At 44.7% G+C, this 70000-nt stretch overlaps 2 protein-coding genes across 5 annotated transcripts in view; both read right to left on the bottom strand.

Moving 5' to 3' along the window:
- Window positions 1–30501: 30501 nt before the first annotated feature.
- Window positions 30502–39440, bottom strand: LOC126994052 (uncharacterized). Of its 4 annotated transcripts, none has more exons than XM_050853292.1 (2): window positions 38856–39440; window positions 30502–32394 (listed from the first exon to the last, which is right to left on the bottom strand). In XM_050853292.1, exons 1-2 carry the CDS (start codon window positions 39177–39179, stop codon window positions 30802–30804), a joined length of 1917 nt encoding a protein of 638 aa, XP_050709249.1. In that variant the 5' UTR covers window positions 39180–39440; the 3' UTR covers window positions 30502–30801. The 4 variants fall into 4 exon arrangements, with proteins under 4 accessions (XP_050709249.1, XP_050709248.1, XP_050709246.1 ...); XM_050853291.1 differs by having other exon boundaries at window positions 30502–31033; window positions 37495–39438; XM_050853289.1 differs by having other exon boundaries at window positions 30502–31268; window positions 37730–39438.
- A 24208-nt stretch (window positions 39441–63648) lies between these two features.
- Window positions 63649–70000, bottom strand: part of LOC126994054 (EGF-like repeat and discoidin I-like domain-containing protein 3) — a 6678-nt gene continuing 326 nt past the window's right edge. Inside the window, exons 2-5 of the mRNA XM_050853296.1 lie at window positions 66339–66538; window positions 64758–64880; window positions 64159–64255; window positions 63649–63704 (exon numbers count right to left, since the gene is read on the bottom strand). Coding sequence (XP_050709253.1) covers window positions 63649–63704; window positions 64159–64255; window positions 64758–64880; window positions 66339–66538 — 476 coding nt within the window. The remainder of the gene's footprint in view (window positions 63705–64158; window positions 64256–64757; window positions 64881–66338; window positions 66539–70000) is intronic.

Below are 70000 nucleotides of genomic sequence, written 5' to 3'. Positions count from 1 at the left end.
AGAGATTAACAGACAGACTGAGAGAAAGGACGGCAAACAGACAGACAGACAAATAGATCGACAGACACCCAGAAACAAGCAGACGGGCAGACAGACAAGCAAAAAAAACAGACAGAGACACATATACACACAAATAAGCAAACAAGGAAACAAGAAAAACAAACACACAAACAAGCATACAAACTTACAAACACACTGACAAACGCAAAGGAAGGCGAGGCAGGCAGTGTTTCCGCGTGACTCGCCGCGGCTTCATCTTATTAAGGGTTTCTGTTTTCACGACTCCGCCTGTCGAGCTCCACGTGTGCTGAGAGAGGCGTATAAATCAGCTGTCAAATCATACACTGGCAACCATAAACCAATTCAAGGGACCAAGGGCCAGTTTCACAATTCCCCATGACGGGTTAGTAAGCTCCCAACCCAATACCAGAGCCTTTGAAATTTACTTGTATAGTGTCTGGTGTTTATATTTAAGTTCACAAATTTGATGAAACTATACAGGAAAAGTCTTGTGTATTTAGTGTGGCATCGAAGACCTCACCATTTTGGATTGTATGGGATTCTATAGTCTGGTTCGGGCTGTTACGAAGACACTGTGTTGGACTGTGAAATCGGCTCTAAAGGATATAAATAGTGGGCTTAAGGAGGAGCCGAGATTAGTAGAAGGCAGGTTTTGTAAGAGGGTGTTCAATGTAGTTTACTGAGACGCAAAGGAAATGACTCTCGGGGCTCGGAGGAAATGCCAGTCACTCGTGTGGGACAATAAGATATCTCGTCGGATGGAGGCAACACGTCTCTTTACTTAAGTGGCATTATAGTCAGAGGCAGACAACGCTGAACTTTGGCTCGATATCTCTTTTTATTGGTCGGGGCATTATTTTTTGGTGAATGAGAAGATTATGATCATTCTGTCGGTTTTTTTTTCTTCAATGTTGCTCTCGGTTTTTCTTCTGTTACCGACCTGATCGAATAATGAGGTGCGATTTACTTCTCAAAAACTAAACCTGAACCTACTTTTAATGTCCGAAAGATAAAGAAAATATGTTGCTGCTTCATTCAGTGCTTTGTAAGACGGAGACAAATCCGCGCCTGCCAACAAATCGCCTGCCAACATTTAAAGGAACACCGTTGCCAGTCTCACCAGGAAGCACGTTTGTCTAGCGAGGACTTGAGACTTTTTGACCTAAGGAGAGAATAAAACCTAAATGTTAAAAAATAAAAATGAGGGTTCCAACCGGGATTGTAAAGTAATTAATATTTCGCCGCATCTGAAGTATTTGTGGCAGCGAGGAGCTTTTTTTTTAATATGAGACATCCTCGCGGTTTTTAGTGCTTATTAACCGAGAGGAGTTTGCAGCGGAGAGTACAAAAAAATAAAATAACTATTGGGAAAGACGATGAGGAGAGGAGAGCGACGCCATTATGGAGGTGACGCATCAGCTGAATTATTTACATGTTTTTTTTTTGTTTAAATTAAGACTGACCAACATAATAGGAACTTGAAAGACACCAATGATAAAGAAAAAAAATATGTATATCGTCTCTCTCTCTCTCTCTCTCTCTCTGTCTCACTCAAACACCCCACACTGCATCCTAGTCCCCCCGTCTGTATAACATCCTCTCCGGGTCTCCTGCATTTCACAGAGGTCACACAAAGTTTCCATTGATCACGAACTTAATATCACACTGTCGCCTAAAGGGGGGCCTCTCCTGCCCAGCGCTAAATGTCTTGCTGCAGGCCGTACCCGGGGATTATGACGCAAACACACCTCGCTCAAAACACGATCGGAGTCAGAGCAGCGCATCCATGTAACCCGAGTGTCAAGGTTGATGCTGCTTGTGAGAGTCTTGCGGCTTCCCCTCAAGAAAGTTTTGCTCGCTATTTTTATCTCTTTCTATCTTCTTTTTTTATCTTTAATTCGCGGTGGTTTATCATTACCCACAAAGGAGTTATGTTCAGTATATTTTGGGGCCTCGGTATTTTTCTAATTCTTCGTAAAGGTCATTGTTTCTTCCCTGCGATGGATTCCTAGTTTTTCGTTACGACTCTGGAGAAAGAAGAAGATTGCCGATTTTTTTATACCCTACTACAATTTAAGATGTGCAAGCGATCGTTCTCTTCACGAGTCAAAAGTTTGTGATCAGTGGTTTTAGATTACGTGATCTACCACCACCTCTACCACCACCACCACCCCACCCCTCATCGCTACCACCCCCACCACTACTACCACCAACACCACCACCACCCCACCCCTCATCGCTACCACCACCACCACCTCTACTACCACCACCACCACCACCCCACCCCTCATCGCTACCACCACCACCTCTACTACCACCACCACCACCACCACCACCACCTCTACTGCCACCACCACCACCCCACCCCTCATCGCTACCACCACCACCCCACCCCTCATCGCTACCACCACCACCTCTACTACCACCACCACCACCACCACCACCTCACCCACATCACTACCACCACCACCACCCATCGCTACCACCACCACCCCACCCCTCATCGCTACCACCACCACCTCACTACCACCACCACCACCACCACCACCACCACCACCACCCCCTTCATCACCACCACCACCACCACATCACCACTCATCGCCACCACCACCACCACCACCACCACCACCACCACCACCCCATCGCTACCACCACCACCACCACCACCACCACCACCACCACCCCACCCCTCATCGCTACCACCACCACCACCACCACCACCCCCCCCCCACCCCTAACCGCGACCACCACCACCACCACCACCACCACCACCACCTCCACCTCCACCACCACCACCCCACCTCATCGCTACCACCACCCCACCCCTCATCGCTACCACCACCACCCCACCCCTCATCGCCACCATCACCACCACCACCACCACCACCACCACCCCACCCTCATCGCTACCACCACCACCTTCACCACCACCACCACCCCACCCGGAATCGCTACCACCACCACCTTCACCACCACCACCCCATCCCTCATCGCAACAACAACCACCACTACTACCACCACCACCACCACCCCACCCCTCATCGCTACCACCACCACCTCCACCACCACCACCCCACCCCTCATCGCTACCACCACCACCTCCACCACCACCACCCCACCCCTCATCGCTACAACAACCACCTCTACTACCACCACCACCACCACCCAACCCCTCATCGCTACCACCACCACCACCACCACCACCACCCCACCCCTCATCGCTACAACAACCACCTCTACTACCACCACCACCACCACCCCACCCCTCATCGCAACCACAACCACCTTGACCACCACCACCCCACCCCTCATCGCTACCACCACCACCTCCACCACCACCACCCCACCCCTCATCGCTACAACAACCACCTCTACTACCACCACCACCACCACCCCACCCCTCATCGCAACCACCACCACCTTGACCACCACCAACACCACCCCACCCATCATCGTTACCACCAACACCTTCAACCACCACCACCCCACCCCTCATCGCTACAACAACCACCTCTACTACCACCACCACCACCACCCCACCCCTCATCGCTACCACCACCACCACCACTTCCACCACCACCACTCTACCCATCATCGTTACCACCAACACCTTCAACCACCACCACCCCACCCCTCATCGCTACAACAACCACCTCTACTACCACCACCACCACCACCCCACCCCTCATCGCAACCACCACCACCTTGACCACCACCAACACCACCCCACCCCTCATCGCTATCACCACCACCAACCCACCCATCATCGCTACCACCACCACCTCTACTACCACCACCAACAACACCCCACCCCTCATCGCTACAACCACCACCACCACCACCACCTCCACCACCACCACCACCACCACCACCACCTCTACAACCACCAGCACTAACACCCCACCCCTCAGCGCTACCACCACCACCTCTACTACCACCACCACCACCCCACCCCTCATCGCTACCACCACCACCTCCACCACCACCACCCCACCCCTCATCGCTACCACCACCACCTCCACCTCCACAACCACTACCCCACCCCTCATCGCTACCACCACCACCTCCACCTCCACAACCACCACCCCACCCCTCATCGCTACCACCACCACCACCACCTCCACCACCACCACCATACCCCTCATCGCTAACACCACCACCTCCACCACCACCACCCAACCCCTCATCACTACCACCACCACCTCTACTACAACCACCACACCCCTCATCGCTACCACCACCACCTCTACTACCACCACCACCACCCCACCCCTCATCGCTCTCACCACCACCTCCACCACCACCATCCCACCCATCATCGCTACCACCACAACCTCCACCTCCACCACCACCACCTCACCCCTCATCGCTACCACCACCACCACCACCACTTCCACCACCACCACCCCACCCCTCATCGCTATCACCACCACCTCCACCACCACCATCCCACCCATCATCGCTACCACCACAACCTACACCTCCACCACCACCACCCCACCCCTCATCGCTACCACCACCACCTCTACAACCACCACCACCCCACCCATCATCGCAACCACCCCCCCCACCACCACGACCACCTCCACCACCACCACCCCACCCCTCATCGCTACCACCACCACCTCTACTACCACCACCACCACACCCTTCATCGCTACCACCACCACCACCACCACCACCACCCAACCCCTCATCGCTACCACAACCAAATCCACCACCACCACCCCACCCCTCATCGCTACCACCACCACCACCACCTCCACCACCACCACCCCACCCCGTATCGCTACCACCACCACCTCTACTACCACCCCATAACTCATCGCTATCACCTCCACCACCACCCCACCAATCATCGCTACCACCACCACGTCCACCACCACCACACCACCCCTCATCGCTAGCATCACCATCTCTACTACCACAACCATTTCCACCACCACCCCAACCCTCATCGCTGCAACCACCACCTCCACCACCACCACCCCACCCCTCATCGCTACCACCACCACCTCCACCACCACCACCCCACCCCTCATCGCTACCACCACCACCTCCACCAGCACCCCACCCCTCATCGATACCATCACCACCTCCACCACCACCCCACCACTCATCGCTACCACCACCACCTCCACCACCACCACACCCCTAATCCCTACCACCACCCCACCCCTCATCGCTACCACCACCACCTCTACAACCACCACCACCACCATCCCACCCCTCATCGCTACCACCAGCACCTCCACCACCACCACCCCACCCCTCATCGCTACCACTACCACCTCTACTACCACCACCACCAAAACCACCCCACCCCTGATCGCTACCACCACCACCTCTACGACCACCACCACCTCCACCAACACCACCCCAACCCTCATCTCTACCACCACCACCACCCCACCCCTCATCGCTACCACCACTACCTCTACTACCACCACCATCACCACCCCAACCCTCATTGCTACCACCACAACCTCCACCACCACCGCCCCAATCCTCATCGCTACCACCACCACCTCTAATACCACCACCACCACCACCCAACCCCTTATCGCTACCACCACCACCTCCACAACCACCACACCACCCCTCATCTATTATGTATTTGTATGAGAGGACGAGACCTTCATGTCCATGGCTGTGGTATTGATAAGATATTATATGAGATATTGATACAGATCCTCGATATTGAGGAGCAGATGAAAGCACCTTGATATTACGGATCAGATGAAAGTACTTCGATATTCATCTGCTCATCATTATCGAGGTGCTTTCATCTGCTCATCAATATCGAGGTGCTATCATCTGCTCCTCAATATCAAGGTGCTATCATCTGCTCCTCCATATCGAGGTGCTATCATCTGCTCCTCAATATCGAGGTGCTGTCATCTGCTCCTCAATATCAAAGAGCTTTCATCTGCTCCTCAATATCAAGGTGCTATCATCTGCTCCTCAATATCAAGGTACTTTCATCTGCTCCTCAATATCGAGGCGCTTTCATCTGCTCCTTCATATCGAGGTGCTATAATGTGCTCGTCAATATGAAGGTGCTTTCATCTGCTCCTCAATATCGAGGTGCTTTCATATGCTCCTTAATATCGAGGTGCATTCATCTGCTCCTCAATAACAAGGTGCTTTCATCTGCTCATCAATATCGAGGTGCTTTCATCTGCTTCGCTATATGAAAGTGCTTTCATTTGCTCCTCAATATCGAAGTGCTTTCATCTGCTCCTCAATATCAAGATGCTTTCATCTGCTCCTTAATATCGATGTGCTTTCATCTGCTCCTCAATATCAATATGCTTTCATCTGCTCCTCAATATCGATGTGCTTTCATCTGCTTCTCAATATCAAGATACTTTCATCTGCTCCCCAATATCGAGGTGCTATTATCTGTTCCTCACTATCGAGGTGCTTTCATCTGCTCCTCAATATCGAGGTGCTTTCACCTGTTCCTTAATATCGAGGTGCTCTCATCTGCTCCTCAATGTCGAGGTGCTTTCACCTGCTCCTCAATATCGAGGTGCTTTCACCTGCTCCCCAATATCGATATGCTATCACTTGCTCCTCAATATCGAAGTGTTTTCATCTGCTCCTAAATATCGAGGTGCTATCATCTGCTCCTCAATATCGATGTGCTTTCATCTGCTGCTCAATATCGAGGTGCTTTCATCTGCTAATCAATATCGAAGTGCTTTATTCTCTTCCTCAATATCGAGGTGCTTTCATCTGCTCCTCAATATCGAGGTGCTTTCATCTGCTAATCAATATCGAAGTGCTTTATTCTCTTCCTCAATATCGAGGTGCTTTCATCTGCTCCTCAATATCGATGTGCTTTCATCTGCTCCTCAATATCGAGGTCCTTTCATCTGCTAATCAATATCGAAGTGCTTTATTCTCTTCCTCAATATCGAGGTGCTTTCATCTGCTCCTCAATATCGATGTGCCTTCATCTGCTCCTCAATATCGATGGGCCTTCATCTGCTCCTCAATAAGGAGGTGATTTCATATGTTCCTCAATATCAAGGTGTTTTCACATGCTCCCTTATATCAAGGTGCTTTCCTCTGCTCCTCAATATCAAGGTTCTTTCATCTGCTCCTCAATATCGAGGTGCTTTCATCTGCTACTCAATATGGAGGTCCTATTATCTGCTCCTCAATATCAAGGTGCTTTCGTCTGCTGCTCAATATCGAATTGCTGTCATCTGCTCCTCAATATCGAGGTTCTTTCATTTGCTCCTCAATATCAAGGTTCTTTCATCTGCTCCTCAATATCGAGGTGCTTTCATCTGCTACTCAATATGGAGGTCCTATTATCTGGTCCTCAATATCAAGGTGCTTTCGTCTGCTGCTCAATATCGAATTGGTGTCATCTGCTCCTCAATATCAAGGTTCTTTCATCTGCTCCTCAATATCGAAGTGCTTTCATCTGCTCCTCAATATCGAAGTGCTTTCATCTGCTCCTCAATATCAAGCTGCTTTCACCTGCTTTTCAATATCGAAGTGCTTTCATCTGCTCCTCAATATCGAGGTGCTTTCATCTGCTCCTCAATATCGAGGTGCTTTCATCTGCTCCTCAATATCAAGGTGCTTTCATCTGCTCCTCAATATCGAGGTGCTTTCATCTGCTCCTCAATATCAAGGTGCTTTCATCTGCTCCTCAATATCGAGGTGCTTTCATCTGCTCCTCAATATCGAAGTGCTTTCATCTGCTCCTCAATATCGAAGTGCTTTCATCTGCTCCTCAATATCAAGCTGCTTTCACCTGCTTCTCAATATCGAAGTGCTTTCATCTGCTCCTCAATATCGAGGTGCTTTCATCTGCTCCTCTATATCAAAGTGCTTTCATCCGCTCCTCAATATCGAGGTGCTTTCATCTGCTCCTCAATATCAAGGTGCTTTCATCTGCTCCTCAATATCGAGGTGATTTCATCTGCTCCTCAATATCAAGGTGCTTTAATCTGCTCCTCAATATCGAGGTGCTTTCATCTGCTCCTCAATATCGAAGTGCTTTCATGTGCTCCTTAATATCGAGGTGTTTTCATCTGCTCCTCAATATCAAGGTTTTTTCATCTGCTCCTCAGTATCGAAGTGCTTTCATCTGCTCCTCAATATCGATGTGCTTTCAGCTCCTCCTCAATATCGAAGTGCTTTCATCCACTCCTCAATATCGAAGTGCTTTCATCTGCTCCTCAATATCGAGGTGCTTTCATCTGCTCTTCAATATCGATGTGCTTTCATCTGCTCCTCAATATCAAGGTTCTTTCATCTGGTCCTCAATATCGATGTGCTTTCATCTGCTCCTCAATATCTATGTGCTATCATCTGCTCCTCAATATCGAGGTGCTTTCATCTGCTCCTCAATATCGAAGTGCTTTCATCCACTCCTCAATATCGATGTGCTTTCATCTGCTCCTCAATATCGAGGTGCTTTCAGCTCCTCCTCAATATCGAAGTGCTTTCATCCACTCCTCAATATCGATGTGCTTTCATCTGCTCTTCAATATCGAAGTGCTTTCATCTGCTCCTTAATATCGATGTGCTTTCATCTGCTCCTCAATATCAAGGTTCTTTCATCTGCTCCTCAATATCGATGTGCTTTCATCTGCTCCTCTATATCAAGGTTCTTTCATCTGCTCCTCAATATCGAGGTTCTTTCATCTGCTCCTCAATATCAAGGTGCTATCATCTGCTCCTCAATATCAAGGTTCTTTCATCTGCTCCTCAATATCGAGGTTCTTTCATCTGCTCCTCAATATCAAGGTTCTTTCATCTGCTCCTCAATATCTATGTGCTATCATCTGCTCCTCCATATCGAGGTGCTATCATCTGCTCCTCAATATCGATGTGCTTTCATCTGCTCCTCAATATCAAGCTGCTTTCACCTGCTTTTCAATATCAAGGTGCTTTCATCTGCTCCTCAATATCGATGTGCTTTCATCTGCTCTTCAATATCGATGTGCTTTCATCTGCTCCTCAATATCGATGTGCTTTCATCTGCTCCTCAATATCGATGTGCTTTCATCTGCTCCTCAATATCGATGTGCTTTCATCTGCTCCTCAATATCGATGTGCTTTCATCTGCTCTTCAATATCGATGTGCTTTCATCTGCTCCTCAATATCAAGGTTCTTTCATCTGGTCCTCAATATCGATGTGCTTTCATCTGCTCCTCAATATCTATGTGCTATCATCTGCTCCTCAATATCGAGGTGCTATCATCTGCTCCTCAATATCGAGGTGCTTTCATCTGCTCCTCAATATCAAGGTTCTTTCATCTGCTCCTCAATATCGAAGTGCTTTCATCTGCTCCTCAATATCAAGGTGCTTTCACCTGCTCCTCAATATCGAAGTGCTTTCATCTGCTCCTCAATATCAAGGTGCTTTCACCTGCTCCTCAATATCAAGGTGCTTTCGTCTGCTGCTCAATATCGAATTGCTGTCATCTGCTCCTCAATATCAAGGTTCTTTCATCTGCTCCTCAATATCGAAGTGCTTTCATCTGCTCCTCAATATCGAGGTGCTTTCATCTGCTCCTCAATATCGAGGTGCTTTCATCTGCTCCTCAATATCAAGGTGCTTTCATCTGCTCCTCAATATCGAGGTGCTTTCATCTGCTCCTCAATATCAAGGTGCTTTCATCTGCTCCTCAATATCGAGGTGCTTTCATCTGCTCCTCAATATCGAAGTGATTTCATCTGCTCCTTAATATCGAGGTGCTTTCATCTGCTCCTCAATATCGATGTGCTTTCATCTGCTCCTCAATATCGAAGTGCTTTCATCTGCTCCTCAATATCGAGGTGCTTTCATCTGCTCCTCAATATCGATGTGCTTTCATCTGCTCCTCAATATCGAAGTGCTTTCATCTGCTCCTCAATATCGAAGTGCTTTCATCTGCTCCTCAATATCGAAGTGCTTTCATCTGCTCCTCAATATCGAAGTGCTTTCATCTGCTCCTCAATATCAAGGTTCTTTCATCTGCTCCTCAATATCGAAGTGCTTTCATCTGCTCCTCAATATCGAAGTGCTTTCATCTGCTCCTCAATATCGAGGTGCTTTCATCTGCTCCTCAATATCGAAGTGGTTTCATCTGCTCCTCAATATCGAAGTGCTTTCATCTGCTCCTCAATATCGAAGTGCTTTCATCTGCTCCTCAATATCGAAGTGGTTTCATCTGCTCCTCAATATCGAAGTGGTTTCATCTGCTCCTCAATATCGATGTGCTTTCATCTGCTCCTCAATATCAAGGTTCTTTCATTTACTCCTCAATATCGATGTGCTTTCATCTGCTCCTCAATATCGAGGTGCTATCATTTGCTCCTCAATATCAAGGTTCTTTCATCTGCTCCTCAATATCGAGGTGCTATCATCTGCTCCTTAATATCGAGGTTCTTTCATCTGCTTCTCAATATCAAGGTTCTTTCATCTGCTCCTCAATATCGAGGTGCTATCATTTGCTCCTCAATATCAAGGTGCTTTCATCTGCTCCTCAATATCGAGGTGCCATCATTTGCTCCTCAATATCAAGGTTCTTTCATCTGCTCCTCAATACCGAGGTTCTTTCATCTGCTCCTCAATATCAAGGTTCTTTCATCTGCTCCTCAATATCGAGGTGCTTTCATCTGCTCCTCAATATCGAGGTGCTTTCATCTGCTCCTCAATATCAAGGTGCTTTCATCTGCTCCCCAATATCGAGGTGCTTTCATCTGCTCCTCAATATCAAGGTGCTTTCATCTGTTCCTCAATATCAAGGTGCTTTCATCTGCTCCCCAATATCGATGTGCTTTCACCTGCTCCTCAATATCGAGGTGCTTTCATCTGCTCCTCAATATCGAGGTGCTTTCATCTGCTCCTCAATATTGATGTGCTATCATTTGCTCCTCAATATCAAAGTGCTTTCACTTGCTCCCAATATCGATGTGCTTTCACCTGCTCCTTAATATCGATGTGCTTTCACATACTCCTCAATATCAAGGTGCTTTCTTCTGGTTCTCAATATCAAGGTGCTTTCACCTGCTCCTCAATATCGAAGTGCTTTCATCTGCTCCTCAATATCGAGGTGCTTTCATCTGCTCCTCAATATCGAGGTGCTTTCATCTGCTCCTCAATATCAAGGTGCTTTTATCTGCTCCTCAATATCGAGGTGCTTTCATCTGCTCCTCAATATCGAAGTGATTTCATCTGCTCCTTAATATCGAGGTGCTTTCATCTGCTCCTCAATATCGATGTGCTTTCATCTGCTCCTCAATATCGAAGTGCTTTCATCTGCTCCTCAATATCGAAGTGCTTTCATCTGCTCCTCAATATCGAAGTGGTTTCATCTGCTCCTCTTTATCGATGTGCTTTCATCTGCTCCTCAATATCAAGGTTCTTTCATCTGCTCCTCAATAACGATGTGCTTTCATCTGCTCCTCAATATCGAGGTGCTATCATTTGCTCCTCAATATCAAGGTTCTTTCATCTGCTCCTCAATATCGAGGTGCTATCATCTGCTCCTTAATATCGAGGTTCTTTCATCTGCTTCTCAATATCAAGGTTCTTTCATCTGCTCCTCAATATCGAGGTGCTATCATTGCTCCTCAATATCGAGGTTCTTTCATCTGCTCCTCAATATCGAGGTTCTTTCATCTGCTCCTCAATATCGAGGTTCTTTCATCTGCTCCTCAATATCGAGGTGCAATCATTTGCTCCTCAATATCAAGGTGCTTTCATCTGCTCCTCAATATCGAGGTGCTTTCATCTGCTCCTCAATATCGAGGTTCTTTCATCTGCTCCTCAATATCAAGGTGCTTTCATCTGCTCCTCAATATCGAGGTGCTATCATTTGCTCCTCAATATCAAGGTTCTTTCATCTGCTCCTCAATATCGAGGTTCTTTCATCTGCTCCTCAATATCAAGGTTCTTTCATCTGCTCCTCAATATCGAGGTTCTTTCATCTGCTCCTCAATATCAAGGTGCTTTCATCTGCTCCTGAATATCGAGGTGCTATCATTTGCTCCTCAATATCAAGGTTCTTTCATCTGCTCCTCAATATCGAGGTTCTTTCATCTGCTCCTCAATATCAAGGTTCTTTCATCTCCTCCTCAATATCGAGGTTCTATCATTTGCTCCTCAATATCAAGGATCTTTCATCTGCTCCTCAATATCGAGGTGCTTTCATCTGCTCCTCAATATCGAGGTGCTTTCATCTGCTCCTCAATATCGAGGTGCTTTCATCTGCTCCTCAATAACGAGGTGCTTTCGTCTGGTGCTCAATATCGAAGTGATTTCATCTGTTCCTCAATATCGAGGTGCTTTCATCTGCTCCTCAATATCGAGATGCTTTCATCTGGTCCTCAACCTCGAGGTGCTATTATCTGCTCCTCAATATCGAGTGGCTTTCATCTGCTCCTCAATATCGAGATGCTTTCATCTGGTCCTCAACATCGAGGTGCTATTATCTGCTCCTCAATATCGAGTGGCTTTCATCTGCTCCCCAATATCGATGTGCTTTCACCTGCTCCTCAATATCGAGGTGCTTTCATCTGCTCCTCAATATCGAGGTGCTATCATTTGCTCCTCACTATCAAAGTGCTTTCACTTGCTCCCAATATCGAGGTGCTTTCACCTGCTCCTCAATATCAAGGTGCTTTTTTCTGGTTCTCACTATCAAGGTGCTTTCATCTGCTCCACAATATCGATGTGCTTTCACCTACTCCTCAATATCAGGGTGCTTTCATCTGCTTCTCAATATCAAGGTGCTTACATCTGCTCCCCAATATCGATGAGCTTTCACCTGCCCCTCAATATCGATATGCTTTCACCTGCCCCTCAATATCGATATGCTTTCACCTGCTCCTCAATATCGATATGCTTTCACCTGCCCCTCAATATCGATATGCTTTCACCTGCCCCTCAATATCAAGGTGCTCATCTGCTCTGCTCCTCAATATCAAGGTGCTTTCGTCTGCTGCTCAATATCGAATTGCTGTCATCTGCTCCTCAATATCGAGGTTCTTTCATCTGCTCCTCAATATCAAGGTTCTTTCATCTGCTCCTCAATATCAAGGTTCTTTCATCTGCTCCTCAATATCGAGGTGCTTTCATCTGCTCCTCAATATCAAGGTTCTTTCATCTGCTCCTCAATATCGAGGTGCTTTCATCTGCTCCTCAATATCAAGGTTCTTTCATCTGCTCCTCAATATCAAGGTTCTTTCATCTGCTCCTCAATATCGATGTGCTTTCATCTGCTCCTCAATATCGAGGTTCTTTCATCTGCTCCTCAATATCGAGGTTCTTTCATCTGCTCCTCAATATCAAGGTTCTTTCATCTGTTCCTCAATATCGAGGTGCTTTCATCTGTTCCTCAATATCAAGGTTCTTTCATCTGCTCCTCAATATCGAGGTTCTTTCATCTGCTCCTCAATATCAAGGTTCTTTCATCTGTTCCTCAATATCAAGGTTCTTTCATCTGCTCCTCAATATCGAGGTTCTTTCATCTGCTCCTCAATATCAAGGTTCTTTCATCTGCTCCTCAATATCAAGGTTCTTTCATCTGCTCCTCAATATCAAGGTTCTTTCATCTGCTCCTCAATATCGAGGTTCTTTCATCTGCTCCTCAATATCAAGGTGCTTTCATCTGCTCCTCAATATCAAGGTTCTTTCATCTGCTCCTCAATATCAAGGTTCTTTCATCTGCTCCTCAATATCAAGGTTCTTTCATCTGCTCCTCAATATCGAGGTTCTTTCATCTGTTCCTCAATATTGATGTGCTTTCATCTGCTCCTCAATATCAAGGTTCTTTCATCTGCTCCTCAATATCGAGGTTCTTTCATCTGTTCCTCAATATCAAGGTTCTTTCATCTGTTCCTCAATATCAAGGTTCTTTCATCTGTTCCTCAATATCAAGGTTCTTTCATCTGTTCCTCAATATCAAGGTTCTTTCATCTGTTCCTCAATATTGATGTGCTTTCATCTGTTCCTCAATATCAAGGTTCTTTCATCTGTTCCTCAATATCAAGGTTCTTTCATCTGTTCCTCAATATTGATGTGCTTTCATCTGTTCCTCAATATCAAGGTTCTTTCATCTGCTCCTCAATATCAAGGTTCTTTCATCTGTTCCTCAATATCAAGGTTCTTTCATCTGCTCCTCAATATCAAGGTTCTTTCATCTGCTCCTCAATATCGAGGTTTTTTCATCTGCTTCTCAATATTAAGGTTCTTTCATCTGCTCCTCAATATCAAGGTTCTTTCATCTGCTCCTCAATATCGAGGTGCTTTCATCTGCTCCTCAATATCGAGGTGCTTTCATCTGCTCCTCAATAATGAGGTGCTTTCATCTGCTACTCAATATAGAGGTCCTATTATCTGCTCATCAATAACGAGGTGCTTTCGTCTGCTGCTCAATATCGAAGTGCTTTCATCTGTTCCTCAATATCGAGGTGCTTTCATCTGCTCCTCAATATCGAGATGCTTTCATCTGTTCCTCAAAATCGAGTTTCTTTCATCTGCTCCTCAATATCGAGGTGCTTTCCTCTGCTCATCAATATCGAGGTGCTTTCACCTGCTCCTCTTTATCAAGGTGCTTTCATCTGCTCCTCATTTTCAAGGTGCTTTCATCTGCTCCTCAATATCGATGTGGTTTCACCTGCTTCTTAATATCGAAGTGCTTTCATTTGCTTCTCAATATCAAGGTGCTTTCATCTGCTCCTCAATATCGAGATGCTTTCACCTGCTCATCAATATCGATGTGCTTTCATCTGCTCCTCAATATCGACGTGCTTTTATCTGCTCCTCAATATCAAGGTGCTTTCTTCTGCTACTAAATATCAAGGTGCTTTCATCTGCTCCTCAATATGGATGTGCTTTCATCTGCTCTTCAATATCGAGGTGCTTTCATCTACTCCTCATTATCGAGGAGCTTTCATGTGCTCCTCAATATCAAGGTGCTTTCTTCTGCTCCTCAATATCAAGGTTCTTTCATCTGACCTCAATATCGATGTGCTTTCATCTACTCCTCAATATCGAGGTGCTTTCTTCTGCTCTTCAATATCAAGGTACTTTCATCTGCTCCTCAATATCAAGGTGCTTTCTTCTGCTACTCAATATCAAGGTGCTTTCATTTGCTCCTCAATATGGATGTGCTATCATCTGCTCCTCAATATCGAGGTGCTTTCATCTGCTCCTCATTATCGAGGAGCTTTCATCTGCTCTTCAGTATGGAGGTGCTTTCATCTGCTCATCAATATCGAGTTGCTATCATCTGCTCCTCAATATCGATGTGCTTTCATCTGCTCCTCAATACCGAGGTGCTTTCATATGTTCCTCAATATCGAAGTGCTTTCATCTGCCCCTCAGTATCGAGGTACTATCATGTGTTCCTCAATATCAAGATGCTTTTATCTCCTTCTCAATAATAATGTGCTTTCATCTGACCTCAATATCAACGAGCTTTCACCTGTACCTCAATATAGATGTGCTTTCACCTGCTCCTCAATATCGATGTGCTTTCACCTGCTCCTCAATATCGATGTGCTTTCATCTGGTCCTCAACATCGAGGTGCTTTCATCTGCTCCTCAATATCGAGGTGCTTTCATCTGCTCCTCAATATCGAGGTGCTTTCATCTGCTCCTCAATATCGATGTGCTATCATTTGCTCCTCAATATCAAAGTGCTTTCACTTGCTCCCCAATATCGAGGTGCTTTCACCTGCTCCTTAATATCGATGTGCTTTCACGTGCTCCTCAATATCAAGGTGCTTTCTTCTGGTTCTCAATATCAAGGTGCTTTCATCTGCTCCACAATATCGATGTGCTTTCACCTGCTTCTCAATATCAAGGTGCTTTCATCTGCTTCTCAATATCAAGGTGCTTTCATCTGCTCTCCAGTATCGATATGCTTTCACTTGCTCCTCAATATCGATATGCTTTCACCTGCTCCTCAATATCGATATGCTTTCACTTGCTCCTCAATATCGATATGCTTTCACTTGCTCCTCAATATCGATATGCTTTCACTTGCTCCTCAATATCGATATGCTTTCACTTGCTCCTCAATATCGATATGCTTTCACCTGTTCCTCAATATCGATATGCTTTCACTTGCTCCTCAATATCGATATGCTTTCACCTGCTCCTCAATATCGATATGCTTTCACTTGCTCCTCAATATCGATATGCTTTCACTTGCTCCTCAATATCGATATGCTTTCACTTGCTCCTCAATATCGATATGCTTTCACTTGCTCCTCAATATCGATATGCTTTCACTTGCTCCTCAATATCGATATGCTTTCACTTGCTCCTCAATATCGATATGCTTTCATCTGCTCCTCAATACCAAGGTGCTTTCACCTGCTCCTCCATACTGACTGCTGAGAGTTAAGGCCAGAGAGGGCATAGAAAACATCATTATGAAAAATCTTAATAATAGGTATAAAGGAGTCAGAGGGGGTATGAGTAGGAGGAATATGCCAAGAATCGTCCAGGGTGGAGTTCTTACAGAATGTGTGAGCAAAGAGTTCAGCCTTAGTGATAGATAAGACGGCAGTGCTCCAGTCAGGATTAAGGAGAGGAGAGAAAGAGGAAGAAGTGAAATTGGTGATATTGTTGCTAGGTACCAGAAGTCAAGGGGTGAATTAGAGAAAGCAAGGTGTTGACATTTCTATTGATAAAAGTGGTTTTGGTAAGTCGAAGAAATGCTGAAATGTAAAGTTCATGGTTAGTGAAAGTTAGTTAGTTAGTGAAAGGCTGCACTGCACTAGTCTGACGCTGGAGGAAGGTGAAGGTGTAGAAAGGTGGCACTCTCAACATCAGTGCTAGGGAATTAGTTGACATGTGCTGCAGAGAGGCGTGGAGGTGTTGTAAATATGCTAGTGAAAGGCTGGACTAAACTAATCTGACCGTGAAGGAAGATGGAGGTGTAGGAAGGTCGCACTCTTTGGATCAGTGCTACGGAATCAGAAGGTGTAATGTGCTTCAGAGAGGCGTGGAGGTGTTATAGTTATGCTAGTGAAAGGCTGGACTGCACTAATCTGTCGCTGTAGGAAGGTGAACGTGTAGGAAGGTGGCACTCTCTGGCTCAGTTCAAGGGAATTAGGGGTTATGTGCTTCAGAGCGGCTTGGAGGTGTTATAACTATGCTAGTGAAAGGCTGGACTGCACTATTCTGATGTTGTAGAAAGATGAACGTGTAGGAAGGTGGCACTCTCTGGCTCAGTGCTAGGGAATCAGAAGGTGTCATGTGCTGCAGGGAGGCTTGGAGGTGTTATAACTAGGTATGCTAGTGAAAGGCTGGGCTGCACCCATCTGACCTTGTAGGAAGATGAATGTGTTGGACGGTGGCACCCTCTGTAACGACTTAAAAGCTAACTTTTCGGATGTCTCATTCAATATAATAACGATAATAACAGCTGACTGGTCGCCCCCGCGCACTAATTATAGTGTCTGAAGTGTTGTACCAATAAAAATACGGACAAACAGCTGTTCCAGGGGGGAGGCGCCAATTAAAAACAAGCAATGTAGCATTAAAGGCGATTATAGTATGCTACCTATTAAGTAATGCACACTTTCCGTCATTATTTCCTACATAGCTCATGCACATAGGCACACTAAATATAATCACATAAAACATATCTTCTACAGTAACTCCATACAGGTAGGAGTAAGTAATAACTTTCGTATCTGTGGCTTGGAGGGACGGGTGCGTCGTCTGCCGCGTTCACCGTCACCCGCTGTTCCGCGAGCGTACACACCCGTCCCTCCAAGCCAAGGATACAACACTTATTCCTTAATACAATGATTCCTACCTGTATGAAGTTACTGTAGAAGATATTTTTTTATGTGGTTATATTTAGTATGCCTATGTGAATGAGCTATGTAGGAAATAATGACGGAAAGTGTGCATTACTTTATAGGTAGCCAACTATAATCGCCTTCAATGCTACATTGCTTGTTTTGAAGGGCCGCCCGTTATCCCTTCAAAACTGGCTTACTTATTATTGTACTTTGTTTCTTAGGTGATGCCATTGATTGTTAAAGTAGAATGCCGCCATTCAATTAAATTACGAATATTTTTTTAATCATAAAACTTGACAGATTATCTTAATTATGTATATTTGGTACGTGTCTTTGATACAACGCATAACGTCATGAACAGCCAATCAGGTGAAGGGGGGTCGGAGCTTAGCCAGAATTGGGGAGGGGCTTTTCGGCGTAAATAATTATTATTGGCAAAGTAATTTGGACAGAAAAGGACAGTAAAGTTAAAAGCTACTGCTAAAAGGAAAACAGCTTCTAGCAGCACTACTAAAAGTACTGCTAGCAGTATTTATTGATACCGCCCCAGGTGTCATGTGCTGCAGAGATGCTTGGAGGTGTTATAACCATGCTAGTTAAAGGCTGGACTACACTAATCTGACGCTGTAGGAAGGTGAAGGTATAGGAAGGTGGCACTCTCTGGCTCAGTGCTAAGGAATCAGAAGGTGTCATGTGCTGCAGAGAGGCTTGAAGGTGTTATAACTATGCTAGTGAAAGGTTGGACTGCACTAATTTCACCCTGTAGAAGGGTGAATGCGTAGGAAGGTGGCACTCTCTGACTTAGTGTAAGGGAATCAGGTACCATGTGCTGCAGAGAGGCTTGAAGGTGTTATAACTATGCTAGTGAAAGGCTGGACTACCCTAATCTGACCCTGTAGGAGGATGAAAGTGTAGGAAGGCGGCACTCTCAAGCTCTGCGTTAAGGAATCAGAAGGTATCATGTGCTACAGAGAGGCTTGTAGGTGTTATAACTATGCTAGTGAACGGCTGGACTGCACTAATCTGACGATGTAGGAAAGTGAAAGTGTAGGAGGTTGGCACTCTCTGGCACAGGGCTAGAGAATCTAAAGGTGTCATGTGCTGAAGAGAGGATTCAAGGTGTTATAACTATGCTAATGAAAAGCTGTACTGAACTATTCTGATATAGTAGGAAGGTGGCACTCTCTGACTCAGTGCTGGGGAATGAGAGGGTGTCATGTGCTGCAGAGAGCCTTGGTGTTTTTTTTTTATTTTTTTATTTATTTATTTTTTTTTTTTTACATCGCGGCCTATGGCACCGGTAGGCTTTTTCCCGGTGGGGCCTGATGGTCGGCCCAAGGCTTCTTCCCGGTGGGTCCTGATGGTCGGCCCAGCCCGTTCTGGCGCAGGCGAGTGTTTATAGTGGCGCCATCTTGCATTGTCTCATGCTGCCCTCCCGGAGCTCATCTTTAATCCTAGAATCTAGAGTCCGGGTTGATAGGTGGTCTTCTGGACAGCATGTGGGTAGTTTTAAGCCATTCGGCGGCGGCTGAAAAATCCCAGCTTGGTGGCACCGGGCGGTTATTGAACTCGCGTCCTCCTGAACGCCTATAACTATGGTAGTGAAAGGCTGGACTGGACTGATCTGACACTGTAGGAAGGTGAAGGTGTAGGAAGGTAGCACTTTCAAGCTCTGTTCTAGGGCATCAGAAGGTGTCATGTGTTCCAGAAAAGCTTGAAGGTGTTATAAATATGCTATTGCAAGGCTGGACTGCACTAATCTGTCCCTGTTGGAAGATGCAGCTGTAGGAATGTGGCACTTTTTAGTTAAGTGCCAATGAATAAGAAGGTGTCATGTGCTGCAGAGTGGCTTGAAGGTGTTTTAACTATGCTAGTGAAAGGCTGAACTGCACTAATCTGTCCCTGAAAGAAGGTGAACGTGTAGGAAGGTGGCACTCTCAGGCTCAGTGCAAGAGAACCAGGTGTCATGTGCTGCAGAGAGGCTTGGAGGTGTTATAACTATGTTAGTGACAGGCTGGACTGCACTAATCTGACCCTGTAGGAAGGTGAAGGTGTAGGAAGGAGGCACTTTCTATCTCAGTGCTAAGGAATTAAAATGTGTCATGTGCTGCACAGTGGTTTGAAGGTGTTCTAACTATGCTAGTGAAAGGCTAGACTGCACTAATTTGACCATGTAAGACGGTGAATGCGTAGAAAGGTGGCACTCTCTGGCCCAGTGCTGGGGAATCAGGTTGCATGTGCTGCAGAGAGGCTTGGAGGTGTTAGAACTATGGTAGTGAAAGACTGGACTGCACTAATCTGTCCATGTAGGAAAGTGAAGGTGTAGGAATGTGGTACTCTCAAGCGCAGTGCTAGGGAATCAGAAGGTGTCATGTACTACGGAGAGACTTTGAGGTGTTATAACAATGCTAGTAAAAAACTGGACAGCACTAATCTGACCCTCTAGGAAGGTGAAGGTGTAGGAAGGTGGCACTCTCTGGCTCAGTGCTAGGGAGTCAGAAGGTGTCATGTGCAGCAGAGAGGCTTGAAGGTGTTATAACTATGCTAGTGAAAGGCTGGACTGTACTATTCTGACCCTGCAGTAAGGTGTAACTGTAGGAAGAAGGCACTTTCTAATTCAGTGGTAAGGAATAAAAGGTGTCATGTGCTGCAGAGTGGCTTGAAGGTGAAATAACTATGCTAGTGAAAGGCTAGACTACACTAATCTGACCCAGTAGGAAGGTGAAGGTGTAGGAAGGTGGCACTCTCTGGCTCAGTGCTAGGGAATCAGAAGGTGTCAAGTGCTGCAGAGAGGCTTAGAAGTGGTCGAACTATGCTAGTAAAAGTTTGGATTGCACTAATTTGACCCAGTAGGAGGGTGAATGCGTAGAAATTTGGCACTCTCTGGCTCAGTGTTAGAAAATGAGGTACCATGTGCTGCAGAGAGGCTTGTAGGTGTTATAACTATGCTAGTGAAAGGCTGGACTGCACTAATCTGACCCTGAAGGAAGGTGAAGATGTAGAAAGGTGGCACACCCATGCTCTATGGTAGGGAATCAGAAGGTGTCATTTGCTGCAGAGAGGGTTGGGGGTGTTTTAACTATGCTACTGAAATGTTGGACTGCACTAATCTGACCCTGTAGGAAAGTGAAGATATAGAAAGGTGGCACTCCCATGCTCTGCGCTAGAGATTCAGAAGGTGTCCTGTGCTGCAGAGAGGCTGGGAGGTGCTATAACTATGCTAGTGAAAGGCTGGACTGCACTAATCTAACCCTCTAGGAAGGTGAAGGTTTAGGAAGGCGGCACTCTCAACCAGTGGCGTAACCGGAAAATTGAAATGATGGGGGGCAATATATATATATATATATATATATATATATATATATATATATATATATATATATATATATATATATATATATATATATATGTATATATGTATATATACATATATATATATATATATATATATATATATATATATATATATATATATTCTAGACCTCTTCCTTACCTCAAACCCTTCTACTTATTCTGTCAAACTGTTCTCTCCGTTGGGCTCCTACGATCACAATCTTATTTCTGCATCCTGTCCTATCGCTCCTGTACACCCTCTGGACCCACCGATGAGGCGATGCTTCTGGCATTTTGCTTCAGCTCGGTGGGACGACCTGAGGATGTACTTTTCCGATTTCCCGTGGAATGATTATTGCTTCCAGGATAGAGACCCCTCTGTGTGTGCTCAGCGCATCACAGAGGTGATTGTCTCTGGAATGGAGGCATACATTCCTCGTTCTTTCTCTACTCCTCACGCTAAAAAGCCTTGGTTTAATCACGCTTGTTCTCGTGCTGTCAATGATAGAGAGGTAGCTCACAAAAGGTACCAGAGCCTTCAAACTAATGCTAATTATGAACTTTACATTTCTGCCCGAAATCGTGCCAAATCTATTCTCCGACTAACCAAAAATTCTTTCATTAATAGAAAATGTCAAAACCTTGCTTTCTATAACTCTTCCCGTGACTTCTGGCATCTAGCTAAAAACATCTCCACCAACTTCACTTCTTCATCTTTCCCTCCACTCCTCAGTCCTGACGGCAACACTGCCGTCTCATCTATCTCTAAGGCTGAACTCTGCTCTCAGACTTTTTCTAAAAACTCCACTCTGGACGATTCTGGGCATATTCCTCCTACACATCCCCCATCTGACTCCTTTATGCCTGTTATAAAAATTCTTCAAAATGATGTTTTCTATGCTCTCTCTGGCCTCAATCCTCAGAAGGCTTATGGACCTGATGGAGTGCCTCCTATTGTCCTTAAAAACTGTGCCTCCGTGCTGTCACCCTGCCTGGTCAAACTCTTTCGCCTCTGCCTGTCAACATCTACCTTTCCTTCTTGCTGGAAGTATGCCTTCATACAGCCTGTGCCTAAGAAGGGTGACCGCTCCAATCCCTCAAACTACCGTCCTATAGCTTTACTTTCTTGTCTATCTAAAGCTTTTGAATCAATCCTTAGCAAAAAAGAACTATGAGATCAAAGTAGCAAATGAGGCGAAAAGTAATCCTAAGGGTTTCTTTCAGATGTATAGAACAAAAACACGGGAGAAAATTGGACCGCTGAAAACAAACACAGGGGAGCTAGTAGAAAATTACGAAAATATGAGCACATTGTTGAACGACTACTTCCTTTCAGTATTCACACAGGAGGATCGAACGACTATACCGGAAAGAGTTCAGGTGTACGAGGGCGGGGATGGCGATAAATTGAGGGATATAATCATTACCAGGCAAATAGTTCAGGATGAGATAGATAAGCTTAAGAAGAACAAGTCGCCAGGTCCTGACGGGATATTTCCGAGGGTATTAAAGGAGTTAGGTGATATAATCAGTGACCCACTAACCGACATCTTTAAGATGTCGGTAAATACTGGCTATGTGCCGAGCCTATGGAAAGTAGCTAATGTGACGCCGATTTTTAAAAAGGGGGACAGGTCAGTTGCTTCAAACTATCGCCCAATTAGCTTAACATCGGTTATAGGGATGCTGGAGTCCATAATAGCCAGGAACATTCGGGAGCATTTAGAGAAACATAGCTTAATTCACGACTCGCAGCATGGGTTCACAAAAGGTAGGTCATGCCTCACCAATCTCTTGTCCTTCTACAATAAAGTATTTGAGGCGGTTGACAGAGATGAAAATTATGATGTAATCTATCTTGATTTTAGTAAAGCGTTTGACAAAGTTCCTCACCAACGACTGTTGCTTAAATTACAGGCTCACGGAGTAGAGGGTAAAGTTTTGAACTGGGTCAAGGCGTGGCTTAGCAATAGGAAGCAAAGAGTGCAAATCAATGGTAAAAGATCTGACTGGGGATGTGTTACGAGTGGGGTCCCACAAGGTTCGGTATTAGGTCCACTTTTGTTTATTATTTATATCAATGACTTAGACACAGGAATTAGTAGTGATGTTAGTAAATTTGCAGATGATACCAAGATCGGTAGAGTAATTGAGTCGGATCAGGACGCTAGTATTCTCCAAGGTGATCTCAACAGATTATATGACTGGGCGGATAAATGGCAGATGGAGTTCAATGTAGGGAAGTGCAGTATTCTGAGTGTAGGTAGGAACAACCCCTCACATAACTATTGCTTAAATGACACTCTCATAAGTAGGTCTGGGTGCGAGAGGGATTTACGGGTCTTAGTGAGCTCTGATCTCCGTCCAAGGGCACAATGCATTCAAGCTAGAAATCGAGCTAATAGGGTACTGGGATTTATTTCAAGGAGCGTAAGCAACAGAAGCCCCGAAGTCTTCCTTAAACTATATTTAGCATTAGTTAGACCTCATCTTGACTATGCGGTTCAGTTCTGGTCACCCTACTATAGAATGGATATCAAAATGTTAGAATCGGTGCAGAGGAGGATGACTAAGATGATTCAGGGGTTGAGAAACTTGCCATACGAGGAAAGACTCAAACAGTTAAACTTGCATTCTCTAGAAAGGCGAAGGGTGCGTGGAGACATGATCGAGGTTTATAAATGGATGAAGGGCTTTAATAAGGGAGACATTCATAAGGTTTTGTTGGTAAGAGAACCGGGTAGGACACGAAGTAACGGGTTTAAACTGGATAAATTCAGATTCAACAGGGACATAGGCAAAAATTGGTTTACTAACAGGGTGGTGGATGAGTGGAATAGCCTTAGCAGTCATGTGGTGAGTGCTAATACAATTGTCACATTCAAAAATAGACTAGATAAATTCATGGACAGCGATATTAGGTGGGGTTAGATACACGGGAGCTTAGGGTCAAAGGAGCTGCCTCGTACAGGCCTACCGGCCTCTTGCAGACTCCTGCGTTCTTATGTTCTTATGTTATGTTCTTATGTTCTTATGTTCTTAACCTGAAGATTCAAAAGCACCTTTCCACTTCTGACATTCTATCTGATCGCCAGTATGGGTTCCACAAGGGGCGTTCTACTGGTGATCTCCTAGCCTTCTTAACTGACTCTTGGTCATCCTCTCTTAGCCGTTTCGGTGAAACTTTTGCTATTGCGCTGGACATATTAAAAGCTTTTGATAGGGTCTGGCACAAATCCTTGCTCTCTAAACTACCCTCCTACGGTTTCTATCCTTCTCTCTGTACCTTTATCTCCAGTTTCCTTTCTGACCGTTCTATTTCTGCCGTGGTAGATGGTCACTGTTCTTCCCCTAAATCTATTAACAGTGGTGTCCCACAGGGTTCTGTCCTATCTCCCATTCTTTTTCTGTTGTTCATTGATGATCTTCTTTCCAAAACGAACTGTCCTATCCATTCCTACGCCGATGATTCCACTCTGCATTACTCAACTTCTTTTAATAGAAGACCCACCCTTCAGGAACTTAACGACTCAAGGCTGGAGGCTGCAGAACGCCTAGCCTCTGCCCTTACTATTATTTCCGATTGGGGCAAGAAGAACCTGGTGTCCTTCAACGCCTCAAAAACACAGTTTCTCCACCTATCCACTCGACACAATCTTCCAAACAACTCTCCCCTATTCTTTGACAACACCCAGCTATCACCTTCCTCAACACTAAACATCCTCGGTCTATCCTTAACTCAAAATCTCAACTGGAAACTTCATATCTCATCTCTTATTAAATCAGCTTCCTCGAGGCTGGGCGTTCTGTACCGTCTCCGCCAGTTCTTCTCCCCTGCACAGTTGCTGTCCATATACAGGGGCCTTGTCCGCCCTTGTATGGAATATGCATCTCATGTGTGGGGGGTCTCCACTCACACAGCTCTTCTGGACAGAGTGGAGGCTAAGGCTCTTCGTCTCATCAGCTCTCCTCCTCATACTGATAGACTTCTACCTCTTAAATTCCGCCGCAATGTTGCCTCTCTTTCTATCTTCTATCGATATTTCCACGCTGACTGCTCTTCTGAACTTGCTAACTGCACTCGACTTTCTACTCATGCTCATCCCTATACTGTCCAAACCCCTTATGCAAGAGTTAACCAGCATCTTCACTCTTTCATCCCTCACGCTGGTAAACTCTGGAACAATCTTCCTTCATCTGTATTTCCCCCTGCCTACGACTTGAACTCTTTCAAGAGGAGGTTATCAGGACACCTCTCCTCCCGTATTTGATTTTCCTTTCTGCCAACTCTTTTTTTTCTTTTTTAGGAGCAGCGATTAGCTGGCTTTTTAATTATTGTTTTCTTTTTTTGTGAGCCCTTGAGCTTCATCCTTTGTTGTAAAAAAAAAAAATATATATATATATATATATATATATATATATATATATATATATATATATATATATATATATATATGTATATATATATATATATATATATATATATATATATATATATATATATATATATATATATATATATATATATATATATATATATATATATATATATATATATATATATATATATATATATATATATATATATATATATATATATATATATATATATATATATATATATATATATATATATATATATATATATATATATATATATATATATATATATATATATATATATATATATATATATATATATATATATATATATATATATATATATATATATATATATATATATATATATATATATATATATATATATATATATATATATATATATATATATATATATATATATATATATATATATATATAGCTTTTTCCCGGTGGGGCCTGATGGTCGCCCCAAGGCTTTTTCCCGGTGGGTCCTGATGTTCGGCCCAGCCCGTTCTGGCGCAAGCGAGTGTTTATAGTGCGCCATCTTGCATTGGCTCATGCTGCCCTCCCGGAACTCATCTTTAATCCTAGAATATAGTGTCCGGGTTGATAGGTGGTCTTCTGGACAGCAAGTGCGTAGTTTTAAGCCACTCGGCAGTGGCTGAAAAATCCCAGCTTGGTGGCACCGGGCGGGGATTGAACTCGCGTCCTCCTGAACGCGGTGGAGTTACTCTGTCGTTTCAGCCACCGCCTCCCCACAAATATATATATATATATATATATATATATATATATATATATATATATAAATAAATATATATATATCTATATATATATTTTTACATATTTCTAAATATATATATATATATATATATATATATATATATATATATATATATATATATATATATATATATATATATATATATACATATGTATATATATATATATATATATATATATATATATATATATATATATATATATATATATATATATATATATATATATATATATATATATATATATATATATATATATATATATATATATATATATATATATATTTTTTTTTTTTTCTTTTTTCTTTACGTTGTTGCCTATTGCGCCGATAGGCATCTTCCCGGTGGGGCCTGATGGTCGGCCCAAGGCTTCTTCCAGGTGGGGCCTGATGGTTGGCCCAGCCCGTTCTGGCGCAGGCGAGTGTTTATAAAAACAGATGACTCCCTCATCCCTGGCCGAATGATTGCAACAAGTATTACGCCCATTCCAACCCCGCACCCACGCCCTCATGCCACCAACACCAACCCACACAACCCACTCCCTCATCCCTGGCCGAATGATTGCTACCAGTATTACGCCCATTCCAACCCCGCACCCACGCCCTCATGCTCCTCATGCCACCAACACCAACCCACACAACCCACTCCCTCATCCCTGGCCGAATGATTGCAACAAGTATTACGCCCATGCCAACCCCGCACCCACGCCCTCATGCCACCAACACCAACCCACACAACCCACTCCCTCATCCCTGGCCGAATGATTGCAACAAGTATTACGCCCATGCCAACCCCGCACCCACGCCCTCATGCTCCTAGCTCCTTCTACTCACACCAACCCTCATAATTCATCCCCTCACCTTCACCTAAACCTGCCGGCGCCGCAACACACATCTCGTCACACCGAGAAGCTGCCGTGAGCTGGGACTGGCCGCATCGTGCCCACCTTACCCAATGAAACACTCGGCCGAAAATTCTTGCCACAAGCCCAGCAAGAACTTCGTATTATTAATCTTACAAGAATAATAACATGTCACACAAATATATTTCCATTATATTGATTATTGGCAATGAAGGGAGGCGTACAAAATATTTACAGTTACAAATATTTAGCTGCTGCAACAATACGATTTCTCGGGTAGTTTTTTTCTTCTGAATTTTCACAGATGACGCGTTCAGCGGCGTGAGGCTTTGTTAACTACTGGATCGTCCCGCCTTGCCCTCCAGGAGCCTTGGTGATGGATTTGTCTCTTGTTAGCATTGAACTACAAATACACACACACACACACACACACACACACACACACACACACACGTAACACGACCTCTTACCGCCACGTGCTGACTCTCTCTCTCTCTCTCTCTCTCTCTCTCTCTCTCTCTCTCTCTTCTTTTTTTGTCTAGTCTGCTTTTATTCCGCTCACCCATCTTCTAATTTACTCCTGCTTATGTTCGTTCTCTCCCAGTTTTAATTCTACGTTTTCATCTTTCTTTTCCTTTTTCATCTTCCACTCTTTTCTATTCAATGTTTTTTTCCTTTTCCCTTTCCTCTTTTATTACTTCTTTCTCCTTATTTTTATTGTTTTCGCTTTTTCTGACGGTCTTCGCATAACATTCTGCTCACATTAAACTGTTTCCCATTGATTTTCCTTTTTTGCTTCTCCGTTTTCCTTATACCTTTTCCTCTTCCTATTCCTTACAGTCCTCACGCCTTCTTCTTCTTCTTCTTTATCCTATTCCTAATTTTCTTTTTATCTTGTTCTTTTTTCTTCCTTCTCATTTCTTTTTTAATGTTGCCTTTATACCTTTTCTCTCCTCTTTCACTCACTTCCTCTTCCTCTTCCTCTTCTACTTCCTTCTAATCCTCACTCTCTTCTTTTTCCTCATTATCCTCTTCCTAATTTTACTTTCTATCTTATCTTTTTTTTCTTCCATCTCATTTCTTTCTTAATGTTGCCTTTACACTTTTTCTTTCGCTTGTCTATGTTTTCATTCCCCTCTTTTTCCTCCTCTTTCAATCACTTTCTCTTCCTCTTCCTCTTTTACTTCCTTCCAGTCCTCACGCTCTTCTTATTCCTCATTGTCCTGCTCCAAATTTTCCTTTTAATCTTGTTTTTTCTTCTGTTTGTTTTCACATTCATTCTTAATTTGGTCTACATATTTTCTTTTTTCCAACCCCTCTTTCAGTTCCTCATTATCTCACTAAACTTTAACTCCCATATTCTTTTCTTTCATCTCTCCCTCTTACTCCTCCTCCCCATCCATGTTTTTACTCATCCGTCTTTATATTTTGTTTTTCAGCCTCATTCGTATATTTCTCACCCTTTGTCTTCTCTCTCTTTTATCGTCTCTGTCTGTTTTCTCTTATTTGTCTTTCTGTTTTTATTGTTCTTGCCTTTCATCTTCCTCCTTCCTGTCATTTCACTTTTGTATATTATTTTTTTTACTTTTACTTCCTCGTTTTGCTTTTCTGCGTTTCGTACATTCTCATCATATTAATCTTCCCAATTTCTACACATTTAAATACTCTCTTTTGTTTCTCTTCTTTCCCATTCGTGTTTATTTTTTCCTCCTTTTTATTGTTTTCTTCCAACTTTTTCTATTTCTTTTCATATCCTCTTACTTTTTCATATATTCTAAGTCTTATTTCGCCTCTTATCCCTTCTCCCTACTCTGCCTTGCTTTAATTCTTCCATCGCCTTCCTCGTAACTTCCTTTTTGTATCCTCTACGTTCTTTGAGTTATAATTCCTTGACATTTTTTCTTCCATTTCCTTCTTCCGTTTTCTTGTTCATCTTTTTGTTTCCTTTTTGCAAGTCTTGTTTTTACTTCATCTAATATTTTTTCCTTTCTTTTTTTTTCTTCGTCCTTCTTCTTTTGCTTCTTTTCTTCCTGTTACTCCTTCAAAACTCTCACTTACTCATACTTATTATTTCCATATTACTCCTTCTCCTCCTTTTCCCTGCCCACAAACTTTTCCTTCGATTTTGCATTCCGCTTTCATCATTTTCCTCCTATTCTCTTCCTTTTCTTCTGCAGTGGTGATGCCGGGAAGAAGGGGGGAGGGGGGCGGATATGGTAGTCCTGGTGGTTGAAGTGCCTGCCATGATGGTGTTAATGGTCGTTATTCAAGTGGTGGGTGATTAGTAGTGGTGGTAACGGCAGTGTTCCTGATAGTGTTATTAGTTGTAATGCTTATTTTGAGTTTAGGTCTACGGGTTTGTTATACCATGTTTCAGTTACTATTCTTCCATTGTGTGTGTTTGTGTGTGTGTGTGTGTGTGTAAAATTAACCGTGGCCTGATCGCGTCTTCCTTTTAGTGTCACATTTTTGCACAGCTCTCCTCCGCCCCGCCCTTCTCGTGGCCTGACAGCCAATCACACAGCAGAGCCGCGTGTGGGATGCCAGGTTCCACTTCTCGTAAAATTCGTCAATTTTATCTGTGTTTTACATGCATAAAAAGGTCGAAGATACATAAGTGTGTACCATGTGGACGTATTTTTTTATTATTTTTTCATTTGATTTTGTTCGACTTTGATTAAATCCAGTCAGTGAAGAAATAGAACGGCCAGACTGGTGTGTTGACATCGTCACTTGATGAGAGAGAGAGAGAGAGAGAGAGAGAGAGAGAGAGAGAGTTTTGTGGGAGCTATTTTCAGGTAAATGGAAACAATTTTGTTAGCAAAATTTCAATATTTTGATTTATTGATGAAGGAGTTATTGGCAAGTCGGAGAACAGATTTGGCACGATTCTTGGCATAAATGTGAAGACCATTATTAGCAAAAGTTCTAAGGCTCCGGCACCTTCTGTGCGCTGCCTCAATCGTTGATAGCACGCGAACAAGCGTGACTGAACCAGGGAGTTTTGCCATGATAAATGAATAACGCGGAATGTGTGGCTCCATCCCGATCTCACCTCCGTCACGCTCTGGGCACGCGTCTCAGACCTGGAAGCTATAATCATTCCGCAGAGAATGAGAGACAAAATAAAACTCAGGTCATCACACTGAGCTGAAGCATACAGGCAAGAGCATTCTAATACCTTTCATTTAAATATAGTTTTAAAACAGTTGGTCGTTCAGACAACTCCTTACATAACGTTTCTTGTTCTGAGGTGCAACACGACCCCGCTATCCCTACCTAAGGTTTTTTGTAAGACAATATTTTATATTTTTTCATTTGAAATATAAGATAAGAAATGTAAGCACACACATGCGTCCAAACACTCCCCACAGATGCGACACTCTTGAACAATTTGTTCCGTAGAAGTGGCACCGTTCCATGGGATGCGTTCCTCTGCATGGTGATTTTAGTCAGCTGGCGAGCCGTTCCTCTCAGTGTGTTTGTGGTGCTTCTTGGCACTCCTCAGTCTCTGTTATCACCGGTCAGCGACAGTTACTGTTCAGCGGGTGTTGAGAAATGCACCCGGAATGTACGTCACCTGTACGTCGCTGAACATTTGAGTTTGATCACGACGCTGTGTACTCGCCCGGTGCTCACAGAAACTCGCCACCACTCGGCTTTGCGCCTCTCTTGGCACGACTTCTGCTGCGGGAGTTGGTGCCCCGATGTGTCTGTCCCTCGTAGAAATGCCTTGTTTCGTATCTTGGCGGGACGTGGCTGCTGCCGTTGTGCTGGCGGTGCTGTGAGTGGCGGCTGTTGGTGTAGTTGTGTGCAGCATACCAGCCACTGTTTTGCTGGAAGGAGTCGTTGCTCCGCTGTGTCGGCCTCTCGAGGTGCCGAGGTGCGCCACGCAGCGAGGTAGAGGCGGATCTAACGGGCTGCTGGTGAGGCCTCGAGGTAAAGTTGGGAGGCTGAGTGACTTGGAGCGGCGCGGCGTATCTGAAGGTGTCGTGGCCACGGTACACCTCACGTTCCTTAACGGGGGCGCGGAGGTTACCAAGGTTGAAGCGCACATGTCCTGGACAGGTGGACCGTGGCATCTTTTCTTTCTTCAGGATACCTTTAGGAGACTTCCCTTCAGTAGTGGTATTCATTTCTGCACAGCGAGTTGCTCCAACTGTTTGCTGGTGTCGTGTGTTGTTTTTCTTTACCGCGTCCTTTGCTGACCCTTTCTGTGGCTTCACTGTTCTCTCCTTTCGCCTTTCCAGCTCAGGACGAATGCTGGAGAGAGGGAAGCCATACCTGAAGTAGTCGTAGCCACAGTACAGTTCACGATCCTTGACGAAAGTGTTCAGGTTCTGGAAGTTAAAGCGCACACATTTATGAGCGGTGCTGGCCGTCTTTCCTTTCTTGAGGATCCCTGTGAGATGTTGTGGCTCATTGATTTTGTTGTCTGCATCTGTTGCTTCCTCTGTTACTGTTTTCTGAGCCTCTGGCAGTTTGTTTACTGCTTCCTTTGGTGGCTCTTCCTGTGGCTCCACTGCTCTCTCCTTTAGGCTTTCCAGCTCAGGACGAATGCTGGAGAGAGGGAAGCCATACTGGAAGTATTCGTAGCCACAGTACAGCTCACGATCCTTGACGAAAGTGTTCAGGTTCTGGAAGTTAAAGCGCACACATTTATGAGCGGTGCTGGCCGTCTTTCCTTTCTTGAGGATCCCTGTGAGATGTTGTGGCTCATTGATTTTGTTGGCTGAATCTGTTGCTTCCTCTGTTACTGTTTTCTTAGCCTCTGGCAGTTTGTTTACTGCTTCCTTTGCTGGCTCTTCCTGTGGCTCCACTGCTCTCTCCTTTAAGCTTTTCAGCTCAGGACGAATGCTGGAGAGAGGGAAGCCATATTTGAAGTAGTCGTAGGCACAGTACAGCTCACGAATTTTGACGAAAGTGTTCAGGTTTTGGAAGTTGAACCTGATCATTTTCTTGACCGGTGTTTGAGATGCGTCCCGCTGTTTGAAGCTGCTGATAAGGGGCATCTTTTCCGGTGGGCCGGTAACGGCCTTGCTCCTGCTGGAAGGAGCGTCCCCAGCCGTGCCTCGGTGCTTTAAAGGGAGCTCATCGTATACCTCCTTTATTTTCTCTCTCTTGACCATGTGCAGAGTAATTACGAGAGTTTGAACCCTCTTGCCATGGCTCTCCAATTGCGTGCAGTCTTTTTGTGCGACTGTTGTATCATCCACTGGCTTCTGGACCTTCTCTCTCTTCACCAAGTGGATTGTGATGATGAGAGTCTGACGCCTCCTGCCAGTGGCCTCCTTTTCGCCCTTCCCCACCACCCCATCAGCATCCAGCAAGGTGTCGGAGGGGATCTCCTCCTCCACCACTGCGAGAGGCTGAGCAGCCTTCTTCAGGCAGACCAGGGCCTGTTGCCCTGCATCGGCCTGGGCACCCGCGTTTTCGGTTTCCTCGACGATGTCGTCAGGTTCCTCGGAGGGGCTGCGGCGCTTCCGCCTGGCGAAGAGCCAGCCGAAGCACCCGCAGCACCAAGACTTCTTCACTTGTTTTTGCTGAGTCATTTTAATGTAAATGAACAATCTTTAGCAGGAACGTGCAGGTCATCAACGTTGTCCTCTTCTGGGATGGCTTCTCCTCGTCGTGTTCCGCCTTGGCTACACCGACCACTGGCGGGGACGCTCAAAGAAAAGGCTGAGAGTGTAACGCTGGGGCGATGGGACGTAATGCAGGTGACGAAATGTTGCTGGAAGTAGTGCGCCCATCCCACGCCCACGCCCTCATGCTCCTCCTGCCACCCACACCAACCCACACAACCCACTCCCTCATCCCTGGCCGAATGATTGCTACCAGTATTACGCCCATTCCAACCCCGCACCCACGCCCTCATGCCACCAACACCAACCCACACAACCCACTCCCTCATCCCTGGCCGAATGATTGCTTCAAGTATTACGCCCATGCCAACCCCGCACCCACGCCTTCATGCTCCTAGCTCCTTCTACTCACACCAACCCTCATAATTCATCCCCTCACCTTCACCTAAACCTGCCGGCGCCGCAACACACATCTCGTCACACCGAGAAGCTGCCGTGAGCTGGGACTGGCCGCATCGTGCCCACCTTACCCAATGAACCACTCGGCCGAAAATTCTTGCCACAAGCCCAGCAAGAACTTCGTATGATTAATCTTACAAGAATAATAACATGTCACACAAATATATTTCCATTATATTGATTATTGGCAATGAAGGGAGGCGTACAAAATATTTACAGTTACAAATATTTAGCTGCTGCAACAATACGATTTCTCGGGTAGTTTTTTTCTTCTGAATTTTCACAGATGACGCGTTCAGCGGCGTGAGGCTTTGTTAACTACTGGATCGTCCCGCCTTGCCCTCCAGGAGCCTTGGTGATGGATTTATCTCTTGTTAGCATTGAACTACACACACACACACACACACACACACACACACACACACACACACACACACACACACACACACACACACACACACACTTAACACCACCTCTTACTGCCATCTGCTGACTCTCTCTCTCTCTCTCTCTCTCTCTCTCTCTCTCTCTCTCTCTCTCTCTCTCTCTCTCGTCTTTTTTGTCTAGTCTGCTTTTATTCCGCTCACCCATCTTCTAATTTACTCCTGCTTATGATCATTCTCTCCCAGTTTTAATTCTACGTTTTCATCTTTTTTTTTCCTTTTTCATCTTCCACTCTTTTCTATTCAATGTTTTTTTTTCAATTTTTACCCTTTTTTCCTCTTTCCTTTTTTTTCATTTTCATTTATTTTGTTTTTTCTGACTGTCTTTGCAATACATTCTGCTCAAATTAAACTGTTTCTCATTGATTTTCCTTTTTTGATTCTCCTATTTCCTTCTTCCTTTTCCTCTTCCTATTCCTTCCAGTTCTCACGCTCTTCTTCTTCTTTTTTATCCTATTTCTAATTTTGCTTTTAATCATGTTCTTTTTATCTTCCTTTTCATTTCTTTTTTTATTTTCCTTTAACACTTTTTCTCTCCCACGTCAACCTTCTCAATCTCAGTTCAATCACTTCCTATTCCTCTTCTACTTCCTTCTACTCCTGACACGCCTCTTCTTCTTCCTCATTATCCTACTCCAACTTTGCTTTTTATCTCATATCTTTTTTTCCTTCCATCTCAATCTCCTCTTTCTCCTCATCTTTCAATCACTTCCTCTTTCTCGTCTACTTCCAGACCTCACGCTCTTCCTTCTCATTATTGTACTCCAAATTTTGCTTTGAATCTTTTTTTTCATCCCTTTCATTTTTTTTTATGTTGCCTTTACACATTTTTTTCTCGCACGTCAATCTTCTCAATCTCCTCTTTCTCCTCCTCTTTCAGTCACTTCCTCTTCCTCTTCTACTTTCTTCCAGACCTCACGCTCTTCCTTCTCATTATCGTACTCCAAATTTTGCTTTGAATCTTTTTTTTCATCCCTTTCATTTTTTTTTATGTTGCCTTTACACATTTTTTTCTCGCACGTCAATCTTCTCAATCTCCTCTTTCTCCTCCTCTTTCAATCACTTCCTCTTCCTCTTCCTCTTCCTCTTCCTCCTCTACTTCCTTCCAGTCGTCACGCTCTTCTGCTACCTCATTATCTTACTTCAAATTTTGCTTCTAATCTTTTTTTTTCCTGCCTACCCTCTCATTCTTAATTTGGCTCACATCTTTTCTCCCGCGCGGCCATTCTCCAAGCCCTCTTTTAGTTCCTCATTATCTCAATCTAAATTTTGTCATCCATTTTGTTTTCTTTCCTTTCATCTCTTCCTCTTACTCCTCCTCCCCAACCGTGTTTTTACTTATCCTTCCTTTTATTTCGTTTTTTCAGCCTTATTCGTATATTTTTTTTATCCTTCTTCTTTTCTGTTTGTATCGTCTGTTTTGTCTTTTTTGTCTTTCCATTTTATTGTTCTTGCCTTTCATCTTCCTCCTTCCTGTCATTTCACTTTTGTATATTATTTTTTTTACTTCTGCTTGCTCGTTTTGCTTTCCTGCGTTTTTACATTCTCATAATATTAATCTTTCCAATTTCTACACATTTAAATACTCTCTTTTGTTTCTCTTCTTTCCCATTCGTGTTTATCTTTTACTCCTTTTTATTGTTTTCTTCCAACTTTTTCTATTTCTTTTCATATCCTCTTACTTTTTCATATATTCTAAGTCTTATTTCGCCTCTTATCCCTTCTCCCTACTCTGCCTTGCTTTAATTCTTCCATCGCCTTCCTCGTAACTTCCTTTTTGTATCCTCTACGTTCTTTTAGTTATAATTCCTTGACATTTTTTCTTCCATTTCCTTCTTCCGTTTTCTTGTTCATCTTTTTGTTTCCTTTTTGCAAGTCTTGTTTTTACTTCATCTAATATTTTTTCCTTTCTTTTTTTTCTTCGTCCTTCTTCTTTTGCTTCTTTTCTTCCTGTTACTCCTTCAAAACTCTCACTTACTCATACTTATTATTTCCATATTACTCCTTCTCCTCCTTTTCCCTGCCCACAAACTTTTCCTTCGATTTTGCATTCCGCTTTCATCATTTTCCTCCTATTCTCTTCCTTTTCTTCTGCAGTGGTGATGCCGGGAAGAAGGGTGGAGGGGGGCGGATATGGTAGTCCTGGTGGTTGAAGTGCCTGCCATGATGGTGTTAATGGTCGTTATTTAAGTGGTGGGTGATTAGTAGTGGTGGTAGCGGCAGTGTTCCTGATAGTGTTATTAGTTGTAATGCTTATTTTGAGTTTAGGTCTACGGGTTTGTTATACCATGTTTCAGTTACTATTCTTCCATTGTGTGTGTGTGTGTGTGTGTGTGTGTGTGTGTGTGTGTGTGTGTGTAAAATTAACCGTGGCCTGATCGCGTCTTCCTTTTAGTGTCACATTTTTGCACAGCTCTCCTCCGCCCCGCCCTTCTCGTGGCCTGACAGCCAATCACACAGCAGAGCCGCGTGTGGGATGCCAGGTTCCACTTCTCGTAAAATTCGTCAATTTTATCTGTGTTTTACATGCATAAAAAGGTCGAAGATACATAAGTGTGTACCATGTGGACGTATTTTTTTTATTATTTTTTCATTTGATTTTGTTCGACTTTGATTAAATCCAGTCAGTGAAGAAATAGAACGGCCAGACTGGTGTGTTGACATCGTCACTTGATGAGAGAGAGAGAGAGAGAGAGAGAGAGAGAGAGAGAGAGAGAGAGAGAGAGAGAGAGAGAGAGAGAGAGAGAGAGAGTTTTGTGGGAGCTATTTTCAGGTAAATGGAAACAATTTTGTTAGCAAAAGTTCAATATTTTGATTTATTGATGAAGGAGTTATTGGCAAGTCGGAGAACAGATTTGGCACGATTCTTGGCATAAATGTGAAGACCATTATTAGCAAAAGTTCTAAGGCTCCTGCACCTTCTGTGAGCTGCCTCAATCGTTGATAGCACGCGAACAAGCGTGACTGAACCAGGAAGTTTTGCCATGATAAATGAATAACGCGGAATGTGTGGCTCCATAACGATCTCACCTCCGTCACGCTCTGGGCACGCGTCTCAGACCTGGAAGCTATAATCATTCCGCAGAGAATGAGAGACAAAATAAACTCAGGTCATCACACTAAGCTGAAGCATACAGGCAAGAGCATTCTAATACCTTTCATTTAAATATAGTTTTAAAACAGTTGGTCGTTCAGACAACTCCTTACATAACGTTTCTTGTTCTGAGGTGCAACACGACCCCACTATCCCTGCCTAAGGTTTTTTGTAAGACAATATTTTCTATTTTTTCATTTGAAATATAAGATAAGAAATGTAAGCACACACATGCGTCCAAACACTCCCCACAGATGCGACACTCTTGAACAATTTGTTCCGTAGAAGTGGCACCGTTCCATGGGATGCGTTCCTCTGCATGGTGATTTTAGTCAGCTGGCGAGCCGTTCCTCTCAGTGTGATTGTGGTGCTTCTTGGCACTCCTCAGTCTCTGTTATCACCAGTCAGCGACAGTTACTGTTCAGCGGGTGTTGAGAAATGCACCCGGAATGTACGTCACCTGTACGTCGCTGAACATTTGAGTTTGATCACGACGCTGTGTACTCGCCCGGTGCTCACAGAAACTCGCCACCACTCGGCTTTGCGCCTCTCTTGGCACGACTTCTGCTGCGGGAGTTGGTGCCCCGATGTGTCTGTCCCTCGTAGAAATGCCTTGTTTCGTATCTTGGCGGGACGTGGCTGCTGGCGTTGTGCTGGCGGTGCTGTGAGTGGCGGCTGTTGGTGTAGTTGTGTGCAGCATACCAGCCACTGTTTTGCTGGAAGGAGTCGTTGCTCCGCTGTGCCGACCTCGCGAGGTGCCGAGGTGCGCCACGCAGCGAGGTAGAGGCGGATCTAACGGGCTGCTGGTGAGGCCTCGAGGTAAAGTTGGGAGGCTGAGTGACTTGGAGCGGCGCGGCGTATCTGAAGGTGTCGTGGCCACGGTACACCTCACGTTCCTTAACGGGGGCGCGGAGGTTACCAAGGTTGAAGGGCACGTGTCTTGGACAGGTGGACCGTGGCATCTTTTCTTTCTTCAGGATACCTTTAGGAGACTTCCCTTCAGTAGTGGTATTCATTTGTGCACAGCGAGCTGCTCCAACTGTTTGCTGGTGTCGTGTGTTGAGTTTCTTTACCGCGTCCTTTGCTGACCCTTTCTGCGGCTTCACTGTTCTCTCCTTTCGCCTTTCCAGCTCAGGACGGATGCTGGAGAGAGGGAAGCCATACCTGAAGTAGTCGTAGCCACAGTACAGTTCACGATCCTTGACGAAAGTGTTCAGGTTCCGGAAGTTAAAGCGCACACATTTATGAGCGGTGCTGGCCGTCTTTCCTTTCTTGAGGATCCCTGTGAGATGTTGTGGCTCATTGATTTTGTTGTCTGCATCTGTTGCTTCCTCTGTTACTGTTTTCTGAGCCTCTGGCAGTTTGTTTACTGCTTCCTTTGGTGGCTCTTCCTGTGGCTGCACTGCTCTCTCCTTTAGGCTTTCCAGCTCAGGACGAATGCTGGAGAGAGGGAAGCCATACTGGAAGTATTCGTAGCCACAGTACAGCTCACGATCCTTGACGAAAGTGTTCAGGTTCTGGAAGTTAAAGCGCACACATTTATGAGCGGTGCTGGCCGTCTTTCCTTTCTTGAGGATCCCTGTGAGATGTTGTGGCTCATTGATTTTGTTGGCTGAATCTGTTGCTTCCTCTGTAACTGTTTTCTTAGCCTCTGGCAGTTTGTTTACTGCTTCCTTTGCTGGCTCTTCCTGTGGCTCCACTGCTCTCTCCTTTAAGCTTTTCAGCTCAGGACGAATGCTGGAGAGAGGGAAGCCATATTTGAAGTAGTCGTAGGCACAGTACAGCTCACGAATTTTGACGAAAGTGTTCAGGTTTTGGAAGTTGAACCTGATCATTTTCTTGACCGGTGTTTGAGATGCGTCCCGCTGTTTGAAGCTGCTGATAAGGGGCATCTTTTCCGGTGGGCCGGTAACGGCCTTGCTCCTGCTGGAAGGAGCGTCCCCAGCCGTGCCTTGGTGCCCGGAGGGGAGCTCATCGTATACCTCCTTTATTTTCTCTCTCTTGACCATGTGCAGAGTAATTACGAGAGTTTGAACCCTCTTGCTATGGCTCTCCAATTGCGTGCAGTCTTTTTGTGCGACTGTTGTATCATCCACTGGCTTGTGGACCTTCTCTCTCTTCACCAAGTGGATTGTGATGATGAGAGTCTGACGCCTCCTGCCAGTGGCCTCCTTTTCGCCCTTCCCCACCACCCCATCAGCATCCAGCAGGGTGTCGGAGGGGATCTCCTCCTCCACCACTGCGAGAGGCTGAGCAGCCTTCTTCAGGCAGACCAGGGCCTGTTGCCCTGCATCGGCCTGGGCACCCGCGTTTTCGGTTTCCTCGACGATGTCGTCAGGTTCCTCGGAGGGGCTGCGGCGCTTCCGCCTGGCGAAGAGCCAGCCGAAGCACCCGCAGCACCAAGACTTCTTCACTTGTTTTTGCTGAGTCATTTTAATGTAAATGAACAATCTTTAGCAGGAAAGTGAAGATTACCAACGTTGTCCTCTTATGGGATGGCTTCTCCTCGTCGTGTGCCGCCTTGGCTACACCGACCACTGGCGGGGACGCTCAAAGAAAAGGCTGAGAGTGTAACGCTGGGGCGATGGGACGTAATGCAGGTGACGAAATGTTGCTGGAAGTAGTGCGCCCATCCCACACCCACGCCCTCATGCTCCTCCTGCCACCCACACCAACCCACACAACCCACTCCTTCATCCCTGGCCGAATGTTTGCTACCAGTATTACGCCCATTCCAACCCCGCACCCACGCCCTCATGCCACCCACACCAACCCACACAACCCACTCCCTCATCCCTGGCCGAATGTTTGCAACAAGTATTACGCCCATGCCAACCCCGCACCCACGCCCTCATGCTCCTAGCTCCTTCTACTCACACCAAGCCTCATAATTCATCCCCTCACCTTCACCTAAACCTGCCGGCGCCGCAACACACATCTCATCACACCGAGAAGCCGCCGTGAGCTGGGACTGGCCGCATCGTGCCCACCTTACCCAATGAACCACTCGGCCGAAAATTCTTTCCACAAGCCCAGCAAGAACTTCGTATTATTAATCATACAAGAATAATAACATGTCACACAAACATATTTCCCTTATATTGATTATTGGCAATGAAGGGAGGCGTACAAAATATTTACAGTTACAAATATTTAGCTGCTGCAACAATACGATTTCTCGGGTAGTTTTTTTCTTCTGAATTTTCACAGATGACGCGTTCAGCGGCGTGAGGCTTTGTTAACTACTGGATCGTCCCGCCTTGCCCTCCAGGAGCCTTGGTGATGGATTTGTCTTTTGTTAGTATTGAACTACAAATACACACACACACACACACACACACACACACACACACACACACACACACACACACACACACACACTTAACACCACCTCTGACTGCCACCGGCTGTGTCTCTCTCTCTCTCTTTATGTCAAAAGCTATTTGCAACCCACTGACAAAACACCGGGAAACAGTAACGTTGAACATTTGTGCGTGCGAGTAAACATTGCAAAAGTCAATTTAAATAATATATCTGTCACCTACAGACCTCCCGGCAATCACTCGATGACGACCTTGAAATGTACAGCGTCTTAAGGCAGTCACTTAATAACAGCGACTCACTGATATTAGGAGACTTTAACCTCCCCCATATCGACTGGGCGACACTGTCAGGTACAGAAGGCGAGTCACATAGAATGATCGAATTTCTAGAAGAAAATTATCTAAGCCAAATGGTTTCTGAGCCAACTCGACAAAATAATATACACGACCTTGTTATAACGACCCAAGATAACCTTGTCAGTAGTGTCACGGTAGGAGAACACTTCGGTTCTTGCGATCATAAATTAGTGCGCGTCAACATTAAAGCTCAATCATCAGTGACTGAAAATAAAGTAAAGGTGCCCAATTTCAAAAGAGCTAACTTCGTAGAAATCCGACAAAAACTAACAGAAATACAACTATCAGATGACGGCAACGTAGAGGAAGCCTGGCTAAGCCTTAAAAATCACTTACTCACTCAGCAGAACACATTCGTCCCCTTGTGCGAGAAGCGAATTAACATTAATAAAAACCCACCGTGGTTTAATAGCGAAATTAAACAATCAGTCAATGAGATAAAATTGTTTTACAGGTTAAAGAAAGAACAAAGCACGCCCGAGAACATTAGACTTTATAATGATGCCAGGCGACGAGTAAAAAGACTAGTAGGTCAGGCAAAGCGTAGATATGAAGAAAATATTGCAGCCAACTGTAAAAATAACCCGAAATCTTTCTTCAGTTACATAAGCAACAGAAAGGCGATCAAAAGTGGTATTGGACCTTTAACAAACAGCGACGGTGCACTAGTGACTGACAGCCAACACATTGCAAACCTATTAAACAATTACTTTTTCTCGGTGTTTAATACTAACAGTCTTCCTCTCGCTATCACCAACACCAGTACTATTGTAAATCTCGAGCATGCATTGCCTAATTTTGAAATAACAACCGATGAAGTCCTTAAAGCTCTCCATTCACTTAAAACAAATAAAAGTCCTGGACCTGACAAAGTATATCCAACTCTGCTGAAAGAAACGAAGAGCGAAATACTCTCCCTCAAAACCGTATTCAATATGTCCTTGCGACAAGGCATCGTCCCTTCAGATTGGAAAAAGGCTAACGTGACACCGATTTTCAAGAAAGGAGACAAAAAAGTACCAGGTAATTACAGGCCCATTAGTCTAACTTCGGTTGTAGCCTTGTAGGTAAGCTACTTGAGGGCATAATTAGAGACAAAATTGTGAGTTACCTTGAAAGCCACTCATTGATTGGGGACTCACAACATGGCTTCCGAAACAAAAGATCCTGCCTATCAAACCTATTAACCTTTTATAACGACCTCTTCACTGTTTATGACGTAAGCAAATCACTGGACGTAGTCTATCTTGATTTCCAGAAAGCGTTTGATAAAGTCCCGCATCATAAATTACTTTACAAATTAAAGCAAATAGGTATTGACGGTCAAGTAAACCAATGGATCGCGAATTGGTTGAGCAACAGACAACAAAGAGTAGTGATTGACGGATTTAACTCAGAGTGGGCGCCTGTCACTAGTGGCGTCCCTCAGGGCTCGGTCCTTGGCCCAGTTCTCTTCATTATTTACATCAACGACGTGGATGTTGGACTCAATAACCGCATTAGTAAATTTGCAGACGACACAAAGATTGGTAACTCGGTTCTCACTGACGAAGACAGGCAAAGCCTCCAAGAGGATTTGCACAAAATTTCAGCTTGGTCGGATAGATGGGAGATGCCCTTTAACGTAGACAAGTGCCAGGTCCTTCAAGTTGGAACGAGGAATAAGAAGTTCGAATACGAAATGCGCGGCGTTAAACTCAAAAGCGTTCAATGCGTCAAGGACTTGGGGGTCAAAATCGCGTCAAACCTCAAATTCTCACAGCAATGCATCGATGCAGCAAATAAAGCGAGCAGAATGTTGGGCTTCATTAAAAGAAACTTTGTATTCAAGAATAAAGATGTAATACTCCCGCTCTACAACAGTTTAGTCAGACCCCACTTGGAATATGCGGTACAGTTTTGGTCCCCCCACCATGCAAAGGATATTGCTAAATTAGAAGGTGTTCAGCGTCGGGCAACGAAAATGATCCCTTCCTTGCGCAACAAATCCTACGAAGAAAGGCTTTCTACCCTTAACATGTTCTCTCTTGAGAAACGTCGCCTCCGAGGAAAACTGATCGAATGTTTTAAAATACTTAATGGTTTCACGAATGTAGACAGATCAACATTGTTTATGATCGATGACACTTTGCGCACGAGGAACAATGGCGTAAAACTCAGATGTAGACAAGTAAATTCAGACTGCACAAAATTTTTCTTCACCAACGTTGTAGTGCGAGAATGGAATAAGCTTCCACCGTCAGTGGTCCAGTGTAACACGATTGACTCCTTCAAAAATAAGCTCGACCGTCACTTCCTTCAACTTAATATCAACTAGAGTAGAAATGCAACGTTTTGGAGTCTTCTGATTAATGTAAAATCACTTAGGTTTAAGGACAGACCACCAAGTCTGGACCATGGGGTCTGTGTGGTCTGATTTTCTATGTAAATCTATGTAAATCTTCAACTCTGCCCTGTCCAGCCTGGTGCTCTCCAAAACCCTTTCCTTCGTTAACTTAATTGCCTCGTATCTCTCGAATTTTTGTTTTCTCCTACGACCACTCTAGTTGTATCCTGCCAAGGCTTATCCATATACAGTTATTCTTATCAAACTATCTCAACCCACAAACGTGTCCACTGAATTGTTGCATACTAATCCTCCGACGTCTCAGATCCACTTTCACAATCCCCAGACAATAAGGTAGACCATGTATCCTTTTTTTTTCAACAACAAAGGAGATGGCTCAAGGGCAACAAAAAGAGTGTAGCAAAGAAGCCCGCTACTCACCGCTCCCACAACAGACAAAGGTATAGAGTGGCCAAAAGAGAGGTCAGTTTCGGGTGGAGAGGTGTCTTGATAAACTCTTCTTGAAAGAGGTTCATAGGCAGGGGGATATACAGATGAAGAAAGACTGTTCCAGACTTTACCAGTGTAAGGGATGAAAGAGTGAAGATTCTGGTTAACTCTTGCGTGCAGAAGGAATTTGGACAGTATAGGGATGAGCTAGAGTAGAAAGTCGAGTGAAGCGGGGCCGCGGGAGGGGGGGAGGAATGCAGTTAGCAAGTTCAGAAGAGCAGTCAGCATGAAAATATTGATAGAAGATAGAAATAGAGGCAACATGGCGGCGGAATTTAAGAGGTAGAAGACTATCGGTAAGAGGAAGGGAGATGATGAGACGAAGAGCCGTTAACTCAACTCTGTCCAAGAGAGCTGTGTGAGTGGAGCCCCCATACACTTGAGATGCATACTCCATGCGAGGGCGGACAAGCCCCTGTATATGGACAGTAAGAATTAAGGACAGACCGAGGATTTTTGGTGTAGGAGAAGGTGACAGCTGAGTGTTGTCGAAGAATAGGGGATAGGTGTTTGGAAGATTGGGTCGAGTTGATAGGTGAAGAAATTTTGAGGCGTTGAAGAACACCAGGTTCTTCTTGCCCCAATCAGAAATGATAGTAAGGTCTGAGGTTAAGGGTTCAGCAGCCTCCAACCTGGAATCATATAGTTCCTGTTGGGTTGGTCTTCTATCAAAAGAAATTGAGTAATGCAGAGTAGAGTCATCGGCGTAAGAATGGATAGGATAGTTCGTTTAGGAAAGGTCATCAATGAACAACAGAAAGAGAGTGGGAGATAGGACAGAGACTTGAGGGACACCACTGTTGACAGGTTTAGGGGAAGACCAGTGACCGCCTACTACAGCAATGATAGATCACTCAGAGAAAAAAAAATGAGATAGAAACCGTAGGAGGGTAGTTTGAGAAGCAAAGATTTGTGCTTTTAATATAATAAACAAATATATATGCGAGGGAGACGTCTGGTGTGTAGCTCAAGGTCAATGGATGTCTCTTAGTCTAGTTATGAGATGTTGCCTATCCCCATTAATTAGTTTTCTAAATTAAAAGGAAATGACAAACACGATAATTATACATATTGCGATCTATGGGTGAATGGAGAAGAAAGAGGAAGAGAAAGCCAAGGAAGAGGAAGGGAGTTAAGACATAAGAGGTGGCGGCAGTCAGGAAGGTCAAAAATTAAACAGAACGAGTTGAAAAAAAAATATGTTAGTTGAACAAACGACCAGTTGAATATGCCGATGGGAAGAAAAAGAACGAAACAGGAAAAAAGGAAAATAAATATATATAAAAGAGAAGGAAGAAATTAAATTGTGGAACGCGAAGAGGAAAAAACGGAGAACTGACAGATAAAAGCTCAGTATGGAGGGAAGCTGAGTGAGAGAGAGGAGAGAGAGAGAGGAAGAAAGCAGAGAACAAGCACGGTGATGGAGAGAGGCGGAGAGCGAGAAAAAAGAGGTGAAAGCGAACAGCGAGAGGAAGAGAAAGGAGGAGCTAAACCCAAGCAGTGACAGGAAGAAAGAAGACAGGGCAACCATTGAAGAGAGAAGAGTAGACACGTTAGGGAAGAAAAGTACAGCTTTGAGCAGAAGGAAGACGAAAGAGGAAGGGCGCCGTGGCATTAAGACGGAGAAAAAGAAAAGACATGCGATTGCGGTTGAAGCTTGATGGAAATTCGATTTTAATGCATAGTTACAAGGTTACGGAAAAGTCACGGTGCTTGCAGGAGGTAAGGGCGGAGGGGGATCTTGTGGGGGAGGGAGCGAAGGATAAGAGAGGGGTAGCTTGTGGAGGGAGGGGAGAGTTAAGGGTGGGGAGCTTGTGAAGGGGGCGTGAGAGAAGGGCATCACCATGGATTCATATAGCATACAAAACGAACTATAATGGAAAAGACCAGATAGATCGAGCTACTTAAAGAAAATGGGAGACAAAAAGCATTCATATGGAAGGGCAGACTTGTGGTATATCGAGCATTACTTCAACAGGCAAGGCATAATACGGGGGCCAAGATATGCAAACAAACAAACGCGACGCAGTGAGAAATCGGGTTCAAACACGATACAAACACATGGAATAGGTCGATGCTGATCCATGTATTCTTCGTCTTCTTCCTTTCCCTTCTCTTCCTCTTTTTTTCCTCTTGATCTTCCTATTCTCTTCTTCCTCTTAAATTTCCGCTTTCTCGTCTTTCTTCTTTGTCCTCTTTCTCTTCATTTTCCTGCTCTTCTTCCTTTTATTCTTCCTTTTCTCTTCTTCTTAAACTCATTCATTCATTTCTTCTTTCTTCCTTGTCTTTCTCTTCCTCTTCCCTCTCCTCCCGCCACTCACTCCTCTCACTCTTCCTTTTCTCTTCTTCTTAAATTCCTTCCTTCCATTCTTCTCTTCCTCTTCCCTCTCCTCCCTCTACTCACTCCTCTCACTCTTCCTTTTCTCTTCTTCTTAAATTCCTTCCTTCCATTCTTCTCTTCCTCTTCCCTCTCCTCCCTCTACTCACTCCTCACTCTTCCTTTTCTCTTCTTCTTAAATTCCTTCCTTCCATTCTTCTTTCTTCCTCGTCTTTCTCTTCCTCTCTCTTCCCTCAACTCACTCCTCTACATATTCACCTGCACTGGGCGGGGAGAAAGCCCAAGCATGCACGAGAACTATTTTGCATATTAACGAGTCATTAACACTCGCACGCAAACCTCTGAACACACCAAGCCGTGCCTTCTACTCGGGGGAACTTATGGAATGTACGGGTAAGACGTTTTGGGTGTTTCAAGCTCATCAACGTCCTCGCGAGTGGCAGTAAATACTTTTAAGTGGTGCTGGGAAGTATATTTCGGTACGTCATTTTTCAGCTATCCATTAACAAGCGCACGCGAGCTCGTACGTATTCCGCCTGGGTGTGAGGTGAAGCATACTATATTCGTTCCCCTAAAATATCCCCCACTTTACCAGCGCTATACATTGAGAATGAGCGAAAACTAGGAAGGAGAGACACTGCTTACCTAAGTGACGTAAGCATCAGACGTTATCCTATTACTTCGTGGTTTAGGGCAAGGTTATTTTTCTTGGGTAACTGTTTCTCTGCTTTAATTCTCTCCCACTTTACCAGCGCTATATATTGAGGATCAGCGAAAACCAGGAAGGAGAGACACTGCTTACATAAGTGACGTGAGTACCAGAGTTATCGTATTACTTCGTGGTTTAGGGCAAGGTTCTCTATCTTGGGTACCTGTTTCTCTGCTTTAATTCTCGCCCACTTTACCAGCGCTATATATTGAGAATGAGCGAAAACTAGGAGGGAGAGATACTGCTTACATAAGTGACGTAAGCATCAGCCGGTTATCCTATTACTTCGTGGTTTAGGGCAAGGTTCTCTGTCTGGGGTAACTGTTTTCCTGCTTTAATCACTCTGTCTCCCTCGCTATGTTGTATCGACTTGAAAATGCTGTGCAGAGTTTTTAGTGCATCTGTATACGCGAAAATCAATACTTTTTACTGCCCATCAGCCCGAGCTAGTTTGCTTGTGTGTGAGTTATCTTTCTTGAGTAGCTGTTTCTCTACTTGGATTCTCTCTCTTGGCTAACTGTATTTGTGCTTAAGTCGCCTCGCACATCAGGGGAACAAACGACATGTAGAGCAAGGCAAACAAAGGCTGAGTCATCGTCGGAGTGATTAAAGCTTCATATTTCATCCTCAAGACAGACAAACACAAGGGGGCTGGCAAACATTAGGTGAAGTACTCGTGCTTAGGGTTACTGTGCTGGTCAAGGGAGCAGTAATCAGAGGAGGGCTGGGGAAGGGGAGGGAGGAAGGGCTGCAGACAGGCATGCTGATGAGAACTGGAGATGGAGGTGCGGGGGAGTTGATTGGCGGGTGTGGGAGGGAGCGCGAGGGAGAAGCATTAGATTGGACATGCGGGGAGGAGTCTGAGGTAAGTATGCAGGGGGTGTTGGAGGGTACTAAGCATAAAAAGAAGAGTGTCGGGGGGTAGGAATGCAGGGGAACGTTAGAAGGGGGGAAAACAGAGGAGAGTGGAGAGAGGGCGTGCAGGGAGAGTTAACTTGGGTATAGGGACGCGTGGAAGACTTGTGATAAATGCGTGGGGGCAAGTTGAGGGGTGGGTAAGTGGAGGAGAACTGCGGGGGTGAGTTTGGGGAGGGTATATAAAGGGTATGAGGGGGGGAAGAGGGGCGAATTGGAGGTGAGTGGAAATCCTGGGGAAAATTAGGCAGTGAGCATGCGGGGAAGAGTTAGGGGAGTCGGGGGGGAGAGAACTGGGGGTGGGTATAGGAGGGGGGGGGGTGATGAAGGGAGTTGGGTTGGTCTGTGGAGTGATTTAGGCAGGTGTGTTGGATTGGGGGGGACATGAGCCAGGTGCGCGGAGGTGTTGCCAAGGTGGGGGTGGGGGGGTCTATGCTGCGCGGTTGGTCACTATCAACCTTCAACTTGTCAGCCATCACCGCTGCCTCCTTCGCACGTCCACCATTTTCAAATCATATACAGGCGCGTTAATCTGATTCGTTTTCACTAGACAGGACCTCTTAGTAATTTGCCTGCTAATTTTCTACGAGAGCGCCGATCATTACGAATCTGTATCTTCGCAATTCCTTAATGATTCAGGCTACCGGACCGCAATTTGTTCTCTGCTCGTACCCTGTAAAAGAACCTTGACTTGAGAATGTCTAGCTAAAAACCTACGATGATAATTATACTGTACGCCTTTCTACATCAGCTCCCAACACGCTTCTATCACTTTCTGACTCCACCTGCTTTGTACCGTCTCCTCCTCTTCCTCTTCATCCTCCATCTCTTCATCTGCCAAAAAATATTTGCATGTACTTCTGTGTCCTGCTCCCTCTTTCTGCCGCCTCGTCTTCCTCCTGCTCCTTCTCCTTCTCTTCACCGTGCGCCTTTCTACATCAGCTCCCAACACGCTTCTATCACTTTCTGACTCCACCTGCTTTGTACCGTCTCCTCCTCTTGCTGTTCCTCCTCCATCTCTTCATCTGCCAAATAATAGTTGCATGCACTTCTTCCTGCCGCCTCCTCTTCCTCCTGCTGCTCCTCCATCTCTTCACCCGCTCAAGTTGCACGCCCCTCAGCCTTCTTCACTTCCCCGGGACTGCACGCCTTTCTACTTAGCTCCTACAGGCCTCTATATATCAATTTCCACCTTCTGCTCTTTCTCCATTCTCTTTATCTCACCCTCTGACAGATCCTTAACCTTTCCATGCCTCCTCTTTCACCCGCCTCCTCTCTGCATTTTGACACATTATCGCTCTTTATCACACCCTTTTCCCTCTCGTGTTTCACCTCCTGCCCCGCCTCCTCTTTCTCCTTTATTCCCTAACTGCATGTCCCTCCCGGCCTTCCCTACCGTCCTTCGCACCTGTTATCGACCCTCATCGCACCCTTCACCTCTCACTCTCTCCCCGTGTCTTCCGAGGCTTCTCCTAATCTCAGCTAACAACCGGGCGCACCTGTATCTCTCTAATTATCTCGTTCGCGTCTGCCGTACTGTCTCGCATCCCTTCCTCTTCTCCCTCAACCACCACCGTCACCTCCATCTCCACTTCCTCCTCTTCCTCTTCCTCTTTCTCTCTTTTTCTTTGTTTTCTCGTCCTCATTTTCTTTTTCTTTCTCTTTCTCCTCTCTCTTTTTCCTTAATTTTCTTTTTTTCTTTGTTTTTTTTCTTCCTGCTCCTCCTCCATCTCCACTTCCTCTTCCTTTTCCTCTTTCTCACTTCTCTATTTTTTTTCTCTTCCTCATTTTCTTTTTCTTTCTCTTTCTCCTCTCTCTTTTTCCTTCATCTCTTTGTTTTCTTTTTCTTTCTGTTTCTTTTCCTCCTTCTCCTCTTCCATCTCCACTTCCTCTTCCTCTTACTCTCACTTTTTCTTTTTTCTCTTCCTCACTTTCTTTTTCTTTCTTTCTCCCCTCTCTTTTTCTTTCATTATCTTTGTTTTATTTTTCTTTCTGTTTCTTTTCTTCCTCCTTCTCCTCCTCCTCCTCCTTCTATCGTCTTATTTTTCCCATTATCATCATTCCCTTACGCTTCTAATACCCTTCTGCTTGTCTGCACCCCTCTTATATTCTCCCCCTGTCTCTTTCCTCTTTTCCTATTAACCTTCACCTTTTCTTCCTCTACCAACACCTTTCTCCTTGTCAAAATCCCTCCATTTTTCTCCTCCTGTCTCTCTCATTTCTTCCTTTTGCCCTTCACCTTTTTTTCCTCTACTTACGCCCTTCTCACTCCGTTCCTTGCTCCCGCCCCTTTGACCTGCAACCTCCTTTTCGAGCTCATAAAATCAAGAAAAGGTATGAAGTGGATGTGACTAAAAGGAACTGTGCACGAGAAAGAGACGCTCAGATAATTGCCTCTTGCACAATCTTCACTCCTTTTTATATAGATTTAAGTTCCTCGACAGTTCTATTAAGGCTCGAATTCTTGGGTCAAAGTATATTATTACGAGAGTAGCATTTATCTGGCAGTGAAAGTATATGTATTGCAAGTATACCTTTTCGGATTGAAGGTCAAAGTACATTAAAATAGGAATGAATGGGTTCAAGATTACAGACGTGTTGTGTCGCCCGCGCAGTACCCACTATTAATTTTGTAGGTCCGACGTCTTTCTCCGTGTGGGTGGGTGAGTGTGGGCGGATCTTTCCAGGGCGCATGTTACGTCCTCTGCGCAACGAAAGAAGTGCAGATAATAAGTTCCTCCTGCGCCAGAGCTTACGTTACAGGCAACATTTAAAGCTTATTGACAGTAACGGCACAATACGACAGGTAGATAGACTCATAATTGTTAGACTGACCATATATTGCATGCGTACAGCTCATTGGGGAAATAAGAAAAGTTTTCGTGCGGTGTTAGTGGAAGTTCCCTGTTTAATGAATGAGGTGGATCTAGGTAGCACTTTCTAATTAACTATCATGGTGTAGGTGTGGTGGTGTACGGCGTTCAGCTTGAGTGGCGTAGGCTGTGGCGTCCCGTGTGTAATTATGGTGCACTGCGGCAAGTGATGACGCTACTCCTGCCACCAGTGTGACGTAAGTGGTGGCGGTGTTCCTGTTATATAATGGAGGTGATGTTTCCTCTTCAACCTGTGTGTAGTGTTTAAGTGGTGGCGGTGTTCCTGTATTATAATGGAGGTGATGTTTCCTCTTCAACCTGTGTAGTGTTTAAGTGGTGGCAGTGTTCCTGTATTATAATGGAGGTGATGTTTCCTCTTCAACCTGTGTAGTGTTTAAGTGGTGGCAGTGTTCCTGTATTATAATGGGGGTGGTGTTCCCTCTTCAACCTGTGTAGTGTTTAAGTGGTGGCAGTGTTCCTGTATTATAATGGAGGTGGTGTTTCCTCTTCAACCTGTGTAGTGTTTAAGTGGTGGCAGTGTTCCTGTATTATAATGGGGGTGGTGTTCCCTCTTCAACCTGTGTAGTGTTTAAGTGGTGGCGGTGTGGTGTTTAAGTGGTGCCGTTCCCTGTGTATAGTGTAGCGTGGTGGAGGTGGAGGTATTTCTTCATGAACTACAGTGTATTTAGTGTAGGTGCTGGTGCTGCTTGCTTCACTGTTGTAGCTAGAGAACGCTGGGAATAGCCTTTGTTCTGCTGTGGACGAGTAAAGGCTAAGATGATGGTGATGGTGGTGGTGATGATGATGATGATGATGATGTACAGTCGGTGGTGTTCTATATTTCCAAAGGGGAGAGTTTAACAAGGCTCGTATTGCTAAACATTTCGTCGCCCAAGTTCACATATTTGACAAGGCTTTTCGTAGGAGTCTGTGGCATTTCCAGGAGTAGTTTTATGACCCTGGTGGTAGTCTGACCCTTCTTCTGTACCGTGAAGCTAAGGAAACACTCATTAGAGCCCGATTGATCCCCTCTTTGACTTTTAGAAATAGGTGATGTGAGATGGCAAAGTGTCTTGTAATACCAACCATAAGTGTTTGAGGTGCTGTTCCCAATAAGACCATGAATGTGGCTTTGATCCTAAGTACCGTAAGACACTGTCACGGACGCACCAAGTAGCGCTCAGTGGCAGTATCTCTTGATGAGCCAAACACGCTAAACATACCCAGCCTTAGTCTTATTCTCGATACCCAAATATCTCTGACAAGAACCAGCACAAAACAAGCCTATGACAACCTATTCGGTCTAACTGCTCTCATTTTGTTTTTGCTAACCCAGAAAAAGCCAGAAAAGAATATGTGCAAAAAATCGAAACACCTCTGGGCCCTCACGCCTGACCTCACTACAGCATTCCTACCCACTAATACGTCACCTTGAACATGATTTACCTGTCTCCCGGATGTCGTCACAAAGTAAAAAATCGTCAACAGTAGCTCCGCCCGTTAATTTCCCTTCGTATAAGGAACAACGGGGATCAAGATCTATAGAAGGTTAGGTTAGGTTAGGTTAGGTTTTTAGCCCCTGTCAACGTCTGCGGCACAACCCACACGGTCCCTGCCCTTCCCTAGCCTTAAGAAAGTGAAGAGATGGAAATAAAGGTTAGGAGAGAGGTTAAATATGTAGTGTAAAGAATGGCGGCATATAACAGAGTGGAGGAAAGGGATGCTCATGGGAGGGGAAGGAAAAATAAACAAAGACCATACAAAGGGAGAATACACAGAGATGAGAAGTAAAATCTGAAGAATGTTTAACGCCTTGCCTTGCCCCCGCCGCCTCCTGCCCCCACACGCCGCTGAACACTGTCTGGCTAAGAACACTCACGACAGCCTCTCCTCAATCGACTATTAGCCTCGACTCCAAGCGCTTTACGGAACTTCAAACGTCTTTTGCAAACGTAAGGAGGAGGGGGAGAGATGGAGGAGGAAGAGGAGGAGGAGGAGGAGGAGGAAGAGAAGGATGTATTGCAGAGTTCTTCCGGTCTATAATGTGATATTCAAACAGTTATCCTCCGTCGTGAGTGACAGCCAAGACATGCCATCTGCAAGCTTATCTCCGGTTTTATATTTACATTTTTCTGCCTCTCTCTCCCTCTCTCCACACACACACACACACACACACACAGTTCCATTCTTGCAAACTTTCTCTAGGAGTGTCGACGGTCATGCAGTTTCGCTTTCCATCCTTTCTGCCCACTTTCTGCCCCCTCAAGACGTCCATCCCCTCCAAAACCTTACCGCCGAAAGACAACTCATATCACACTACCACTTAAGTGTCCGAGATGTTTAAACACCCCGTAGCTGCGTCCTGGAATCCGGTGCGGCGGGTTTTGTGCATCAGTAACTCTTCCAAGGAGTTTCCCAAGCGTTCAATATTATCTCCGTGTCCAATAAGAAAGGAGGATTAAAGAGTCTATAACTACTGTTACGAGCGACACAGTAGTTTTGTCTAGGGTGATAATTTAAGAAACTGGTTACCCGAACATTAAATGAGGTGATGAAAATACGAAGATAGTCCTTAACATAAATTTAATGTATAAGTAAGAAACAACAATATTAACAACACCTGTAGCAAGTGAGAGTAATTACGTTACTTGCTCTTAAGACCTTATGGTCGTTTAAATCAAGTAAATGGTGTGAAGGTCATTAAGCACAAAATAGTTCAATACGAGTATGGAAAATAACAAGATAATATACCAAAACGAAGATCAAACCAAAGACAAAATGACACAATAATAATAGATAATAATAACCACCACCAATGAATAAATGGATGATAATCACTGATGAATGGATGAATGAAAAGATAAGATGGACACAGAAATGATGAGATATGAGAAAAATAGTATTGTTCACCTCCTATAGTTCACTGGTCACTTTGTAAGTGGCTACTGACTCACTGACTCGGCTGATGACGTGAGAGTTTGTTGTTGCTGCTAGCCGAACCCTCAGGAGATGAGTACACTTTGGCCTTTGAGATGAGACTAACTCTCACACTTTGTGGAGGTTTCGACAATGCCTCTGAAATAGCCCAAGGCTATTTGATAAGCCTAAAGCCTTAGCCGAAGCTAGCTCAGGGAGCAACAGGTACAATAATTGATAATTCAGTAGTAGCAACAGAGATAGTCTGGTTGCAGTAATACCTCCCCCCTGAAGACGACACCACTGGGTTGATTTGTAGTTGTAGGTAGCCGTTGTTGCCCAGTGGAGTCGTAGTGGTTGACTTCTGGTCAAGTCGAGTTTTTAGATGCGAGATAGGGCGTCGGCGATGATGTTCTCCCTCCCTTTTAAGTGGTTGACATTCAGGTTGTAGGGCTGGAGAAACAGGGACCATCTGAGAAGTCGCTGATTGGTAAACTTGCTGCGATTGAGGAAGGCCAATGGATTGTGGTCTGTGTAGACTTGGAGTGGTTCTTGAGCAGGCTGTATGTAGCATTCGAATTTCTGGATTGCTGAGACGATGGCCAGGAGCTCTTTCTCAATGGTGCTGTATCTTCTCTGGTGGATATTAAGTTTGCTGGAGTGGTACGCCACTGGATGAAGGATACCCTCCACCTCCTGCAGTAATACAGCACCAAGAGCGGCATCACTGGCATCAGTCTGCAGGGCAAAGGGCTGAGTGAAGTCTGGGGCGATGAGTACAGGACCCTGGGCCAGGAAGTTCTTGAGTTGGTCGAGGGCGGCCTGGCAATCCTCTGTCCACAAGTAGTGTACGGCTCCACTCGTGAGCCGTGTGAGAGGGACAGTGGCGGCCGCGAAGTTAGGGCAGAACCTCCTGTAATACCCTGCCATGCCCAGAAAGCGCAGGGCCTTCCGAGTAGTGGGGGCAGGGTATTCAAGGATGGCAGAGATGTTGGCTTCCTTGGGTCGTACTCTGCCATTGCCCACCACGTGGCCCAGGTACGTCACCGTTGCTCGGCCGAAGGTAGTCTTAGACAGCTTCACGGTGAAGTGGGCTGCCTGCAGCCTTGTCAGCACATCCCTGAGTCTCGTAAGGTGCTGCTCCCAATGCTCTGTAAAAATTAGAATGTCGTCTAGGTAAACGGACACTCCAATAAGATCCTGTAACAGATAATCCATGGCTCTCTGGAAGGTTGAAGGGGCATTCCTCATCCCAAAAGGCATTACATTATATTGGTAGAGCCCAAAGGGAGTGATGAAAGCGGATATCTCTTGTGCTCTCTCTGTGAGGGGAATTTGATAATAGCCCTTCAATAAATCCAGCTTTGTTATATACTGGGACCTTCCCACCTCATCGATCAAGTCGTCTATCCGTGGCAGGGGTAGGCGTCTGGGACTGTCACAGCGTTGACCCTGCGGTAGTCGGTGCAGAGACGCAGCTGTCCATCTTCCTTGGGGACGAGTAGACAAGGTGACGCCCAAGGAGACTGGCTGGGTTTCGCCAGCCCCTGCTCGAGTAGATAGTCCACCTCTTGCCTCATCTGGTCACGTTTCCTGGGGCTTATGCGATATGGAGGGTGACGAAGAGGAGAGGTGCCGGGGAGGAGCTTGACGTCATGAGAGGTGAGGTTACACAGGTTTGGATGATCATTGAACACATTAAACTGGTGAAGGATGGATAGGATGTCTTTTGATTGAGAGGATGAGAGATGGGACAGGTAATTAGATGGGTTACATAATATGGATGAATTATTTGTCCCTTCTGCATGAGTGGTGGTGGTTTCTAACGAAATAGAACATACAGGTCTCTCTGGTGAGCCAGGTGCAAGGCCAGCTCTAGTTTTATATAATTTAAGTAAGTTAATGTGTATTTTCTGGGTACTTTTCCGGCGGTTAGGAGTGTCTATAATGTAATTTTGTTCACTGATCTTCTCATTGACTGTATAGGGACCATGGTATTTAGTTTGCAGGGGTGATCCTGGGACTGGAATAAAGACAAGGACTTTATCACCTGGTTTGAACTCTAACTTTAGCTCTAGTGTCAAAGTGTTTCTTCATGTCTCCTTGAGTTTGTTTGAGGTTGTCACGGGCAAAGGAGCGAACTTTGGTTAGTGTCTTTAAGTTTAACTAAATACTGGGTGACAGTGACAAGTTTGCTTGAGGTGTTATTAAGCAATTGGTCCTTGATGACTTTAAGGGGACCTCTTACCTTATGGCCATACAGTAACTCAAAGGGGGAGACTCCAAGGGACTCGTTAGGGGTCTCTCTTATGGCAAACAATACGTAAGGTAGAGCCTCGTCCCAGTCCTGGTCCTGATCGTGACAAAATTTACGAAGAAGAGCCTTCAGTGTTTGGTGACATCTTTCTAAAGCTCCCTGTAACTGTGGATGGTACGCCGTAGATAAAGTTTGTGTGATGCCAAGCTCGGTGAGAACTGCCGTGAAGAGATTGCTCGTGAAATTAGTGCCACGGTCACTCTGAATCTCCCTGGGGATGCCAAAAGTGGTAAACAAGTGTGTAAGTTTGGATACAACAGTTTTGGCAGAGATGTTTTTGATAGGGAAACCTTCTGGGTAACGGGTGGTAGGGCACATGACAGTGAGGATGTATTGGTTACCTTTCTTTGTTTTGGGTAATGGGCCCACGATGTCAATGATTATTTTTGAGAATGGTTCTTCAGGCACCTGGATGGGCTGAAGAGGATAAGGAGGGATATTCTGGTTGGGTTTCCCCATTACCTGGCAAGTGTGGCAAGAATTAACAAATGAGGCAACATCCTTCCTAAGACCGGGCCAATAAAACTCATTAAGTAGCTTCTCACAAGTTTTCCTGATCCCATGATGGCCGGCTAGGTTCCCATGAGCGATCTCCATCACTGGCTCTCTTAAGGTGACGGGTAGGACTACTTGATGGAGCTCAGCCCAAGTGGCATCATCTAAAAGTTGAGGTGGTTTATACAATCTCATAAGAATTTTATCCTGGTAATAGAAAGAAGGTGAGGAAGTGATCTGGTCTTTAGGTATAGCTTGGGTATGAAATCGAGACAGGGTGGTATCGTCTTTTTGAGCCTCAGCAAGTAAGTGGTCAGTGAATACCTTACCAACCCCAACGTGAGGCGTAGGATGGAGGGTGGTTGGTAAGGGCTGAGGTGGCTCTGGAGCAGCGGCAACAGACTGTGCTCGAGTGACTGCACATTCAGGAAAAATGTTAGGCTGCTCCTTTTCCATGTCAGCTGTAGGGTTGTAATGCAATGGGGAGACATTAGTTATGATAGGTGGAACGACTAGTCCCCCAGCCAGATCATTAGCCAACAGGAAATTAGCATTAGGGATAGGAAGAGAATTATCCTCACTGACAGCAATGGTAACTGCTCCCACAACCAACGGACAGTTTAAGTGCACCCTAGCCAGAGGTATGGGAAAGGTTTGATGAAAATCTTTAAGGAGTACCTTCTCCCCCGTGTACTGCTGCACAATCCCTGGAAGAGCGGATTTTAAAATGATAGATTGGGCAGAGGCAGTATCCCGCATAATCTGGAGAGGGTGCCCTTCAGAGTCCGCGTTGAGAGCCACAGTACCTTGAGACCTGAAGGGTTGAAAAGGGTCAGTGGGAGGAAGTACTGAAGGAGTGTTGAGAGAGGCGACTGGTTTAGAGAATGTAGAGGTCTTTGCTACTTTACACCTAGGATCAGGACAATTCTTTATGAGATGGCCCACCTTTTTACAAAAACTGCAAGAGAGAAAAGACTTGGCACTACCACTACTCTCTGCGGGTTTTACATCCTTGCTATAGCTTGCACCTGACTTACCCACAGGCTGAAGTTTCTTGTCTCCTGAGGGCATAGAGCGATGTATTAGTGAAAAGACATCCGCCAATTTGGCGGCTTTTAAGAGTTCAGTCTCATCCTTATCAGTGATGTGCAACATGATTGAGTATGGTATCTTCCTTTTGAATTCCTCTAGAGCTACAAGGTTTACCAGATAGTCATATGTGGTTACAGCTGCAGACTTAAGCCAGTGTCTCAAAGCTCGGAGTTTCTCTGATGCAAACTCCAAGTATGTTTGACCAGATGCCTTGTTCATGTTGCGGAAGGTTTGTCGATATCTCTCTGTGGTGACTGCATAAGCTGCTAAAATAGCGCTTTTTACTACCTCGTAATCTGAGTTGTCTTCGATATTGTCTAGGACTGCCAAGGCCTTACCGTTGAGTTTGGGCTAGACTAGCCATGTCCAGTCCTCCTTAGGTAGATCGAAGTGAATGGCAGAGGATTCTAATTCCCGAAAGAATGCTTCTGGATCGTAATCCGAGAATTGAGGCATAAGAGGAAGAAATTTGGTTATCTGCAACCTATTAGGGGTTCGAGTCCCCCCGTCTGAGGACTGCAGCTGAAGCACGCTGAGTTGATGTTCACGTTCACGTGCTTTCTCTTCCCTTTCACGTGTTTTACTTTCTTCATTTCGTTCGTGTTCAAGTGCTCTTGCTTCTTTTTCATATTCTAGCTTCATCTGGAGTGCCTGTATTTTCACCCTCTCTATCTCTAGGGCGATTGCGGGGTTTGCAGAACCCAAAGAGGTAGGGCTTTCCATGAGGTGGTCAGCCTCCTCCTCAGGGTCACCCAGATGAGCTAGAATTAGGGACATCAACTCGGGTTTTCTTGTTTGACTAGTGAAGGGAATATTATAGTTTGTAGCAATATATTTAAGTTGTTCCACAGTTACAGTTGCTGTTTTAAGTTCCTCCACAGAGGGATTACCGACAAACTCTTCTACGTTGAACACCATTTTGATTGATGTACAAGTCGATTTAACGGTTGTACGAAAGTTGTTAGTAACCACTAATGGTTAAAAGTGATGCTTTGGCATGAGATTAATTGATAGGGGAGCGACCCCTGAAGAGATAACACTTCGACGAAGATAACGAGCCAGTGGAGAATGACCAGAGAATGCAATACCCACATCTGCAAACAGGATCTGGCATTAAGTACTCGTTTGAGTTTGAGCTGGTCAAGTTATGAGTCGAGTGAAGTATTGAATTGATTCGGAAAGTCAGTGGTTCCTAAACAAAATGAGGCTCGTAGGCTATGGGGAGAAAGTGTCTCACAGGAAAGATTCGAACAGAGCAAAACGTAATTAAGAGTATGAGGAACTGATAAAGTCTCCACGCTAGGCCTTTGCGTGGTTAGTTATTAAAGGCACAGTCAATCCCTACACTCAATCACGTTGCACATGAAACAGCACCAACAAACACAGTGACACAGTGATTACAAAAGTAATAGGAGTGATACTAGGGGTGAATGAACATACATGAAACAATAAATGATTAGCGAGGATGAAGTGGTGAAAAATAACAATGAATTAGTTATAATAATCCACTACATATCATCCCGGACAGGCCCCCAATAATGTTACGAGCGACACAGTAGTTTTGTCTAGGGTGATAATTTAAGAAACTGGTTACCCGAACATTAAATGAGGTGATGAAAATACGAAGATAGTCCTTAACATAAATTTAATGTACAAGTAAGAAACAACAATATTAACAACACCTGTAGCAAGTGAGAGTAATTACGTTACTTGCTCTTAAGACCTTATGGTCGTTTAAATCAAGTAAATGGTGTGAAGATCATTAAGCACAAAATAGTTCAATACGAGTATGGAAAATAACAAGATATACCAAAACGAAGATTAAACCAAAGACAAAATGACACAATAATAAGATAATAATAACCACCACCAATGAATAAATGGATGATAATCACTGATGAATGGATGAATGAAAAGATAAGATGGACACAGAAATGATGAGATATGAGAAATATAGTATTGTTCACCTCCTATAGTTCACTGGTCACTTTGTAAGTGGTTACTGACTCACTGACTCGGCTGATGACGTGAGAGTTTGTTGTTGCTGCTAGCCGAACCCTCAGGAGATGAGTACACTTTGGCCTTTGAGATGAGACTAACTCTCACACTTTGTGGAGGTTTCGACAATGCCTCTGAAATAGCCCAAGGCTATTTGATAAGCCTAAAGCCTTAGCCGAAGCTAGCTCAGGGAGCAACAGGTACAATAATTGATAATTCAGTAGTAGCAACAGAGATAGTCTGGTTGCAGTAATACTACTAATATTGTTAATGAACCTCCCCAATGATTTCAGTTATTACACAGCTTATCAGTCTAACGCTACATGTAGACTGCCTATCTTCTTACTTTTAATCAACGTGTCCGGATCTGGTTTGCCGGGAGATTAACGTTCCAGCGAACCGCCAGACACTCCCGGACCCGAGGTGAGGTACTGGGGGCAGCTTTCACTGCTCAGTAACAGTCCAGGGTCGAGTCCGTGCCCGGAGAGGAGACTCTCGAAATGGACTGGGTCAAGCTTGTCGTGCCATGTAGTTTTAAATATTCCTATCAAATAAATCATCGAACCTGTGGATTTTTTTTCCATGACTTTCTTTTATATATTTCTTTTAATTATGAAAGCTATTTTGTCCTATTGACCCTATGCAGCCTCTTTTTACAACATTATCCCAAAATGCTTTCGCTTCAATAATACGAAAGAAAAAGGTGTCGAGCCACAGCGCCATATTCCTTTAAAAAACTGCACTATATAATTATATATCCATTCTAAACCTCGATACCAGACTGTGCTGAACGGTCTGAGGAGTGTGGGTGATGGCACCACAGCCACGCAGCGCCACCCCTCCCTGACAGCCCAAAGTCTGCTCGCGAAAGTCAAGACTTCACTAGATGCCCGTATGTAAGACAACAGTGTGTGTGTGTGTGTGTGTGTGTGTGTGTGTGTGTGTGTGTGTCATTCACCATGGTCTGATCATGCGATCGATACTCGTTTTGAGCACAGAACAACATATTCGTTGCTTTTAACGCGGTAATGTCTCCATGCAAGTGGGAATACCTTGTGTCGTCGAGCAAGAAACCTTTATAAGTGGGGCTCTCAGCGCAGCCTTTTCCGCCATAGCTTTGTATGCAGGTAGCGGCTAAGGGCTGAGCCTATCAGGGCCAAGGACTGCGCGGTAGATCCCCACCCACTGACGCACTGAGCACAGCAGTGTTTATAGTTGCACTAGACCCTGTACTTGATACTAAACGATAAACCGATAATTGTTATAAAAAATACAAACAGGACAAGCCAAACCTGCAAGCTTTACTTTGAAGCTCCTCTTTCCTTCTCCACGCAGCTGAATTATTCCTACAAAAGTTTAATCATGGTGTTTAGTGCACGAGAATAAGTAAAATGTAAGTTTGCCGCGTGGTTCTCAGAAAATGTTTCTATGAATAAAACAATGTGTTTTTATGAAGCATCAGAAGCAGGTACGCAGGTGTATACAAAGCTTTCTTACAGGCTCGTCACTGAAGGTCTCGGGGAGATTTGTTATACCCGCCTATGATATGGAAATACTCTTAATGGTGCTTAAGTAGCCCTTTGCTGACATTCTTCATTGATAAACCAATATATAGAGAGCAGGCAACTAGCCCCTCCATTCTCCTCGTGAAACCAAGGTATGTTCTTTACATTGTATTAAAATAATCAATATTTTTTCGCATCTGCTGAAGAAATATTCTTTCAAATCGGCGCAACATTACATGCATTAAGGAATATACGAGTTAAGTGTATCACGAAACCTACTACAAACTGAGACATGGAAAGAAGCCAATGAAAAAGACAAAAGCAGCCTCAGCCTCACCAGCCACACTCCACAAGGACAACACCCTCCCCCCTTCACCCCAGCCCCTTCACCCGGCTGCTGAGGAGGCAGTCATGTTGCCCCCGATTCCAGGTACACAGCCCCACGAGCCGCCGCTGCCCCGCCCACCCTCATTCTGCCCCTCCCTCGCCCTCCATCAGTGTGCCGGAGGACTGGGGCATCAAACACTTTACAAATGCTGACCCCTACGCCACTCTTATGAGGTTTATTCAACGTTCACCAAAAATGGCACGCTACATAATTAAGTATAAATTTAAATGACTTTAAGTCGTTCAGAATTTTCTAATAATTTGTATACGATGGTTTACTATGCATCCTAAAGACAACTCGAGCGATGATAGGTTGATGTGTATTGATAAACAGACGCACAGGAGGGAGCTGGTAACTACGGGCCGGTTCGACACTCCAGCACGGAGTCATTGAAGCGCCCGAACCAAACTCTGTTCTCCACAATGATGCGTTATTTCTACTCAATACCAAATACTAATAATGAGATTTCCTAATGTGTGGTTTTCTAAAGTTTCCTTCCTTGATATCAACGCCAAACACTATATACTACAGGGAACTTTTACAGTATTTTGTGTTTGTTTGGGGAGCTTACAAACTTGTGTATAGGACTGTACTACTGGCCCTACGTGTTGCCGCTGCTGGGATGACTCAGGAGGTAAGTACTTGAGCAGTATATATGAGCGCAGTGGCCGATGTACGTTTCTGGTGAACCCTGCAAAAAACGAGGTCCTGGAGCCCGGATGTTAAGGGGTTGTGACGCAAGTCACGCCAACACCATTTAGGAGACGGAGAGGAGCTATAGCCGTGGATGACAGGCCGCAATTTAACACGCCTCGCTACCTGCCTCTGCCTGTCCTGACCTTCACTGAGGCTTGGACCTTCTACCGAGCTAACAAACCTTAATGTTCCCTCTTATGGCAGTAGCAGCAAAAGTGGAGTCAAACATTAATTTCGACACTTAATTTTTTTTCTTTATGATATCCTAAAAGTGTGGAGGGACAAGAATATAAGTAACAGTATGTTTCTTCTCGTTACCCTTCCCCCGCGGCACAGTCTCCACCACGGAAAATTAGAGGCGACCCTGGAACTGTTGCGTAACACTTCATTTACATCAATTTTTAAAACATTTTTCTAAGTCTTCACGAAGTGTTACAGTTGGTCAAAATGTGCTGCCACGGCTACCCAGGGACGAGTGAATGGTATTGAACATTTGCCAAATCTTCCAATTCGTTCGTGCCATCCGTGTCGCAATACCACGGCTTCTTCAGGGAATTATATCAGTAATGGGAAAACTATTTGTACAGATGAAACTCCTACCTTGAAAATAGTGCATCTGTACTTGAAAAAAAAAAAACTTGCTGATTACGAGAAAAAAATTTTTTTTGCTTATTTTGTGATATAAAACTAATAACTCATGTACACACACACACACACACACACACACACACACACACACACACACACACACACACACACACACACACACACACACACACACACACACACACACACACACACGCACACAGCACTGGATGACTGACTGAGCATCGATTAGGGGCCAAATACGTGGTTGACTGAGATCTTATTAAATCAATGAGTTACATCGAGACGAGCAATGTGTACACGACCGAGATCCTTCGCGCTAAGCAAGTCGTTTTTGGAGCTTCTATACATCAACTGCTTCATGTAGGAGCTAATCGGATGAATCTTGAAAGCAATTTAATTCTTAAGATTATCATTACGCGGTGCATCATACGAATCAAAGTCACTCCAGGGTCGCCTACAGCAAGTTGCGGGAGAGGCGCCACTTGACCCATCCTGCTGGAGGCCCCAGAGCAAATACCACGGCCAAGAAGAGGAACCATTGAGCTTCAACACACAGATAACTGCCACCAACAAAACAAATACCGCGGCCAAGAAGAGGAACCATTGAGCTTCAACACACAGATAACTGCCACCAACACAACAAATACCACGGCCAAGAAGAGGATCCATTGAGCTTCAAGACACAGATAACTGCCACCAACAAAACAAATACCACGGCCAAGAAGAGGAATCATTGAGCTTCAACACACAGATAACTGCCACCAACACAACAAATACCACGGCCAAGAAGAGGAACCATTGAGCTTCAACACACAGATAACTGCCACCAACAAAACAAATACCACGGCCAAGAAGAGGAACCATTGAGCTTCAACACACAGATAACTGCCGCCAACAAAACAAATACCACGGCCAAGAAGAGGAACCATTGAGCTTGAACACACAGATAACTGCCGCCAACACAACAAATACCACGGCCAAGAAGAGGAACCATTGAGCTTGAACACACAGATAACTGCCGCCAACAAAACAGGAAAGGCAAAAAAGGTGGAGAGAGGTGCCACGCCCCATCTCGCTAGAGGCCGAATGACCAGACGTCCCTGCAAAAGTAACTCTCGTTCACCTACCTGCAACCACCTAAGAAAGTAAATTTTACACCATAACATGTATTATGAAATCGGACAGGCGATATTTGCAGTTAGCAACGTTCATTTCATACGATAATTTTAGGAAAAGAAGAGGTATGAGTACAATGCCCATCCCTGCCAGCGTGATGTATCTTACCGTTAATAATCAAGAAGATCATCATTTTCAGCGAGTCGTTAGAGTTGAGTGGTTATTTTAATAGCAAGATAGGTAAGATTGAACAGATAAAACACGATAAAGTGCGGACACAAGCCCTCCCCCTTTCCTGCCGCTCCGTGGCCCGCGGCGCCCCATGGATGCACCTCAACCTCTTCCCTCTTGTCGAAAAATAAGAGGACTGAACCCGCCTCGAGAAGGACACCACCGCGCTTTGCCGCCAGGACCTGCATCAGATTATTGGGTCTGTCAGATAGTCTGCTACCGCTACGATGACAGCATCGAAGGCTGAAGAGGGAATGTTCAAACCTTCACAGATCAGGATGCAGAAGCAATTTGGTTCGGTCTTATTTTTAACCCTTGACGAGGAGACCGCCTTCTCCCTCGCTCGTTTGGCGAGGGAGAATCAGTTGGCCATCAATCTTTATGAGGAGGAGGGCAGGTCTCGGGACGTCGTTTTACGGTATCCCGGCACCAGTCCCTTGACCCCATCTTGGAGGACCCGTTCGTCAGCTTCGCACTGAGGTGTACGTACAAGGCAGGTCAATGTCACTCAGAGCCAATGCGGCAGGCGGAGGTGACGTTCCAGCTGGAGATTCCCTCCCATAGTCCTTTGACTTAGGCTTTTAAAGTACATTCTCCGTCAGGAGACTAACCCGGAGCCTCTGCGGTGCTTCAACTGCACTTATGTCGTCAGGTATACGGGTATATGCAGGTACTGTATATACCCATATGCCCATACGTGGCGTAAGGCCCTGGAAGGCTGGTGAAAACTGGGTGCCAGATGGCCAAGCTCTGAAGAGGGACACCATGCTAAGTTCAAGGCCTGACCTGTCCGCCTGAGGAGATTACATGTATGGCTGCAAAATGGGCCTTTAGATACTTTGCTGCTCAGGGACCAAGCTTTCCCCCATGCGGCACCAGCAAAGGTTGGTCGAAGCAAGAGCCCGACCGCTCCCCCCGCCCCGCACTCTACATGAGCACCACCATCACCACCACAACCACCACCACAACCACCACCACGGTGTGTGTGTGTGTGTGTGTGTGTGTGTGTGTGTGTGTGTGTGTGTGTGTGTGTACGCGCCCGCACGGACGGACATTGTCGCAAAAGATTACCAAATCTACATCTAGCCTGGCTCAGGGCCGGCCCATGTGCTGTACGCGGCGGCCCATGAGCAGCCAGGTATGACAACATTATCCCCTCGCCAGAACAGTATCCTTGGGGCGCGTCAGTCTGTGTTCTTGTCCCGGACGAATGGCTGCGGGTCAGGGGAGGCTGCTCAGTGACGCCACATACCAAACAACGCACACCAACCCAACTATGAGCGAATACACACTTACCTTTTTGTTGTTGTAGATGTATCGAGCGAAGTGCCAGTGGTAGGCGTCTAGGGAGTAGGAAAGCTCGAAGGACGTCACCCACTCCTCGTCGTCCCCTTTGCCCTGCGTTAGGAGGCCGGTCACCTACAGAGAGTGGAAGAACAGACTCAGTGGCAGCCATGGTCAAACTGAACAAGGATACATTTCGATGCAACACTGAAAAAGGGAAAGGAAAAATGAACGAAAGTGAAACTCTGTCCTACCTGAAACATTTCAAGACAACAGAATATGACGATCAGAGAAACTGCTAAAAATATTGGTTCATTAAAGTTGCGTAAATTTTCAGCGGTCTTTGAACAATATAATATTCCTAAAAGTCGTTTAACGTCGTATGCGTTTGAACAATTTAGAAAAGTTAGAGTTGCTGAAATTTTGGGGGTATTCGAGTTTGAGGATACTTATGGCTATCAGTTTAGATAATATGCAGCCACAGGCAAGCAACATTTCTCTGCCCAGCGACAAAGCCAGCGCATAAAGAGCTAACACTGCAGGCGTCTGAACTAGAAAGCAGCAAGCGTATCTGAGAAACATTAGTAAATTTTGAAGCCCGATCTTTTTTTTTCCCAACACAAACAATTGGAAGCGGACGCCCAACCCCCCCGTCGAGTGGCTTCTGGTGTTCGCGGCCGCCGAGTGGGAAGCGAGACAAGCGTGTACACGAGGCAAGCTTTCTGCTGACTCATAGCAGCACCATGTAATCCTTGACCACGGTTAACAGAGACGACGCTTTTTTTCCCCTTTACGGCAGGTGACTCGGCAAGGTTACAGTTTCTCCTCAAAAACATGACCACCTGGACGCCGCGAAAGAGGCAACTGCTACCCACAAACGTTCTAGACGAGGCAATAAATCAAAAAGCTTAACCCACCTGGGCCGACATTTATTATTGCAGTTTCTATATCTCAGTGGATAAGTGACGCCATTCAGGTATACAAGCGTGCGCATTAAATATTTCGGCCCGGTTCGTTTATTATACCTGGAAATTTGAATAAAGAACAATGACAGCCTTTCATGATACACTTTAATAGACCTGCACCCAACTAAGTTTACGATACCTGCTATAGATGCAATAATGCACTACGCTATTGATACTGTGAACGAAAACAAGAATGGTAATAGAGATAAAATATAATGACAGCCGTTCATGATACAGTTTAATAGACCTGCACCCAACTAAAATTATGTTTACGATACCTGCTATAGATGCAATAATGTAAAACGCTATTGATACTGTGAACGAAAACAAGAATGGTAATAGAGATAAAGAAAACAATTAACTGCGGCACATCAGATTGTAGGACACTAGTGCACACGCGGCAGGATATGGATTTGCTCTCAGCCCGGTAGCAGCGGGGATCATGTTTCTTAATGGTCCCTCTAAGCGAAAAAAATGAGAAAAATCATCACTCACACAAACCATTTCATAATATATATCAAAGCATTTGTGATCAGTTTACGTATCATCTATTTTTAGGGGTTTATCTCATGGCACAAATTTGGCCCGTCGCTGCTACCGGGTCAAGGGTCAATCTACTAATTCTTACCTTGGCCGGCACACCGAGATTCACGAGGACCCACTCGCCGGCGGCCCTCCTGCCGGCACACAACGCCCGGCCATTAGGCTGGTGCAGGCGGGCGTACTTGACCTGGCAGCCCGCGTCCCACGTCGCCGGGTAGGACGACGAGGCGGAGATCTGCCAGTCCAGGACGTCGCCGGTAGTGAGGCCGAGCGGCGAGGAGCAGCCTGCCGCCAAGGGGAAAAGAAAGTCACGCAAAGAAACAAAAAAAAAGAACAAACAACAGCAGACCTGCTGGTCCTGACGAGGCTGTTTGTGACAAGCTACACTAACTATCTAATCAAAGGTGGAAGATGAAAGGACAGCACTCACGGGGGAGAGTCACGTGTAGGAAGGGGGTATGCAAGGATAGAAAAAAAGAGCATCCTGCCCGCCCAAGGGAAGAAAAGGTTAAGGGTGGCCGGCAGGCGTGGGAAGATATGTAGCACGAAGATGAAGAGTGGGAACTTGATATGGAGCAGCCTGCCGCCGAGGGGAAGGGAGGGATGATGGGGGCCGGCAAGCAGAGGAAGGACTGTTAATGGGAAAGAAATTTTAGTGCTTGAAAACGTTCTGGATTGTTTATGTTGTATTTGTAGGTATAGGAAGAAATGCAGAAAAGGAAGAAAGATTGTATTTTGAAAACTTGCTGGGTTGTCTATGTTATCTAGTGGACATTGCTTTATGACTTGTTAGAAATAGGAATGAGTGGTTTGCTTAAAACAATAGTGAGTTAGTAGAGTTAGTATTGCAGTTAGTTAGTGAATTAGTAGAGTTAGTATTGCAGTTAGTTACTGAATTAGTAGAGTTAGTATTGCAGTTAGTTAGTGAATTAGTAGAGCTAGTATTGCAGTTAGTTAGTGAATTAGTAGAGTTAGTATTGCAGTTAGTTAGTGAATTAGTAGAGTTAGCATTGCAGTTAGTTAGTGAATTAGTAGTTAGTATTGCAGTTAGTTAGTGAATTAGTACAGTTAGTATTGCAGTTAGTTAGTGAATTAGTAGAGTTAGTATTGCAGTTAGTTAGTGAATTAGTAGAGTTAGTATTGCAGTTAGTTAGTGAGTTAGTAGAGTTAGTATTGCAGTTAGTTAGTGAATTAGTACAGTTAGTATTGCAGTTAGTTAGTGAATTAGTAGAGTTAGTATTGCAGTTAGTTAGTGAATTAGTAGAGTTAGTATTGCAGTTAGTTAGTGAATTAGTACAGTTAGTATTGCAGTTAGTTAGTGAATTAGTACAGTTAGTATTGCAGTTAGTTAGTGAATTAGTAGAGTTAGTATTGCAGTTAGTTAGTGAATTAGTAGAGTTAGTATTGCAGTTAGTTAATGAATTAGTACAGTTAGTATTGCAGTTAGTTAGTGAATTAGTAGAGTTAGTATTGCAGTTAGTTAGTGAATTAGTAGAGTTAGTATTGCAGTCAGTTAGTGAATTAGTACAGTTATAATTAGTATTGCCTCCACAGTTACCACCATAATCACAATGTTCCTGCCTTTGCTACTGTTTCCACTGCTGATTTTAATGTTACTGCTACAGCTACTACTACCACTACACCCCCAAATTATCATTATTATTTAACAATACAACAGAAAGGAGTTGCATTTCACAGCTCACAGCTTTGCTTCGTCATTAAGAAAACGCAGCAATTAACATACAACACAATTTTACCAACTTCCTCCCGATGGATCATCAAGCTTCATAAATTAACACCCAAACCCAAGGCTCTTGACACCCGCAAGCAACACCTCGTCAGGCAGATCCAACGCGGACCCAATCAACTCTCAACATGCTCAAAACAGTTCACAAAGCGGCAAGGGAGATAAATGAGTTACTATTACAATGGGCGCTTGCTCTCTTATCTCCCCGTTTCTGTCTACCTGTTTGTTTGCTTATGAATCTGTTTTCCGTCTTTCTATGTCTCTGTTGGTCCGTCTGTTATCTCATCTGAGTGTCGGAATGTTTTTTCGTATGTCCGTTTGTTTGTTTTTCACGTGTTTGTGCATCTGACCGTTTGTTTGTTTGTTTGGCCGTTTTTACTTCATCTACGGCTCTCTCTCTCTCTCTCTCTCTCTCTCTCTCTCTCTCTCTCTCTCTCTCTCTCTCTCTCTCTCTCTCTCTCTCTCTCTCTCTCTCTCTCTCTCTCTCTCTCTCTCTCTCTCTCAAGTCACAATATTGTATCTCGCACGCTTATCTCCATCGTTAACTTTGTACCAACACATTCCGCAGTTTTCAATTTAGCCGCAGGACACTTCTGCACAAATTTCAACTTCTTCCCATTGGCAGGCCACTCTTGCCGCTGTCGAGCTTTTTATTCAGCACAAGTCCACACACGGCCCAGCTTAGTACACGTAAACCAACGTAAAGAGGTTTAGAGTGACGTTAATATTCATATACTGACTGAGTCTGAAAGTTGTTTGTCCGTCTTTTTTTATTTTTTTTACTTAAGAATATTTGGCACGTTAACGCAGCCATACTGAAGCATATTTTAAGACCTTGCCAATTGGATGTGGACGCGATTAATTTTAGTTAGGCTTATTTACAATAAACATGCATGTAAGCTTGCAATATATTACGTTAGTCGTGTTTGACTTTCTTTTATACAGATGGATGTAAACAGTGCTTGGAGTAAATATATCAGTGATAGATATACAGTGGCTTCCAGCATCTGAAACAGGTTAGTTATATCTTGAGAATAAAATATTTTTAAAGGTATTTTCAATGCAAAATGCAATACTGAAAAGTATATCAAATGCACTGTTTTCAAAATCGACACAGAAGAAAACGCAACTTGTGAAATTAATATGATGGTGTCTTTTACGGATGAGCTGATTCGTTTCAAAATGTAGGAAATCACAAATATAAACTTTCAGAAAAAAAAACATCATGATGAACTTACAAACACACACACACACACACACACACACACACACACACACACACACACACACACACACACACACACACACACACACACACACACACCTATTTATGAGATTCAGAAGATAAGGTTAGTTTTATGGTTTCCGCACCAGCAAGGGGAGGGGCGTGGTTTTCCTTAAACGCGCAACTTTGGGCAGAGCTCCGTTTTATCCCAACAGCAATGAAAACTGCACGCATCTCTCCAAGACCACTGATGACTGGGCTTTTAGTCTGTAATGTCTATCACGCATTTTTATCGACCATTCCTTCTGTGAAGTTATATAACTGTTCCCCTTGACACGAATCCAAGTATCTTTTAATATTTGTCTTTACAGTAATTAATTTTCCGGTTTCTGAACACGACACCGCAGATAAGTCAAAGAGTGTGCGTGCGTTAAACGCCGCCTCAAAAGACATAATAATTCCTCCCGCCTGTGTGTGCGTGGGTAGAATTAGCAACACCAAAGGCGACGGGTGAAAAAATTTACGAGTCTGCAAGTACTGCGATGTTTACTTCCCCCACAACATCGACCACCTGCAAAATTTCATCACTATTTGTTTGCCACATTAGTTTGCGCTTTTGTACCCTGCGCCACGCTTCTTCACCGAGGCGTTAAATGGTCGCGCAAAGTAACATCCAGGATCGAAACTCACTTCATGTTTACTAAATACCGACGGGCTTTTATAGACTGCATAATACAACAACTTATAGGGGCTTAATAAACAAACGCTATATTTT

Source organism: Eriocheir sinensis, unplaced genomic scaffold, assembly GCF_024679095.1.
Source record: "Eriocheir sinensis breed Jianghai 21 unplaced genomic scaffold, ASM2467909v1 Scaffold71, whole genome shotgun sequence".
Lineage (NCBI taxonomy): Eukaryota > Metazoa > Arthropoda > Malacostraca > Decapoda > Varunidae > Eriocheir > Eriocheir sinensis.
This window is presented reverse-complemented; position numbering and strand designations above follow the sequence as displayed.

Bases quoted from the DNA above. Each gene is read 5' to 3' on its own strand.
- LOC126994052 (XM_050853292.1), bottom strand. From the start codon at position 39,179: ATGACTCAGCAAAAACAAGTGAAGAAGTCTTGGTGCTGCGGGTGCTTC. The intron at 32,395-38,855 runs GTCCACAAGCCA...AAGAGAGAGAAG, and splicing joins ACTTGGTGAAGAGAGAGAAG to GTCCAGAAGCCAGTGGATGA.